General features: G+C 46.6%; 1 protein-coding gene across 3 annotated transcripts; it reads left to right on the plus strand.

The window, feature by feature from the left end:
- The first annotated feature begins 13,939 nt into the window (after positions 1-13,939).
- On the plus strand, positions 13,940-57,839 carry CAV1 (caveolin 1). Of its 3 annotated transcripts, none has more exons than XM_075558585.1 (3): positions 13,940-14,096; positions 15,507-15,671; positions 55,650-57,839. In XM_075558585.1, the coding sequence occupies exons 1-3, from the start codon at positions 14,067-14,069 to the stop codon at positions 55,989-55,991; spliced, it is 537 nt and encodes a 178-aa protein (XP_075414700.1). In that variant the 5' UTR covers positions 13,940-14,066; the 3' UTR covers positions 55,992-57,839. The 3 variants fall into 3 exon arrangements, with proteins under 3 accessions (XP_075414700.1, XP_075414702.1, XP_075414703.1); XM_075558587.1 differs by lacking the exon at positions 13,940-14,096 and adding an exon at positions 14,173-14,283; XM_075558588.1 differs by lacking the exon at positions 13,940-14,096 and adding an exon at positions 14,661-14,763.
- The last annotated feature ends 14,059 nt before the right edge of the window (positions 57,840-71,898 follow it).

Below are 71,898 nucleotides of genomic sequence, written 5' to 3' on the forward strand. Positions count from 1 at the left end.
GGGCCCTTTGGATTTCTTTTCCAAAACATCCCCCCTTAGTAAACGTACTCTTTCTGTTCAAACTTTCTCTGGCTCTAGTCTGAATTGTGTCTCTCGCTGGAAATCTTTTGTGAGCAAGACAAGAACCACAAAGAGAAGAGCCTTGAAATGATGAGCCTCCTCCTGGTAACGTTTGTGCTAGAGGTGATAGAAAAGGCGAAAAGGTGGATGAAGCACGAAAAATAATGTGCAAAGAATAATTTTTGTAAACTGTCTTCAGGGGAGAAAAAGCATACATGGTGAGATCTTACGCGGCTAGTCTTTTATGTTTGTTTTGTTTTGTTTTGTTTACTGGGGTAGGCACGCACAGAATGGTCACCAAGAATTTATTCAAATTTCAATAATTAAAAATAATAATTATAAAAATTACAACTTCTTTTCCCCCAAAGCACGTTGGGAATGGTGAGACAGTCAGACTCTGGCCAGGTTAGGCTGCCTGAACGAACTAGGGATTCCTTTAAAGGGATCCATGATTTTCTGGTGCTGACTGTAGCAGTTGAGAAACTATTCAGAATTGAAAAGGCAACTATCTGACCTGAAGCGTCAACCCAGCCTGAGAATCCGTGGGTGCAGGATGGGTGTGGACTACTTTCTGAGACAGCCCCTCCTGCCAAGCTGCCCGGCCCTCTTCTAAAGTTAATGGGCCGGATGCTGCCTCAACTCTTGCCTCTGGCCAATACCTTTCGGGTGTGGTTAAGGGGAGAGTTTAATATAGCTCAGGCTCTTCCTAACAGGGGAAAGATCATCTTGGCTGCTGCTCAGTTTGTAATTCCTGATTCCACATTCCAAGAAGCCTTCAGTTTATAGAAATGGAAAGAACTGCCAGTTCCCTGCAGATGACTTGGCCAACCAAGCCTGCAGGGTTCCCCTACCATGCTGCTTCCTTCAATTTGCTTACAGATATTTCGTTAATAGTACGTTGCTTCCTCTTAGCCAGCCGGGCTTCCCCGAGTGTCCTCCAGGCAGTCAAGTCAAGTGTGCTGCCAACAATGTAAAGACGCGTTGACTTGTGGATTTGTTTCTTTTTATTCAACCACGACACTTCTACAGGACAGTGGTCTCACCGGTTTTAATTTTGGCCTTTCTAAAGTGGTTTCAGTGCATTTGGCATTTCCAAGTGCCCTGTAAATCACTGCTTCTCAGAGTTTAATGTGCATACAAAGCAACTGTGTGGGCGTAGGGGTGGAGGAAGGGGGCACTTATGAAAATGCGGATTCTGAGCCAGGACTTGATTAGTTGCTGGAGATTCTGATTTTACAGACCACCAGGAATCAGGGTACTCTGGAGGCATACTTGGTTTTTCAGTTCAAACCCACCAGCCCCTCCTTAAGGGAAAGATGAGACTGACTGCTCCCGTAATGATTCACAGCTTCAGCACTCCTATGGAGCCGGTCTACCCAATCCTACAGGGTTGCTATGAGTCTGGCATCTCTGCTCGATGGCAATGAGCTGGTTTTGGTTTCTATTTTTACAAGCTCGATGCAAGGTAAGGCCAAGGGTGCAGAGATAGATCCTGTTCTCCTGTATGCTCCAAGGGCTGATTCTTCCTATCTTGAATCGCCTGTGAAATTAGAAACAAAACAAACAACCAACTAGTCTGGGCATGTGACAATAAGACAATCACATTCGCTACAGGTGGGACTGTAATTTCTGTTTTTATTTTTGATAAAAATCCACCTAGGTGATGCAAAGTTTAGGTCCTGGCCTGCTAACCTTCCAAGACTCACAGTTTAAGTTCTCTCCACAGCTCTGCAGGAGAAAGACCTGGAAATCACCTCGCTGAAGACTGCCAGTGGAGCCCTGGCCGGGGAGTTAGTAAGTACCAAGCTGCTGAAGGGAAGCTAGGCCGCCCCAGCTTCCAGCAGTCCTGGACAGACCCCTGTGATGGCCTGCTTCCATTTAGAAACCCCGTTGGCAGCAATGGCCTGTCACGAGTGTTCCAGGAGTCAGAATCAACTCCATGGTACACACTACCCCCCAAGGCCCCAGAGGTGCCTGCCTCTCAGTTAGCAGCCAAGCGCACAAGCAATGCACCACCAGGGCTCCTTGGCACAAAAATGAGTGGGATTAATGCAGGAAGTTTCTGCAACTGAAAGATTAGTTTTGAAATCTGGCATCAGGCAGCAGCTCCCACAGAGGTGGGTGAGGAGGTTAGACCTTGTTTATGGATTAACCACCCAAAATATGGGTGGTAAATCCTACTGTCTGTAGTTGTGGTTTCAATCCCACTTGGGAATGGGCTGTCTTTGTGAGGTTCATGAGGCCAGAATGGTTTAGGATGTTTTTGAGTCCATTTCTTTTGAGATACAAAAGAGAAGAAACAAGGGAGCTGAGAAGAGACAGTGAGATGGTGGGAGAGAGATGCCAAGCTTGAGACTAGAAACTTGGAGAACCAAGACCTTCCAAAGCGCAAGCCTAGGGCCAGTAACTGTGAGAAACTAAATTCCCGCTTGTTAAAGCCACAGTGTGTGTACGAGGGACCTAAGGCACAGGAGACCTATTAGCTTCATGGGCTACAAGTTGGGCTACGAACCACAAGGTCCACTGTTTGAAATCATCAGCCACCCTGAAGGACAAAAACCAAACTCAGTGCCATCAATTCAATGCCAACTCTTAGTGACCTGATAGGACAGGGTAGAATTGCCCTTTTGAGTTTTTGGAGTCTGTAACTTCATAAGTCTCAGCTTTCTCCTTTAGAGGGGAAGTTGGTTTTGAACTATTGACCTTGTGCTTAGTAGACCCACTTGCAACCAGTATGACACCTAGGCTCCTATCCAAGGCAAAGAGCTGGGCTTTCTACTCCTGTGAAGAGATAGTCTCAAAAACCCATAGAGGCAACTCTACTCAGTCCTATGGGGTCACTGTGAGTCAGAATTGACTCCGTGGTAATTAGGTTTTTAATTTAAAGTAAATTCCAACGCACCATTGCATGTTGTCCAGGGCACGCACCTCTGCTGAGCAAACTCCCTTTTAAAATGCAGGGACGAAAAATATATACTTTTAGAAAGAACAGCATTGTCAGGAAATTATTGCAATATAGAGTTGCCACTTCATATTTTCTTTAAAAATCAGCTACCCAGAACTAATCTTTGCTCTAGGTTTCACCAGTCAATGTTTGGAGGAGAAGTGGTAGCTGAATTTTGGGGAAGTAAAATAGATATTCAGCTGCTTCGAAAAGAACACTTTCTGGTTTAAGGTAAGAGCAGGGACCTTGTGGCCTACAGGGACCCCTCTTTCTGATGTCCTTCTGTTGGCCGTCACATATGAGCATCTTCCTATATGCTTGCATTTAATTAAAATTTAAGGTACTTGTTTAATGACCAATTATTTGATGAATATATGTTTAAAGCACATTTTTTTTAAAAACTCTCTGAGAAGGAAAAAACAAGAGAAAGAGGGGAAAGAATCATATATCCAAAACAGAATTGAGAGTGGGAACATTGGATGCCAAATAAATCCCAGTGACCATACACATTGAACATGGATTAGATTCTTCAGTGTCTCCTTGTGTTAGTTGCCTCGGGGCATTTTCTCTCTGACGTTGATCTCGGGCAAATGACTTGCTCTGGCCAAAAGCATGGGGCAGAAGTGATGGTGTGCCAGTTCAAGTTTAGCCTTTGAGAGGTCGTGCATATTTTTCTTTCCCTCTGTGTCAATGCTACTTCTTGGCCTGGTCAGGAGAATGAGATGTCTATGAGGCAGCACCAGAGCTGCAGTGACCAGCAGAGCTGGCAACGGCCTTAGCCTAGATCAACCAAGCGTCAGCCAACCTGCAGGTCTGGAGGAATACCTAAATGGTCATTCCCTAGACCCATTGGGCGTTTCCGTGGTTTCTTTGTGTAATGTTATTGTAGCATTAGTTGATCATGACAGTTGGATACTGAATAAGGAAAGCAAAAGAAGAATGGATGCATTGGAATTACGGTGCTGTTGAAGAAGATTGAAAGACTTCCAGAACAATCAACAAATCTGTCTTAGAAGAAGCACAGCCACAGAGGTGAGGATGGTAAGACTTTGTCTCACATACTTTGGACATGTAATCAGAAGAAACAAGTCCCTAGAAAAGGGCATCATACTTGGAAAAGTAGAGAGGCAAAGTCCAAGAAGAACGCACTAGATACAATGGATTGGCAGAGTGGCCGCAACAATAGGCTCAAAGATAACAGCAATTATGTTTGAGGATGTCAAAGGACCGGGTGGTGACCAGATGGCACTCAACAGCATCCACAGTAACAGTTGATTGATACACCCTACAAACCCAGCTTGAAAACAGTTAATGTTGGTTATATGATGAGAAAAGCACAGCAACATAAAAAAATGTGTGTGCTTACTTCCTGAGATAGTTAAAGTTTATTGTGCCAACCTGGCCAATAAACACATGTGCGGTTAATTGAAGGGCAGAGAGATAAACGGCTCAGTGAGCCTCGCCTTTCAAGTTCTCGGGTCTCTTGCTCTTTGGTCTTCAGACCAGGGTTCAGCTGCCTTAGCCAGTTCCCTGCTTCAGCTGGCAAGGCTCACTTCCTGCAAGACATCCCTGAGGAGAAGCCACGTGGACCTAGCCCGATGCTGCCCTGGGTGCTGGAGCAGCCGCATGGAGACTGCTGCCAGTGCTGAGATACTTACACGTTCACTGATTTGGCTTTCCTCCTGCAGTCAACATCATTGCATGTGTTTTGTGAGATGGAGGAGGACTTTGTAGATCAGTGTCAGACATATGGGCTAATGTTAGACTTGTGGACTTAGGCAGCACTGAGTTGGGATGTTTTCTTGATGTGCACTTACCCTTTTTATAAACTCTCTCTTATACATATGAGGTTCTGTGGATTTGTTTCTCTAATGCACCCACACTAACACACTTCCTTTGCCACTTTCAATTGGCTCCGGTGGTATGCCATGGACATAGTGATAGGGACAAATCTGTACTGCGCTAATGATTACCATCTAAGCTATATATCCACCATTTTTTGTTAGGACACAGAAAAGATTTATACCTACTAGATAAGATTAGCTAATCAGAGGTTTTTGCCTATATTACGTAATCTTATTTCAATCATGTTCAAATTGATTTAACAGAAGATTTGATCAGGAAATTATAAGGTCAACTAACATGGTCAAAGGCAAAAGCCAAGCCTCTTATTTCCCTCCCAGTGAAACTATGAGTTAATTAGAAAGAGAAACTCCTTAATGAAAGGCGATAAAGAAAGTGTAAACATTGGCAGAAGTTCTAAAATTATATCATTGGAACTTGAGCTTGAGGGTGTGTCTATGGTAGAGAGATACCAGGCTGATCAGAGAGATACTATCCACAAAATCTTGGCAGGATTCGGCCGAAGGAAATAGGAGGAAACTAGTGAAGGAAAAACTCTACAATGTTTTTATATCCTTTTCTGGTTCCCCTGCAGCTTTCCACCACCATCATCCCCACTCCATGTGTAAGGAACAGATTCAGGGCATAAAAAGATAATTGTAGCTGGTCAATTTTTAATCACTGCTGTCATCGACCACTCTTTAGTTAATGTCAAGCATTCTAGCAAGAGAAAATGCTAAATAAATATTATTAAGATGGCAAGAAAAACCCCAAGCCAAATTCTATTGCTATCACGCTGATTCTGAGTCACGGCAGCCCTGTTGGATAGAGCAGAACTGCTCTCTAGTTTGTGGAACTGAAATTCTACAAGAGGAGACAGCCTGATCTTTCTGCCTCAGAGCAATTGGTGGGTTTGAATTGTAGTCAACTCATGGATTCCAACTACCCCATGGGAATTCTATTTTTTTTTTGAAAGCACTTTATTGTGTACTGGGGGAAAGTTTACAGAGCAAATCAATTTTCCATTCAACAATCCATACACATGTTGTTCCAGCTCATTGATTGCCATCCCCACGTAAATCACCCTGAATCCCATGTCCTCCCCATGTGTTCTGTTTTAATTCCTCCTTCTTTTCTAATCCTTCTGTAATTTCTCCTTAGGAAAATGCTTCAGTTTTCACCTCAAATTATTGATTATTTTAATGTGCATCCCTCACAAGTTTAGTGTTCCCCTTATGGCCTTGTCTATTATTTGGCTGACCGTGTCGAGATCCAAAGGGTGGTGAAAGGCCACAGCCTAATACAGGGTTCCATCCATCTCTATTTGGTCAGTAAGTGTGGTCTTTTTATGACTTTGAGTTTTGTACCACATCGTTGGCAGAGAGAGGGAGGGATTATATCCAGAAAACAATATTAAAAAGAGGCTTCAAAAGCTGACAAAATAAGACAAACGTCCTTCCATTGCCTTCTCATATGTCCATTCAAACCTGCTGTGCTTTGCTCCTCAGAAGTGTCAGATGGTTCCATCCAAAGATGACTACACCAAGGAGTTCAGTGACAGTCTGCCCCAAAGAGCCCAGGGAATGGCAGGCCTCTTGGAGCCTTGGTCTCCGGGCCTGTGTGTGAACACCTGGCCACTTGGCAGACCTGAAGCCACTATTTCATGCCACTGGTAATAGAAGTCTGTCCTTGAAAATGATGAGGAATTCAGTTATTACAGATAGGTAGGGGAAAGAACAGTGATTTTGTTTTTAAATAAAACCCCAAACATTAGACAACATACAACCAACATGTCCTCCTCAAAGGAGAAGAGGGGAAAGAAGTAAAGTACATTAAGAAATGTGTGCAGTCCTGAACCACAGGCTCAGAAAAGCTGGGAGGGTCAAAGGGCAGAGAGACTCCTGCCTCCTATTTCTGGAGAAATCCCAGAGGGATTTATTCTGCTCCTGACAGCAGACTCACCGAAGGAAGGCTCCCACGTCTTCAGACGAGCACAGAGCTCATGGAAAGGGAAGCCGCATTAGAAATCTCTGGTCCTGAGCGCATGTTGAATGGGACAGAGGATGGTGCCGCAGTCTCATAAATGGACCAGTGACGGAGCCCACGCAGGGTGATGCTCTACACAACAAATGCCAAGATGTTCCGCTAAAGAAGAGACTCGCTTCTGCAGACCCACCCACATTCCTGGGCAATTCATGAACCCCTTACATTTAAATTTGACCCCAATGAAATGGACGAAAGAAGAAGTGGAATGAACGGGAGATTCTGCCATCCAGGGGAATCGGGCTCTGTAGAAGGAATTAAGCGTCTTGAGAAAAGAAGGCGCCGGATGGCATCGTGGCTATGCGTTGGGTGCTCACTGCGAGGCCACCATTTGGAACCATCAGCCACTCCCCAAGAGAAAGATGAGCTATCTACTCCCCTAAAGAGGTATTGCCCTTGTTGTTAGGTGCCATCGAGTCAGCTCTGAGTCGTAGTGACCCTGTAAACATCAGAACGAATTACTGCTCGCTCCCGTGTCATCCTCACAATTGTTCCTACACCTGAGCCCATTGATGCGGCCACTGTGTCCATCCATCTCATGCAGGGCCTTCCTCATTTCCTACGCCCTTCCATTTTACCAAGCATGGTGTCCTTCTCCAGGGACGAGTCTCTCCTGACAATATTCCAAAGTATACAAGTCCAAGTATTGCCATCCTTGCCTCTAAGCGGACCTCTGGCCTTACTTCTTCCAATACAGGTCAGTTTGTCCTTTTAGTAATCCACAGTATTTTCAATATTTTTCTCCAGCACCACAATTCAAATGCAATGATTCTCCTGCAACCTTCCTTAGTCAATGGCCACATTTCACATGTATACAGTACAATGGAGAAAACGATTGTTTTCATCACGCACACCATAGTCCTCAAAGTAACGCCCTTGCTTTTCAACACTCTAAAGAGAGCTAGTGCAGCAGATTTACCTAATGAAATACATCATTGGATCTCTTGACTACTGCTTCCATGAGCACTGATTGTGGATCTAACCAAGACAACTTCAACCTTTTCTCCATTTATTAGGATGTTACCTTTTGGTCCAGTTGTGAGGATGTGGGTCATCTGTACATTGAGTTGTAATCCATACTAAAGGCTACAATCCTTGATATTCATTAGCAAGTGTTCAATTCCTCTTCAATTTCAACAAGCAAGGTTGTGTCATCTGCATATGGCAGGTTGTTAATAAGCCTTCCTCCGATCCTGATGCCATACTCTTCTTCGTATAATCCAGTTTCTCTGATGATTTGCTCAGCAAATTGATAGAACAAGTATGGTGAGAGGATACAATCCTGACACACACCTTTCCTGAGTTTGAACCATGCATTGTTTCCTTGTTCTGGTCTCACAACTGCCCCTTGGTAAAGGGTCCCAGTCTGGGAAACCCACAGGTTTGTTCTAGAGGGGTGCTATAGGTCAGAACTGACTCAATGGCAGTGAGTTTTCTTTTTGGGGTTTATAGTGTTTTCCAGGGTCTCTAGGACTAGTACAATTGGCTGTACACAGTCAGCTGCCAAATGAAAGGTTGGAAGTTCAAGTCCACTCAGAGGCACCTGGGGAGGTGCCTGGCAATCTACTTGTGAAAAATCAGTCACTGAAAGGCCTTCAGAACACAGTTCTACTTTGATACGTGGGGTTGGACTCAACAGCACTGGACAGCAATGCTTTTCACCTTTAGAATGTGAAGAAATATTGAAGGCAAACAGGTTGCTCAAGCTTTCGATCAAGCTGGATGGCTAGCTTTCATTGTATACCATTCGCTATGCCTTGTCTGGTGGAGCCATTTCATAATAAAAATATCTTAAAATAGAGTACAATTATTCCACTTCAGAGTTTGTAGACTGGAATTGTCTCCCTCCATCCTAGACTCCACTATGATGTAGGGAATGGACGTGATGTTTCAAATGCACCATTTCTTTGAGGGAACACCGCCTCCCTATGTGCTCGCTGTCAGTGATTTTCCCATTTTATAAGTAAGGCTAGTGAAGCGAATTGAACGAAAAACTGTGTGGAAAGGATACTTGCACACCGCCAAGAGCCCTTAGAATAAGGATAGCTGCCGACCCACTGCCGTCTGTCCAGGTGCTACTACCTCCCAGAGGCCCCGTCAGGGTTTCCAGGGCTGTGACTAGTTACTGGAGCAGACCACCTTTTCTTGCTTGCAAGGAGCGAGCAGCTGGTAGGTTTGAACTGCTGTAAGTTTTTGGTTAATAGTTCAATGTTTACCTGACAACACCTGGATAGAAAGGGTTAAAGCGTGTGTGTGTGTGTGTGTGTGTGTGTGTGTGTGTGTGTGTGTGTGTGTGAAGCCTTCCTCCAGCAAACCCATTTTCACACTATAAAATGGGTAGGTAGGGGAAGATGGCATCAGTGGAATCCAGGCAGGGATGGGAGGGTCAGGTAGAAGGATGAAGAAAGGGGGAAGGTGACGAACAGTAAATAGTCAGCTGAACACTCAGGCTGTAAAATATGGACAGATTTATGTGTCACCATGTCAACAAAAACTGCCCCAAAATTCACCTTTTCCCTCTAGACCAGTGTTTCTCAACCTTCCTAATGCCGTTACCCTTTCATACAGTTCCTCATGTTGTGGTGACCCCCCCAACCATTACATTATTTTTGTTGCTACTTCATCACTGTCATTTTGCTACTGTTATAAAACGGGCGACCCCTGTGAAAGGGTCATTCAACCCCCAAAGGGGTCGTGACCCACAGGTTGAGAACCACTGCTCTAGAACTTCTGAGGCCCCCTACCCCATGATACAGCAATGAACTCACTGCCGTAAAGTTGATTCTAACTCAGAGCGACCCTAGTAGATCAGAGTAGAACTGCCCTGTGGGTTTCTGAGACTGTGAATCTTTGTTGGTTTTACAGATGAGGGAGCCTCATCTTTCTCCCTTAGAGTCGCTGGTGGGTTTGAACCACTGAACTTGGCAGTTAACAGCTTTGTTCTACCAAGGAAGGGGTGCTGCCTGGCCAGCAAGGTCCCAGGGCACAGTTGTGGTGCTGTGATCCAAATCCAGACTGACTGGTCCGGGGCTGGGCCATATTGGTTATTAAATGTGTGTTAATAACCCGATGATACTCCTATTATAACTCAGGCCATCATCTCTTACCTGGGTAAAATGACAGCTGTACTGGGGAGTCTGAGGCTTCTGGGTTTTTCAAAGTGTTGGAAAGTTAAAACTCCTACTATCACTGTAAATGGCCACCAGTGTCCTCCTCCTTTCCCAATCGAGAGTGGCTACGAGATGAAAGCAGTCGGGAAACTGAAAGCCTAAAAACCCTTTGGCACAATTCTACTCACCCTCTAGGGTGACTGCGAGTCAGAACTGACTTCCCAGGTGATATTAGGAGCCACTGGTGGTACTAGCCCTCATCTCGGAAAGTCTGGAGGTATGGACACACCCAGACACACCTTCGAAGAAAGACTTGGTGATGTTCTTTTAAAATACCCAGTCATTGCAAACGCTACCGACCGAGTACTGCTCTTCCCCGTCACACGTGCTGTCAGTCTACGTAGGAGCCAACTGTGGCCACTGGTAAGGGCTGGCTGAAGGTAAGAAAAAACCCGGATTGGTAAAGATGGAAAAAGGAAGTCATGCAGAGGTGGGGGCCAGGTGGATTAGGGGCCGGGAGCAGGGAACCCAAAGAAATAGATGAGAAAGCACAAAAAACAACTATCTTCACTTGCCAATTTTTCTCTAAGCTGGTCCTGACTAGATATGCCACTTAATGTAATCAAATGTATACTACTATACTATTTATAAAATACTTCTATATGAAATATCTTTATATAGTTAAGTTATAAATACTTATAAAATAGTTTATATTTGATATATTTATTCACGATAGAAAATATATTTATATATTACATATAAAGTGTGTGTTAATATATACTCGTTTTATATTTAAACATAAAACCCACCGCTTTTGAGTCTCTTCAGACTCAAGCGATGCTGTAGGACAGAGTCGCACTGTCCCATAGGGTTTGCACTGCCGTCACCTTTAAGGAAGTAGGCTGCCCTATGTATCTTTGTTCCTCAGAGGGATTGATGGGTTCAACCTGGGGCTTTTGGGTTAGCAGTTGAGTGCTTCAACCATTGTACTACCTGGCCTCCCTACTCAAACATAGCCAAGTTTAGACTATGAGATTACTTAAAACCAAGCTCACTGCAAGACTCAATTCTCCCCCAGGAAATCGACAGGAACAGAAAACCTCCGTTCTATACCTCAGAGGTGGGTGATAGTTTTGATTTCCTGACCTATGGGCTCGCAGCATAATCTCCGGTGCTACCTCAACTCACTCCCTGCCATTTCAACTCTCAGCAACCCTTTTGGACAGAGTAGAATGGCCCCTGTGGGTTTCCAAGACTGTGAATCTTCACGGGAGTTGAAAATTTCACCCTTTACCCGACGAGCGGCTGGTGGTTTTGAACTGCTGACTTTGTGGTTAGCTGTCCAATCGTAACCCACTACAACACCAGGGCGCCTCTGTCCCTTAATAGGCTAATTGCTGTCATAGTCATTTGTCAACTTTGAAATGATTCATTTCCCAATAAAGCTAAAGTATAAGTCATTTTAAGATATTTAAATGCCATGTCTCTCAGGTCTAAGGTAGCTGGACTATCTGATCTTTGTCCCTTGTGTTTAGTTCATAAACTATGACACATGAGCTGAATTTGTTTCTTTTTATAAGTAATGAGAAGTGAGATGCCAGCTATTCAAGGCCTGGTAAATGATTTGAAGAATGCTATTAACTTGGCTCCAAGCCCACGGTTATCTGTATATCAAAGCGACAGTATTTTAAAAAGATTTTACCTCATTGATTCATTTCAAGTGGTGTTCCTGGGGGAACAGCCTTCTTCTGCATCGTTTCTTTTTCATCAAGGAGAAGCTAATATTCCAAGTTGACTAGTTTAACTTCCAGAAGAAGTTCTGTTTCTCTTTGGTGCCTGCTTCTTGTTGAGGCAGGTTAATAACGTGTGTGTGGTTTTTCCTCTCATTAGGAATTCATTTTGGCATCCACAGCGCTGTTCCACTGATCTTGGTGATTGCGGCTGTTAATCCGCCTGAAGCCTGGCCTTCCCCAGCAGGCTGGCTTTCCCAAGGTGGAGTACTGGTTAAGCATGCACTCAGTACACAGCACCCCCACTCCCTCCCGCCTCTCCAGTCCTACCCTTTCTGGAATGTGGGACAAGCTCTCTTGGTGTTCCTGTTGATTTTTCCCCACTGTTGAGATTACTCATTGCAGCTGAATAACAATAGATGGGAAATGCTTTCTACATTTTTCCATAGAACATAACCCCAACCATTTAAGCAAGTACTTACAAAGGAAGAGTAACGTTTCAGCAATCCTAGGGCTGCACCAGGCACTGCACAGCTTGTTAAAGCGGCCACCCCCTTTTCTCCTGTACCAGATAGAAAAGGTGCGTTCACACACACGATTTGTTCAGAGTTTGGAAATGCAATTTGGCCGAAATAAAAGGAAGAAAACTTAACTTTTAAATGATCTTTAGGCTTCCAGTAATGAATAGCCAGCATTCTGAAAATCAGACTAATTTGTGACACTTTCTGGCCTTCCTGGCCCAAACTGATCTTATCTTATTAAAAAAAAAAACCCAACTATATAGCCTCTTTGCTACCATTGTTGCCTGTTCTTTATGGCTTCCTGCTAATATACTTTTATGGTTTTTTTTCTCTGCAACTAGATAATCTACTGTATTATAGTCCTAGATGCTATTTCCCCCTTTTCCTCCTCCTTTTCTCCTGGCTAGGATTTTAATTTCTAAATGGCTAGGATTTTAACTCACCTTTGCCCTTTCAGGAATATTTTTAGCTTTTTAATTTAAAGTCACAATTGGCAGTATATGTGTGTAATTGCCTTTGATTTACATATGAAACCTTAGGCAAAAGTTCTTTTCACTTTGGATAGTGAATTTTCTGTCTCATAGTGTGTGGGGGGAGGGGGCGCCCCTCCCAGCAGGCTACACATTGGGCTATTGAAACCACAAGTCCTGGTTCAACCCCACTGAGCCACTCTGCGGGAGGGTCCACTCCCATAAAGACTTCCAGTCTTGGACGCCCACACCGCAGTTCTACGATGTGCTGCTCTGATCTGAACCCCCACCCCCCAATCACGGTGGGTTTGGTTTTCTTATAGGCCAAAGTAAAATGACCAAGTACTTTAATTCACCTTATGCTCCTTATACTAAGATAAAGAGAGAATCCTGCATCTGGGGGCAGAAAATATTTTCATTGCTTATGGCTTCAAGGGGAATAGTCAAGCCACGTTTTCCTTCACAAACACAATTCTTTACAAAATAAAATCCTCTCTGCTAATAAACTCCAAGCTTTAATTCAACATCGCTATAATTGAATATTTTACCGAATTTGAAACTACGGTGTATAAGATCAGTAGTAAAATTTGGAGATAGGTTAACGTTTGCATTTAGTTGAAAGCATTTGAGAAACCTTTCTGGGGCGGCCCGGAGCCTTATGAGACTGTGCAAACCGACCGGTTCAGCCAACTTTCTATGCACACCGAGGAGACTTAAACCGAGTCACCCAAAGGACACACACCCTCACACCCACATCGATTCCTTCCACGTGTCTGGATGTGAAATACACCCGATGATTCCGTGCCATTCCTCACTCTTTCCTCGGTAACGTGGGAGACTCATGTTTCTTAGGCGGCGATGAAACGTGGGAGATGGGGAGACATGTCCTAGAGCTGGGAATTCCTTCCGACGACTTAGATGCCCAAACTGGGCATCTCTGCAGGCCCGGCGGCCCCACCCTCGCCGGGATGATGCACCGCGAAAGCATTCGCTTTCCTCTGGACGCCACAGGGAGCTGGGAAAATGTGGCCCCAGGTTGCAGACAACTGTCGCAGCCGCCCGCCCGCGCGAGCACATCGCTCTCCCCCTCGCTCGCTGCTCCCCGCCAGCCGGCCCGCCCTCTGGGCCCGAACCTCCGGGATGTGCCCGGACCCGGCGCGGCGCGGCGCGCGGCCCGGCCAACCGCGAGCAGCACCAATCCCTGGCGCGCGGCCAGGAGGCGCGCTCCCAGCCCCCGCCCCCCGCCAGCGCCTTTTCCCCTATACAATACAAGCTCGTCCTGTCCCAGTTCCCTTAAACCCAGCCCCGGGAGCCTCGTGAGAGCCTTCATCCCGGCACCGGCCAGCATGTCTGGGGGCAAATACGTAGACTCCGAGGTAGGCTGCGCTCCGGGCGCGGGGCGCGGGCGCGCAATGGAGAGCCTGCCCCGGCCGCCTCCCACTCTGCATAGCCGGGCTGCTTGGCCAACCCAGGCATGCTCTTGACTTTGGGGCACTCCGCGAGCTCAGGAATGGACCTGGGCGCGGGAGGTGAAGAGGAGTGAGGAATGTTTCCCATGGGCAGGTGGGGAAGGGGGGGGGGCGGGTGGCAAGAGGGTTAGGGTCTTGATGTTGGATCTACCTGCCTGAGAACCCATTTTCTGCACGTGTCTCACGCGCTTTCTTGGAGTGCGACCCCCTCCGGCGGCCCCCACCTGCTGCGAGGTGGGGGCTGGAGCGAAAGAGCGGGGAAGGGGTGTCGGGGGTGGCTGGGGGTGGAGGCCTTCTTTACCCAGAGGCCTGGGGATTGTCCTCGAGGAGTCCCCGCCAGGCGCCCGGACTGCGCTCCGGGTATGCCCTTTGCCAAGCTCTTGGGTCATCTCAAGAACCCTTCCCGCTTCTTGGCGGGACTCGGGTATTTGGAGAGAGGCGGGCCCCACTGCTAGCCACCAACCACCTCCCCGCGTTCGAGACCCTCCCTCCCAGGTGTGGAGACCTTGCTTTCCCAAACGCTGTCACTGCAGTGCAGTCGCCCACACGCAGACAGACCAGGCGTGACCTGAGGGTGGGTCTGGAGAGGCGTGCCGGTGGGAGCCCGAATGGGAAAGCTAGGGGGCTTCGGCCCAGAAAAGACCAGGGGGTGACGGGTGGGGGCCGGATGCGGGGCTGCCACCCCGCCGGGGAAAGCGGGGATCTTGTGGGCCTAGGGCAACCGAAAGCAAGGGAGCGCGGCACTCCGGGGCAGGTGCCAACGATTTGGAGGCCACGCCAGCGGAGAGCCCTTGGGTAGGGGGCTGGGGAGGGAACCCCGCGGGTGACGCTGGAGAGGCGCTGGGGACTGAGGACAGGCGCCGGGAATGCGAGCAGGTGAAGCCAGCTCTCCGGCGAGCGTGGCGTGGCAAAGAGAGGGGGCTGTAGAGAAGTCGGAGTTCCGGGGGGCTCCTGCCGGCTAGGGGGGTGTCTCCCCGGGGACCCCGGGGCGGCGGGCGCGCGCGGGGCGGGGGCTGGGGGCCCGGGCGTACCGAGCCCGGGGCTTGCCCTGACCCCTGGCGGCGGGCGGGGGAGGCAGGCGCTCCCTGCCTGGTACCGAGGGGTGTGGTGTCCCTGCCTGGATCCTCTTAAAAAGCTTGTGGCGCCGCGGAGTTGCCTGTGCGCACAGCAGCCGGGGCCGCCGCGGTCAGTTCGATTTCAAGCCTCGAGGATAGTTCCCCGCCACCAGGCTGACTTCTGATCGCTTGTTTTTCTTTTCTAAATTCTCTTGCTACCGGCGGCGCCCCCCTCTCGGTCCCGGTCGTTCGCTCTCCTCAGGGACATCTCTACACCCTTCCCATCCGGGAGCAGGGCAACATCTACAAGCCCAACAACAAGGCCATGGCCGAAGAGATGAACGAGAAGCAAGTGTACGACGCGCACACCAAGGAGATCGATCTGGTCAACCGCGACCCCAAGCATCTCAACGACGAGGTGGTCAAGGTAAGCGGAGGCGGCCGCGGCGGAGGGGTGCCGCCCAGGGGGCATGGGCAGCGGGGCTGGGACAGCCCTCCCCTGGGGAGCGGCCTTCCCCATCTTTTTCAGGGCTGGCTGTGGGAGCCCCCACGGTCTTCAGAAATGTCCCATCTCCCTCCGCCCCACTTGCTGGGTTCAGCTAGATTTTAGTTCACTTGCCTTTTCTCCTGGTCAGTGCGCCTCCCGCCTCCAGCGAGAGCCACGCTCGGATTCGTTGCCATTGCCATGGAAGTCTAGCGAAGGGTGATGCCCGTTGAACGTGGCCTGTGTGCAGGCAGTGAGGTTTAATGCATGCATGCCAGGTGGGGACCAGGAAAGAGGACAGGCAGGTGTCCTCTACTACATCAAAAGACCCTGAGCGATTTACAAAATAAGATAAAATAATAAGATAAAGATAAAATATGATAAAAATAAAATATGGGAAATGTTTAGGGCTAAAGACTGACGGTAAAATATGCACGCACACGTAATTCTAAGAACAAGAGTGTGAACACATATTTCTACATATAACATGTAGATAATCATCATGTGTAGTTCTTCATATACTATATTATACAAACCATATTTAAAACCCCCAAACTCCCTGCCATGGAGTCGATGATGTCTCATAGTGACCCCTCCTGTGGGTTTCCGAGACTGTAACTGCTTACGAGAATAGAAAGGCCTGTCTTTTGCCGGCATAGTGGCTGGTGGTTTCGAACTGCCCACCGTGTGGATCTCAGTCCAATCCATAACCACTACACCATCAGGGTTCCTTATAAACTATGTACATACACATATATGTAATTATACGGAGGATGGGTATTTAAACCAGAAAAGCATGGCACCTGCACCCACCTAGACGGTATGACAAAAACAAACATCATGTGGCTCCTCTTGATTTCTCTGAGAGGAGCCTTGAGTTAGGTAAGCCTGCTCAGAATTGAGTGGAAGGCTGGGGCTTCTTCATAGGATTTCAGGATGCACTTAGTATGCCTAAAAATAGTGTAATTGAATGCGCAAACTTGTAGCTGGCTGAGTGGTCAATTTGGGGGTTATTATTATATTATTCAATTTGGACATTTTTTAGTAAATCTGGTCAGAGGAACTTACTGTCGGAATCCATCTGGATTGAGAAACCGTGGGCCTGAGCCATCCTTGGCACAGGGCTTTTACAAAGTACTGTGAGAGCCAAGGAAAGGCCTGGCCTCCCTGCATGAGCGTGGAGATGCAGTTCTGCACAGCCCAGCACATGTGTTCAAGGACTAGAGACGAGCAATTTCCATCCACCCACCCCCACTCCTTGTTGTGGACGGGAGGAGCTAGCGCTCCGAGCCTGCTCACATTTATGAATAATATATTTCTGAAGTGGGGACCGTCTCATCGGCAACTGGAAGGGACAAAAGGCAACAGCCAGGACGGACTCCTTTGGCTTGCTGGGGCCGGCAAAGGAAAATTGGAACATTCACAGGATTTTTTCTACTAACCTGATTATGGAACATTTAAAAGTCGCAGCAGCAGCAATGACAAAAGTACCTTTTAAACTGGAAATCAGAATTGGTCGAAGCTATTTACTGAACACATTATTTAAAGACCAGAAGGGTACCGTTGCTTCCTGACCCCCTCTGCCCCTCAGTTAGCTTGGGGCCAGGAGGAGCTAGCCTGGAAAACAGGCAGGTTTCAGAAGGGCCTCCCTTCTTTGGCTCCTCCCTGTTGTTCCTCTGAGCCATGAGTGGGATTCCCTGGAGTGACCCAACCTCCCAGGATGAGTCAGAGGACCCAGCCTTGTGGCTCTGGGTCTCCCCACATAGCATGACTAAGCTGGGAAATTAAGGCCCCTCTGGGGGAAAAAAAAACTGCAACCCAGATGGGGAGAAAAAGTCATAGAGGGCTTGGAAGGAAATGGCAGTTTACAAAGTAGCATTTCAAAGGGCAAGTGTGGGGAATCCTGAAATTAAAGCAACCAGAAGGAAGATCCAGAACAAGTCCCTGCTGGCCCCGAGAAAGCAAACTTACCCCACGCCCACAGAACTGGGCAAAGTGAGACCTGAAAACAGAAAGCCCACCTTCGGTAGAACTTGGCAACAGGCCCCCCTTCCTCGAGACCTCTCCAGGGAGGACTTCGACTCTGCAAAGCACAGCCTCTCTTCCTCATCGATGGTCATTAGCCTCAGGTGTCCATTTCAATTCTAATAGTGAATCCTATGTACCATGCCATGCTCAGTCCTCACCGGCCGCCGCATGCGTCATGTGGCTAGTGCCCTGGGTGCCATGGATAACAGGACACCTTCATGTGGCAGCACTGGACTAGAACAGACGGTTCCTGAGTTTTCTTCTTTTAAAAAGGCAAGCCAAGTTTAAATTAGTAGCTGAAGGAGAAGAAATGAAATCCTGATGTACGTGTAAACAGTCATGTCCCGGCCCAGGATCCTGTCCGTGCTGTAACCCGGTTACTTATGGAGGGGATGCAAATGAGGTGCTGCGTGCCACGAACTTATAGAGATAGAGCGTCATTGTCTGTCCCAAGCATGATCGTGGTATGAGATAAAACTGATTTCGTACCTCATTACATTATGCCGCTGTATCTTATGAAATATTGACAGACATTTATCCCCAAATATTAAGGAGATGAAGGGCTTCTTGAATCCCCTCTGGTTAGAGGAGTCACTACCCCAGATGAGAGGGTCATCCTCAATCTGAGCCTTCTACGCCTTTGCCTCGTGCTCACAATCACACTCATGTTTATTATGTGCTAGTTTGGCTTTCTCAGTCATGAACATGGCTGCCATTTTCCTGAGATAACACGAAATCACTGCCATTGAGTCTGTTCTAACACCTATCGACCCTATAGGACAAAGTGGAAGGGCCCATGTCGGTTACGGAGACTAAATATTTATAGGAGCAGAAAGCCTTATTTCCTCCCCCCGCCCCCATACTGCCTCATCCCTCCTTAATGTCTAGTCCTACCTCCCCCCATGGCAGGAGTTGCATCTCCATGATATCCCTGTGCCTCCAGCGCCTCAAATCCCACCTCCTACTCTGCACCCCCACAGCAGGGGGCACCCTAATTCTTACCTACGCCTTTCACTTGCAGAAAACCTATTCAAGGATATTTAAGCCCCACAAACCCAAGTGGGATGTTACAGGAAAAGAGATGAAGAAGCCACTGTACTTTGGGCAGAGGGAGCAACAACACAATACTTGGCAGCTATATTAAGAATATTTACTGTTAATTTATAAAACCACACAGAGAGGAAGCTAGCAAAAGAGAAAGTGCACATGCAAAGCTGGGTGAAGGAGAGAAATCGTAACACGGAAGACGTCGACATTGAGCTGCGGTAGCCCGAGCAGGGAGGCCTGGGGAGAGCCGTTCATGGTCACCTGGCGGTCCTGTCCCTGTGTGCATGAGAAGGTCCAAACGTTTGCAGAAACGCCGTGATCTGTTTAGTCTGTTTTGTCCGTGACCTTTTGGAAGCACCTTCAGATGCTGGCAGAAAGGAGTCGTGCTGGTCGGTGGTTCTGGTCAGAGGTTCTCACCTGCCAGCTGCTTTGGGGGAGAAAGGTCGGGCTGTCTGCTCCAGTAAAGATTCACAGTCTTGGAAATCCTGCCCTGTATAAGGTCCTATGAGTTGGAATGAGCTTGCGATGGCAGTGGCTTCTAGTTTGTATGTTAACATGTGACGCCCAGGTGATACCATCTTGCTTGGTGAAACGGAAGGAGGCTCGAAACACATTGAAGATCAAATAATAGTACAGCTTTCAGTGTGAAGAAAGCAAAAATCCTCCTAACTGGACAATAAGCAACACCACGAGAAACAGAAAAATTTGAAGTTGTCAAGGACTTCATTTCTCCAGGACCCACGATGAATGCGCCTGGAAGCACTCCATTGGGCACTTTTGATGAAGAGACCTCTGCAAGTTGTAAAAAAGCAATGGCTGCATTTTGCGACGAAGGTGTGCCTGCTCTTAGGCAAATTGTTCCCAATCATCTCATACGCCACGACCACTGGACAATGACTAAGGAAGACCGTGGAAGAACCGACGCCTTTGAAATAAGGTATGGTTGAAGAATGCAGGATACACGATAGGCTGCCAAAAGACCCAACAAAGCTGCCTTGGAAAAAGTACAGCCAGAATGTTTCCTGGGAGCAAGGATGACAAGCTTTTGTCTCGTGCCTTCCAGTTGCTGGAGAAGGACATCATGCTTGGAAAAGAGAGGGTCAAGGCTTGGAAAGTAGAGGGTCAATGAAAAAGAGGAAGCCCGCAGCAGTATGGATTTCCAGTGACTGCAGCCAGGGGCTCAGTGGGCACAGCACGCACGGAGGAGGGCCCAGGACCGGGCAGTGTGGGTTCTATTGAACCAAGGGCTGCTATGACTCAGAATGGACAAAGGCATCGAACAATAACATGTATCGGTGTGCTTTTGTATTTGCTTGTTTTCCTTTCTTTCTTTTATATTACGGGCATGAGTCTTCACTCACCAACTCTAGTCTTTGTGAGAGCTAAGACTCACTGAAGGAATGATCCTTTGTGCTACATAGCACTGGGCATAGCTTAGCAAATGAAACTCACCCAGACTCCCGGCCATGGAGTCGATTCGGACTCCTAGTGACCCTGTACCACAGAGCGGAACTGCCCCTGTGGGTTTCTGAGACTGTCACTGTTTACAGGAGGGAAAGCCTCATCTTTCTCCCATGGAGCAGCTGGTGGTTTCCAATCGCTGACCTTGCAATTTGCCACCCAACATACCACAATGAGGCCACCAGGAGTCCTGGTTTTGCATACAGTAAACACAACAAACAAACCCACTGCAATAGACTCATAGCGACCCTATAGAACAGGATAGAACGGCCCCAGTGAGTTTCCAAGACTGCAACTGTTGGAGTGCAAAGCCCCGTCTCCCTCCCAAGGAGTGGCTGCTGATTTTGAACTGCTAACCCTTGGGATCGCAGCCAGTGCATAACCACTATGCCATCGATGCTTTTTCTTTTCTGGATTTTTCTTCCTCACTAGCCCCTGGAAGTTGGGCTTCTAACAGAAAGAAAACAAATAAACTGAAAGCAGCTAATAAATACAAACCCTAAAAAGATGCTGGCCATACTGCTTTATGTTCCTGGACTTCAGTTTTTCTAAGGATGACGAACTGAATGAGAATCCTTCTCATAAAATAGCTTCTCCTCCCAATGCCATTTATCTTTGGAGAAATAATCAATCTGCATCTATTATTATTTCCACAAGAGCCCTGGTGGTGTAGGGGGTTACATGTTGGGCTGCTAACCACAAGGTCAGCAGTTCAAGCCCATTGAACACTCCGTGAGAGAAAGATGAAGGCTTCTGCTTCCATAAGATTTAAATCCTCAAAACCCAAAGTTCTACTCTGACCTACAGGGTTGCCATGAGTCAGTGGGTTTGATTAGGTTCACTTTTTATTATTAGGGAATACAATTTGGAACAAACCAAGCTTCTAACGTATCACCTTGTCTTTCGTCATGCAGTTACTTTTGCATATTTTGCTGGAATTCATTTTACCACGTTCTATTATATATTAAAATCTCACATCCTTCAGGGATTCATTCAAAAAAGACTTTACGGACAATGTCTCCAATCATTCCTGAACCACTGGACAAAGCTTGGGGAAAGTAAGGGACATAGATTTTTTTTTAATTTACTTACTTCAGAACTTTGACAAATGGTAATTAAACTATGGAAAATAGTTTATTTCCTCTGTAATCTTCTCTCCTCCCATGTTGGCTCTTAATTTCTAACATTCTTGTTGTAAGTTTGAAACTTGGATCCTCTATTGACCTTCATTCAGATAGTCCAAACTCTCTGATCCTGAGTCAATTCTGGTTCCTAGTGAACCTCAAGGACAGGGTAGAATTGCCCCTGTGGGTTTCTGAGATTTTATCTGTTTCTGGGAGTAGAAATTTCCCTCTTTCTCTTGTCGGGAAGCTGGTGGTTTCTAAGTGGCGGCTTTGCAATTAGCAGTCCAACCTGACACCGTTATGCCACCAGGGATCCTGGTCCCAGAGAGCAAAGGACTCCCCTGTAACAATGGGGACGCAGTGTCTCATTCTGTTGTTGCTCAGGGCCTTGTCAGCAACACCCGACAGCAACATTCAACTCTGTAGACGCTTGAGAAACCCAAGAGGGCTTCCAGCTTTGGTTGGGCATGTCAGAATCACCAGAGGAATTTTTCAAAATACAAGAGGCCTATACATTCATAGAGCTGGTACTGTGGCCTGAGAAGTTGAATTTTTAAGAAGCCTCCTGGGTGATTATAGTGAAAGGGGAGATTGAGATATGATTGTACCAATGGCTGGCTTAGAGACGTACACCTCGGTTGGTTCTACCCTAAGATACTGGACGCTTCATCCTGTATGGCTCTAGGTTGTTTTCCTCCCAGAAGAAAACTCCCAGAAGAGCCAGACCAGATTAAAGCTTGACAGAGAATGTTCTGTGTTGTTTTCTAACTTTTCATTGTGCATTAAGTTGAGGTTTACATCTCAAACCACCGGGGCTTTGTGTATTCCGCAACGTTAGCCGTGTATCAGCCCCCCTTCCCCTCCCCTCTCTCTTTTGTCGGCTGTTACCTTCATCAGTTCTCCCTCTAACTGGGGGTCAGCAAACTTTTGAGAGGGGAAGGGCCAATCCGGCCCCTCATACCAATCTAAAAATTACTCCAGGGGCATCACTACACCTTTACAAACAAATACACCTTTACTCCCCATTCATGAATAATGACCTTTTAAAGTTTTCATAAATGAAACACGGATCCTTTTATTTTCATTTTCAATTTTTCTTGGCCGACCCTACCTCTAGCCGATTTCTTTCCCTTGCCTTCCCCCCCCTCGCTCCTCTGGTAACCCGCAACGTCTGTTTCTTTTGGTAATAATCACCTTTATCGCAATTTTTTATAACAGTGGTCTCACACGACATTTGCCCTTTTGTGTGTGACTACTTCACTCAGCATGAGGGCCGCTAAATCCATCCATGTCATGAGGGGTTTCCCACTGTTCAGCAGGGTTCTTTCGCGATACTTAGTAGGCCCCTGTCTGCACGTAACAACGTTCCCTCGTCCGTGCAGCCACTGATGGCCATCGTGGTTTCCATTTCCTTGCTGTTGTGAAAATACTGGGATGGACAGGTGTGGGCCTGTCTCTGCCCCTGCTTTGTACCTTGTTTCTTTAGGCTTTCCCTAGGGGAGAGCGTGTTGCCTTAGGGCCCGTGAGGCTGGAGCTGGGCATTTCTAGTCCCAGCGGTTGGAGGGAACACTGGCCGTACCACTTTCCACAATGGTCCTGCAGTTGGAGACGCCCCCCAGCGGCCCGTGAGGAGTCCACTCTGACTGCATCCTCCTCAGCATTGACTTTGGTTTTGCTTTTTTAATTTTTAAACTTTGCTACCAATACAAACGCGAAGTGGTATCTTATCATTGTTTGGATGTGCATCTCTCCAAAGGCTCCCTATTCATCGCCATCATTTCTCGCGTGTCTGTTGCCCGCAGAGAGTTTCGAAAAGCCACAGAGGCTTCCCAATTCAGCCTTACTCAGCGGTTCTCATCCCTCAAGGTCACTTTGGCGTAGAGCGAACTGTGAGTTCAGTCTCACCTTGGGATGAGATGACAGATGTTCTTAGGCTCCCCAGTCAGCCCCGTCAACTCGTCAGCCCTGGGGAACCGTCACCAGGAGTAGTGTCCCCGCTCAGACTCAGTAAAGTCTCTGTTGGAACGACAGAGCATCTGGTTGGTCACAGGTGGATTGATCATGTCCTCTGGCTGCTGACCCCATACCTGGAAGTCCTTATTCCCGTTCCTTTGGACATAATGGGCAAATTTCCAAACACCATGCCATTCTTTCTCCTTTCTCCTTCACCATCACCCTCTCCTTCACCCCGACCATCAAGCGCCTTAGAAGAGGTACTCTTGAGCTCCAGGTTATTCTGCCCTTAGACCCTCATTTCTTAATCAGAAACACAGGGTTAATGAAACTGACATTCTTCTGTCACACATTTTGTCAGCGGCTCAGTCAAAAACCAAACAGTTGAAAATAGTTTGGACTGGTATTTTTTTGTTTCTCAGTTACTCCAGGAAACATAAAATGGCATGCTTTCACACAACCCATTGTTTAGGGTTGGGGAAATGTTTTTTAATTTTGTCTTAAAGGAAATCTGCATGATCCATGTACTATGAAATTATCCAGGGAATCACTGGGTAGGACAGATTCACACCTGCACAGAACACCTCCTTCCTGACTTCCCTGGGAACTGTGTTGACGTTTCAGATATGAAAGGCATCTTGTTTTCTTTCTTGTACCTTAGGAAGATGCCTCTTGATCATTTGGAGGCGGGGGGGGGGGGGGAAGGCTGGTAGGGGAAGAAAGGATTCCTAAAGACTACCCAGCTTCCCCTTGGCCATTGTTAGCTGCTTAGCTAATTAGGAGCCAGGCGTGTTTCATTTCGAGGTTGAAGTTAACTTGTATGGAATATACATGTGTCTCTTTTTTTTATCCCAGCCACATTCTCTTTGTGCACATGGGAAACACCCATTGCTGCTTGCAGCCTGACTTGCAGTCAGAGAGGCGAGTCAGAATGCAAGCATTGGTGCGTGTTTCCAGCGTACAGAAAGAAATGGCAGCTGTGACCAGCAGATGGTGCTGGGACAGGCTTACAGTTAGTTCGAAGATCGGGTTCTAGATCCTGGGAGGTAGGGAAGGACTGTCACAATACCAGTTCCCTAGCCCTCGAGAGACGTGAAGATTGGTTAGCTTCCCCTTAAGGCCTGGTGGTTCAAGTTCCAACGCCTAAAAGCGGCATCCCAAGATGGGGTGTAGTCTCAGGAACAAGGGAGAAGCTGCCACTTGCTGGCAGATCTTGAACCACAGGAGTTTGTAAAGTGCCCTGATGACCAGGGTTGGCCACAGAATCTGGGTGCGGCTGATCCTGACAGCGGCGTGTGGCAAGAGGTAACGTGACGCAGGTCCTCACAGGCACTTAGCAATTTACAACTTATTTAAAGGATCCCAAGTTACTGGTTTGATTTCTATAGGCCACACCCATATATTTCTAAAAACAGAATAGAATCACAAAAGAAAATTAAACACACACACGCACACACTTGGTTTTGTACTAGTGGGAGTCCTGCCTAACTACTCCTGAAAGTAATTCCTCCGTGACTTCCTCCCTAGTAATTATGCACTTGTTCTCAAAAAGCAAATGCCAGAAGTAAAGCCTAGCAGTGCATTTTACAAGGCCCCACTCAGCTCGAAAGAAGCAATTAAAGTGTTTCATCAGTCACAGCGCCTTCTGCTTTCTCTATACCGGTCACGGTCACAGCAGATGGCTGGAGACATGCACGCCAAACTAGGCCAAGGAGAAGCCATGGCACGCAGTGGGTCTCTTCAACCATTGCTTTTGATGAGGCCACCACACCTGCCCCTCCTTGCTCATCCCTGAGAGGCAGGAGTTTACAAAGAGGGGGAAATGGTCTATAAAAAGGTCGTTACCATCCATTCAACAATTGCTTTGGATAGGGGCTCTAACAGCAAAGACAGAATGAGGACCATTCGCTTATAAGGTGTCCTTTCTGGAGTATTACGTTGAGTCAATACTTTGTAAGCATCCTCCCATATGGCCAAGCCGGTCAGGTTTGGGTCAGGGTTGAGACCACGTACAGGGGCATCGGCAGAAAGGCCTCGGGAGCTCGTTCTGTGAACTCAGCCCTTCAGAGTCACAGGGAGCACAGGTCTGCTCTGATGTACATGAAGAGTCGAAGTGGGTGGTTGGATCCTGGGCTTCAGGTGGGAGCCTGCCAGGAAGGGGAGGTCCCCTTCCAGCTGTGCCTGCCTGCCAGAACCTTGCTCCATCCTCCAGGCGCACCTCAGGCAGCTGGCTAATGTCAGCCTTCCCCGGCTGTCACCGCGCTGCTCCACCACACCTTGTCCTTATCGCCTGTGTAGCACTTAGCATAGGGCGCAGGCATCCTGCTCCAAACTCCCGCAGACCTACCCCCCCCACCCCAGCAGTCACCCCGCTTCTCGCCTCACTCCCTCTAAGCCATGGTTCTCAACCCTCCTAATGCCACAGCCCTTTCACACAGTTCCTCATGTTGTGGTAACAACCACCCCCAACCATACAATTATTTTCGTTGCTACTTCATCACTGTCATTTTGCTAATGTGATGAATCGGGCGACCCCTGTGGAAGGGTTGTTCGACGCCCAAAGGGGTCGCCACCCACAGGTTGAGAATCGCTGCTCTGAGCTCAGCAGTGTCCTCTTGGCTTTGGAGATTGCCCAGTGCCCACCCCTGGGTCCCACACAGAGCCAGCCACCAAGACATGGATGCCCAACAGGAGGGACTTGCTGAGATTCTCTTAGCATAATTGCCTGCTGTTTCTGGAAGCTGTTGTGTTCGTGTTGAAAGCATAGCCCTCCCTTGGACAGAGTAGAAACTCCATGATCTTTCCCAGGCTGTCAGCTCTACGGGAGCAGATTGACAGGTTTTTTTCTCCTGTAAAGCTGCTGCCTGGTTGGGGGTTCAAGACACCAACCATTCACTTAGCAACCAGCCTGTTGTCTCACCAGGGCTCCTACTTAATACCTGCTGAGGGTGCCAAAGGAGCCCTGGTGGTATGGGGGTTATGCCTCGGGCTGCTAACCGCAAGGTTGGCAGTTCAAAACCACCAGCTGCAGCCACTGCTTGGGAGAAAGAGAAGACTTTCTACTCCAGTAAAGAGTTACAGTCTTCAAAATCCAGTGGATTTTAGACCCTGGCCTGTAGGGTCACACTGTGAGTGAGAATCAACTCAATGACAGTGGGTTTCATTTTCTGTTTGGGTGTTTTTGGTGTTGCTGTTGGGTAATGCTGGGACCACTAACCACAAGGTTGGAGATTCAAACCCACTAGCTGTTTGATGAAATATGAGGCTGTCTGCTCATGTAAAGTTTTACAGCCCCAGAAACACTGTATAGGGTTGCAGTAAGTTGGAACTGACTGGCTAGCAGAGGGCATTTGGGGTTTGGTGAATGAAAAGACGATAGAATGATGGGATTATATTATTATCTCTGCAGGTCTATCTAGATAAGATGGGTGGGATGAACAATCTGGGGGAGAAAACAAAGGACTGACGGTTGGAGGGGGGAGCATGTGAGTGGGGGAGGCGGAGGAAAGGAAATGGTGTTAACAAACCCAGGAACAAGGGAACAACATGTGATCCAAAGTCGATGGTGAGGAGGGTATAGGAGGCCTGGTAGGGCTTGATCAAGGACAATGTATCTGAGAGGAATTACTGAAACCCAAATGAAGGGTGAACATGATAGTGGGACAAGAGGAAAGTAAAAGGAAATAGAGGAAAGAACTAGGAGGCAAAAGGCATTTATAGAGGTCTAAATAAAGGCATGCACAATGCACATATGTAAATGTATTTATATATGATGATGGGGATATAGATCTATGTGCATATATTTATAGTTTAGTATTAAGGTAGCAGATGGACATTGGGCCTCCACACAAGTACTCCCTCAATGCAAAAATACTTTGTTCTATTAAACTGGTGTTTCATGATGCTCATCTTCCTCACAAGATCGATGAAGACAAAGTGGGCACATAAGCAAATGTGGTGAAGAAAGCTGATGGTGCCCGGCTATCAAAAGATATAGTGTCTGGGGTCTTAAAGGCTTGAAGATAAACAAGCGACCATCTAGCTGAGAAGCAACAAAGCCCACATGGAAGAAGCACACCAGCCTGGGTGATCAAGAGGTGTCGATGGGACTAGGTATCAGGCATCAAAGAACAAAAAAATCATATCATTGTGAAGGAGGGGGTGTGAGGAGTGGGGACCCAAAGCCCATCTCTGGACATCCCCTTCTAGAAGGATCTCAGGGAGGAGACAAGCCAGTCAGGATGCAGTGCAGCACTGATGAAACATTCAACTTTCCTCTAGTTCTTTAATGCTTTCTCCCCCCCCCCCCACTATCATGATCCCAATTCTACCTTACAAATCCTGCTAGACCAGAAGATGTACACTGGTACAGATAAGAACTGGAAACATGAAATCCCTGACAGATAAACCCTTCAGGACCAGTGGTGAAAGTGGTGATATTGGGAGGGTAGAGGGTGGGTGGGACTGAAGGGGGGAACCTATTATAAGGATCTACATATAACCTCCTTCCTGGGGGACGTACAAAAGTAAAGTGGGTGAAGGGAGATATCAGACAGTGTAAGACATGACAAAATAATAATAATTTATAAATTACCAAAGGTTTGAGAGTGAAGGAGGTGGGGGAGGGAGGGGAAAATGAGGAGCTGATACCAATGGCTCAAGTAGAAAGCAAATGTTTTTAGAATGATGATGGCAACAAATGTACAAATGTGCTTGACACTATGGATTGTGATAAGAGTTGTATGAGCCTCCAACAAAATGATTTTTTAAAGAAAAAAATAAAAATGATAAGATTATATTGGATTGGATTGTCATCTCCCCATCCCCCAATATTGGCCGCACTTCAAATTTTGTAAGGAAGGGTGTGGAAATCCAAATATTAGCTAGTGAGTCCCAAACATTCACCATAGTTACTAAAGGGAAGATAAAACATGTTAGAGCATGTGGGTTTTAAAAATATTCATTATTAAGATTCTTTACAAATCTCTAAGTTTGAGATTGTACAACCACATCTCTCCTGAGCCTTCTGGGTGATGTCCAGGGGCCCAAGGGGATAAAACATATCTTTTAAAGGGTTGGCACGCAGAGCAGGCAAATTCCCAGAATGCCAAGAGATGCCAGGGGCTGCTGCTGGACACTGTCCCCTAGTGCTAGAAACGTGGGTGCTGGGGACTCCCCAGCCAGAGGGGGAAGGGTTAGGGTGTGTGTGCCCCAGGTCCCCCTGCTCAAAGGGAAGAACGGTGGGAGGAGGAAGAAATTCAGGCAAGAGGCCTGAAGTACAAGCCTGAATGAGCCGCAGCTCTGCAGAGCCCAGACCTCTGCCTCCTCCCATGGGCCAGAGCTGTAGAGGATCTCTGGCTGGCTGGCAGGCAGTGACTAGGGTGCACTGTCCCAACAGTAGGCGGTCTCTCATGGGTCTCCAGTCTCCTTGGAGGAGAGAAAAATAGGCGACCCATGTCAAGTGGCCTTAGAAGGGGGTCAGATGTTGCTCACATCCTCAAGGATGTGGTGCCAAGTGAAGCCAGGGTTCCCTCTTCTCCCAGATTTGCTCCTTGGCCCACTCTCCTGAGATGGAAAGTGGATGGACAGTTAATCTTCACTTGTCAGTTCAGCTCTAAATCAACAGGCTCTGTGTAAAGTACAGTCCCGTGATTCCGTTAAGAAGAGCTGTCAAGAAAGCAGGGTGGGTAGGGGAGCCGGAGACATGGGAACGGGGACATCAGCGTGGAGGGAGCTGACACCCATCACCGTGGGGATCCCAGCCCTTGTCCCAACTTGTGTCCGAATGAACGAGTGCATGGAAAATGAACTTCTTGTGTGGGCTTTCATGCGAGAAAGAAAGAGAAATTATACTGTTGGCTTGATCTGGTATGTAAGGCTTACATAGCCAGGGGCATCATCCTGGGGAATTCGATAGTTTTATCAGTTGACTGGGATGATGGAGCTAAGAGAGCTCTCAGCTGACAAATGGCACTCAGTGATGATGGCCTCGTGAACATCTCGGTGATAAAAAGTAATGTCAACGTGTCTCTGACAGATTGCAAGCAGCCGGTCAATGTACGATAAAGTCCGATGCAAAATGAGATCCTACTGAAGGACTCGTGAGAGAATGTGTAGCTATGTTTGAAATTGGTAAGCACAGGAAAAGCAAGAAAATCCCAGGTTCTGCTCTGCCATGTAGAAGGTGGCCCTGAGTCACAGTGTGACATCCGGAGATACCGTATATACTCGAGTATAAGCTGACTCGATTATCAGTCAAGGCACCTAATTTTACCACAAAAACGGCATTAAAAATGTGCTGAAAAACTCAGCGTATATACGAGTATATACGGTATGTTTTTAAAACTACATTTGATTTTTTTAAGAACAAAAACATTATGTGGCGTGGAAAATAAAGTGCCAGGCTGTAATATTAATTCTAGAACTGCATCCCTAGGTTTTATAAGAGTTGAATGTTACATGGCCTTCCTTACCTAGCTACCTTGTCCCACCTGCCTACCTGTGCAGTTTTTTATGATTTGATGTATTACCACTTAACGGGCAGCCTTATAATTAAGCACAAGCATGCAGATAAGGGTAACTGTTGGTGTGCGGGGGCTGAGAGGAGTTGTGTGACAGTGGTAGCTCACATGGAGAATGCAGTGGCAAACCGCTGAACGTGGAGCCCAGCAAAATGCAGGCATTGTCTGTCCCTAAAGGTCAGCGTGCAATATTATCTTGGTGGCAAGCCGTCCCACCCACACCCTCCCACACGATGCAGCTGCCCCCAGTGCTGTGGCCTGTATAAGCTCTGTTGAGATCTGAGAGGGTGTGGCTTCTACAAAGGGTAGCTGGCCTGTGAATGTCAATGAGTGGCTTTCTACCCTGGTTGCAAATTATCTGGTTTTATTAAAACAAAACAAAAACAAAACAAAACCACTACTGTGCATATCAGAGATTGTGATTTGAGTGGTCTAGAGTCCGAGTCAGCCCGGTGTATGATGAGTATTCTTTTATGGAAAGATCCCCAAACAAAGCCAAACTCTCTGCCATCCAGGAGATGTCAACTCATGACAACTCTATTGGGCAGGGTAGATCTGCCCCCCCTGGGAGTCTCTGAGCCTGTAACTCGTTACCAGAGCAGAAAGCCCCGTGGTTCTCCCCCAGAGCTGGCTGCCAGTTTTGAACCTTGCATTCAGCCGTCCAATGTGTAACCAACCACTAGGCCAGTAGGCCTCCCAGAAAAGTGATGCTAATGTCTTGTCAGAATTGAATCTGATAGAGACTCAGAAAATCCGAATTTAAAACTATGCACCACAAGAAAAAGAACCACAAGGGTCGGAGTGGCCTACTGGTTACTTATCTCAGTCCTTGTTTTGAGGAGTCCTTAAGGAGCCTAGTGGTGGAGTGGTAACATGTTGGACTGAGATCTGTGTGGTGAGCAGTTCGAAACCACCGCAGCTCCATGGGAGAAAGACTGGGCTTTCTTTTCCCATAAACAGTTAACAGTCTCAGAAACGCATGGAGGGGGTCACTATGAGTCAGCATTGACTCCATGACCGTGGGTTGAGATTTGGGGTTCTTACAGCCTCAGAGCCTTTGGGGGTTACTGACTACAGGTCAGGAGTTTGAAACGACCAGCTGCTCTGCGGGCGTAACGAGGAGGCTTTCTAATGCTGTAAAGACTTACAAGCTTTGAAACCCACAGGACCAGCTGTCTTCTGTCCTCTGGGGTCTCTCTGAGGTGGACCGGACTGGATGGCAGTGGGGTTTTTGGCTTGGGTTTGAGTTTACAGCCTCAAAACCCCTCTGAAGAGCCATGGGCACCGTGATTGGCCGGATGGCAGTGAGGTTGGCTTGGCTTTGGGATTGTTGTTCGATTCGAATAGGACATCTGTCACTCATGTTCCTGTTATTGTGGAATTCTCCTGGAGTAATTGCATAAGATATGCCTTTTACGTAGCATCATTCTTCTATCTCTTCTGCTACCCCACCCAGTTCTGTCCTTTCGCACTTTCTGTTCCCAAGAGGAAGACCAGCAGATAAAAGAGTGTCAGACTGGAGTCCTCACCCCCCTTTCGGTTCCCTGGATTTATGGCTCAAGCGTACCAGGCATGGAGCAAGTGACGCGGTGCAGCAAAATCCCTGCATTGCCAGCGGCTCTGGGAGCTTCGGGAGACCAAGGGACCAACAGGCTTACTTCCTGTGCCCGGTGACTGACTCCGAGAATGGACACCGAGTCACTGAATGGTGCTCTTAACTCCTCAGAGCAGATGGGGAAACTGAGCCTCTGGGAGGAAATCTGAACTCTAGTCTGCTTATCGACATGGACCTTGGCCCTTAGAAGTCTCCAATACATTCTAGTCAGCAGTTCCATGATCTGAGTCGCTTTCATCTCTAAGAATTGGTGATGATCGTTGACCAGTATTCATCACAGAGGGAAATACAGCCATGTCCATACAACAGACCAGTGCAGAGAGAATGGCAGAAGCCGCCTTGGCAGCCATGTTTTCATGAACCTTTCCCTCCGTTTCGCCAGGTGGCAGCCTCATGCTTAATATTCTGGCCGGGAGGTTTTGATAAACCATGGTGTAACGCAGAGCTGTCCACAGATGGCGGGCCGAAGGCACACATACCTCTCGTAAACATTTGGTTTGGAAGGCAAAGGTCAGAGGTCATGCCTTCTTCTGCTCTGGGCTCGACCCTGTGGTCTTCCCTGGGACTGCTCTGGCCTCCAAACCAGCTGTTTGTGCTCCAGGAAGCATAGGGAAATCCCTCCCAAAGTTGATGACAAACTTTCAGTGGTGGTGTGTTGTGATGTTGTCCTATTGTCTGGGGTTGTTTGTCTTTATGCAACCAGTCAATCCGTCTGAGTGTATGTCGCAGAGAAATGCACACTTGCCTGCAGCTGCAGTTGGAGGAATTTCAAAAATTAACCTGGCTTAACTAGGAAAAGCTCAGGCTGGCTGGGTTGCCGCCGGCTGCCCCGTTCACCTCGTCGACGGGGCCACATTTCCGGGGTTCTCTACATGGCCATCTGTGAGCAATCGGATCTGATGAGTAAGAGCTACAGGGAGAAGCCTCCGTACTTGGCGTCAGATGTTCCCATGCATGCCCCAGCTGCAGAGTCCTGTTTCCCTCTGAGCCACCGTTTAGCCGTTAGAACCCTGCACCGTTTGTATCCCATCATACAGATGTAGGATGCTGGAGGCAAATGTAGGGTGGTTTGAATCCCAGCGTACCTTAACATTCTTAGGGAACGAACGCATCAGCTCCCCAAGCAAAGCAGTATCAAAGTCCATAAGTTTGACCCCAAATTTCATCAGCAGAATGAGAATGGATCAATCTCATACCCTTGGTCGATCATCTCTTACCTCTTATTTCATCTCATGTCAAAGTTATGTCCAGGTGAGAATAAATGAAGGCAATCAGTGAGGACAGCTACTAACCCTTCCAAACTGCCCAAACTCACTGCCATCCAGTCGGTTGCCACCCTCGTGACCCTTGGGCAAGATAACAACCTATTCAGGACTCTCTTTCCTAAAGGAAACCTTAGCTCTCTCGGGGCTCCTGTAAACAGGAAAAACAGAGAAATATAACTCAGCAAATGGCAGGATGCGTTAATCCTTTCTTTTTTAGTATTATTTTATTGGGAGCTCATACAGCTCTTATCACAATCCCTACATCCATCCATTGTGTCGAGCACAGCTGTACATTTATTGCGAGCATCATTTTGAAAACATTTTCTTTCTACTTGAGCCCTTGGTATCATTTTTCCCTCCCTCCTCCACCTTCCCTCCCCCATAAGCCCTTGATAATTTATAAATTATTATTTTTTCATGTCTCATACTGACCAATGTCTCCCTTCATCACTTTTCTATTGTCTGTCCCCCTACAAGGGAGTTATATGTAGATCATTGTGATCACTTCCCCCTCTCTCCCCCCACCTTTCCCTTACCCTCCTGGTATGGCTACTCTCGTTATTGGTCCTGAGGGGTTTATCTGTCCTGGATTCCTGTGGTTCCAGCTCTTAGCTGTACCTATGTACATGCTCTAGTCTTGCCAGATTTATAAGGTAGAATTGGGGTCACGATAGTGGGGAGGAGGAAGCATTAAAGAACTAGAGGAAAGTTGTATGTTTCATCGGTGCCATACTGCACCATGACTGACTCATCTCTTCCTTGTTCATTGATTCAACAAATATTAATTTAGTAGTTACTCTGCTCCAGAGAGCGGACAGTTGAGACCTGGCCTCACTGCTATGGAGCACATTCCCACGAACAGTGACCCAGGAGGACAGGGGACAACTGCTCTGTGGGTTTCTGAGACTGAAACTCTTCATGGGAATAGAAAGCCCTGTCAGGTTTCTCCTATGGGGTGACTGGTGGTTTCAAACTGCTGACCTTGTGGTTCAATATACCATCATGGCTGTGAGGAGTGGAAGTAGCCAGGTGAGTAATAGGCTGGATAACAAAAGGAGAGTGGGGCGAAAGGAAGCAGAAAGCACACTTTGAAGAAAGCGCACTTAGGTTATGACAGTAAGAATAACTCCAAGTCAGCCAGGTGAGAAGTGCCCGAGCAACATCCACAGTACCTGGAAAGGCCCTCCGGACAGGACAGGGCTTGGGCATTGCTCTGAGAGAAATGGTTTAAGATTCCAGTCTAAATGCGAGAAGAATTGTGTTTCTCAGGAGGGACCAAACAAAGTTACTCCTACTACCAATACACAACCCATTTAGCAGTGAATAAACGGAAAAGCTGCTTCTTTGCAGGGAACATTAATTTGTTGTTGTTGTTATGGCTCATTAGTGGTAATGAACATGATTGATATCACTGAATTATACATATGAATATGTTAAAATGGCAAATGTTTTGTTCCATCTATATTTTCCACAATGAAAAGAGCACATATTATTTCTTATTAAAAACAAAGGGAGTGCCCGAAAGAACACTGCTTTAGGAGGCCTTCCCAGCAGCCTTACAATGAGAGATCATTTTTTCTGCATTGCCCCCTTTCCAACAAGGATCCCTGGTAGTGTAGTGGTTAGGAGTTGGGCTGGTAACCCCAAGGTTGGTAGTTTGAAACCACCAGCCACTCTGCAGGAGAAAGATGAGGCTTTCTACTGTGGTAAAGAGGCACAGTCTCAGACATCCACAGGGCCAGTTCTGCCCTGTCCTATGGACTCAACTCGATAGGAATGAGTTTGTTGTTGGTTTCAATTTGTTTTAAATCTAGTGGTTCGACTCCAGGGACGATGCTAATATTTCTACAGTGCACAGGACAGCCCTCCAACAAAGAATTAGCTCAACTGTTCCAAGGGGGAGAACTTGCTATAGAGGGAGCTGGCTTGCTTCCTTCCTTTGGCAGCCTCATTTCAAGAGTGTCAAGCAATTTCATGTGCCCTGGGCTAGGCGTGGCTTTGCTTGGGCCTTGCAGCGCCCTCGTGCACGCCCCGTCTCCTTGCTGGTCAAGCAGTGCAGAGCTGTGGTTCATTCCTTTTCCACTTGTTTAATAAACAGACTCAAAGCACTGGAGGGGAGAGAAAAAGTCCAGCCATGGGGTAAGACTAAAGCCATTAGTAACCCCAGTTTGACTTAACTGAATGGGAGGAAACCACCTCTGTCGGCAGGAAGTGGATTGAAGCAACACAGTTTAAAACACTGTGGCTCAAACAAATGAATTCGTGTCACAAAGGGCAGGCTGAGAGTGGTGGAGACCTTTCCCTTTCTGGTATCTCTGCTCAGAGTGAACGCACTCTTATTTTCCTTCCGGTGGGAATCATTTTCATACCTAGCTGCCCCCCCCCCCCCCAGCATGCGCAGTAGTTAAAGAATACAGACTTGCAAAGTGGAAACAGAACTTAGTACTGGGGCTTGGGGGGGGGGGGGGAATCCTCGCTGAATCTTTACAATAGTGTGTTTTGATAAAATAGAATTTCTGTGCCTTAAACAATGCCCCCCCCCAAAAAAAAGTTATTTTGTGGGGAACAGAACTTCCACTGTTTTGAAGATCTGCAATTATTTCTCCTCAAAGATGGCAAGGATAAGAGTCCCCAAAGCTAACCACTAATCCCCTCTGCCCAAAGCTCCTGCCACTGGCCCCTGCTCAGCCTATTTTTACCCTGTTCCCTGCTCCATGTCACTTGTTGGGTGACACACCCCATCACCAAGTGCCATCAAATCAACACCAGAAGCTGGAGGGCTGGTGGGGGATAGAGGATCAAAGAAGTGTACCCTGCTCTGTGCAGAGCCATCGGCAACGAGGTGTTGTCCGTGATAATGAAGAGGTGAGGCCATGTGGACCGCAGAGACTGTCCCAGGATCCCAAAGACTCAAGGCCAATGGCGCTCAAGGGCACCAGAGTGGTGTTAGACTCCTGCCTGGGCTCCCCATCTGATAGGACTGTCGGGCTAAGTGGGTGGGGGGCGGGTATAGAAAGGCTTTGGAAACTGGGATCATAGGACGCTGGAAGACAGAGCCAAACTGCTCTTTAAGGTTTCCATGCTCTGTGGGAGCAGACAGCCTCAGCTTGCTTCCAAGGAGCAGCTGGTGGGTTTGAACCACCAGCCTTTCAGTTAGCAGTACAACACTTAAGTTCCTTAGAGGTCATCTTACCCTTGAGGGAAGTTGTCAGCAGCTTCAAAGGGGCTGAAAACAATGCTCGTCTTTTCTGTGAGCTGGCTCATGATCCCCCAGGTACAAGAGAAGGAAACGCTGCCCAGTCCCTGTCCCGGGTACTGCGACCCAGGGGCTTTCTGCGGCTGAGTGCTAGAAGTCAATTGGCAGGCCATCTGTCCTCGTCCATTTTCATCCGGAAGCAGCTGTGACACTTGTTTGGCCTCCTAGCAGCAATGACCGGTGGGTGGTGGCTGGGAATCGAACCCATATCTCTGGCATGAAAGGCAAGAATTCTAGCAACATTGCCTTCTTGAGGTTCATTGTAAGTTTTTGAAGTGGGAGAACTTCAAGGCAACAATACGCCATGCTAAGAGAAATCGAAAGATGGAGAGAGTGGCAGCTGTCTTTAAAGGACAGGAGCATGCTGCTAAGAAGGGGTGAATCCCAAGCAGAGAGTCTCTTCTCCATGGTGCGGGGCTGACTTCCTCTAAAACGGGCAGACACTCAGCAGCTGGGGAATCTTCTTCCCAAGGGCGTGTTTGGCCCATGTGGGGCCCGTGGTAATGGACGCCCAAAGGCTGGCTCACTTGCAAGAGGTGAGCCAATCATTCTTGCCAGCATCATGGAATGAAGCAAACTGAGCAGCCGCCTGCACAGACAGGTCTCAGGAACATCCAAAGGTTCTCCTGTTCCCCATTCTCACCTCCATTGTCCTGACGCCGCACCCTAAGCCCCACCTGGTCAGGGCTCCTGATGTAACATTTATTGCTGTGGCGAGTGGGCACCGTATCAGGTAACACATTCACTACTGGAGGTAGGTACTATTGCTACCTCCGAGGCAGACTCTTTTTATCCAGATTGTATAGAGGAGAAACTAAGGCGCAGTAGCTTACGAGGGAGCAAACACTGATTCCAATGCCCATCCCCGTGCTATGAACTCAGGTGCCATGGTGCCTCCCAAAGCAGCACGGTAGCCTATTATCAAGCTCACTCTGACCCGAGGGGCTGCTTTCAGAGCCTCTCTCACCTAGCAAGGAGAGGTCCCTAAGCAGCTTTTATTTCTACAGGTGGCCCTCTAAAACCACTGGGGGTCACAGATGCTCCTTAAAAGCATAGCCATGGCAAGTGCATATGCAAATAGATTTATATATGATGATGGGGACATCGATCTATGTGCAAATATTTATAGGGTTAGTATTAAGGTACTAGATGTACAGTGGGCCTCCACACAAGTACTCCCTCAATGCAAGAACACTTCGTTCTATTAAAGTGGCATTCCTTGATGCTCACCTTCCTGACACGATCACTGAAGACAAAGTGGGTGCATAAGCAAATGTGGGGAAGGAAGCTGATGATGCCGGCTATCAAAAGATATAGTGTCTGGGGTCTTAAAGGCTTGAAGGTAAACAAGCAATCATCTAGTTTAGAAGCAACAAAGCCCACATGGAAGCAGCAGACCAGCCTGTGTGATCATGAGGCATCGATGGGATCAGGTATCGGGCATCAAATAACAAAAAATCATATCATTATGAAGGAGGGGGAGTGGGGAGTGGAGACCCAAAACCCTTCTATAGGCAACTGGACACCCCCTTACAGAAGGGTTGCAGGAGGGAGATAAGCCACGCAGGGTACAGTGTGGCACCAATGAAACATACAACTTTCCTCCAGTTCTTAAATGCTTCCTCCTCCCCCACTATCATGGCCCAAATTCTACCTTACAAATCTGGCTAGATCAGAGAATGTACACTGGGGCAGATAGGAACTGGAAACACAGGGAATCCAGGACGGATGAACCCCTCAGGATCAGTGGTAAAAGTGGCGATACCTGGAGGGTGGAAGGACAGTGGGGTAGAAAGGGGGAACCTATTACAAGGATCTACATATAATACCATCCCTGGGGGATGGACAACAGAAAAGTAGGTGAAGGGAGATGCTTGACAGTTTAATACATGACAAAATAATAATAATTTATAAATTATCAAGGATTCATGAGGTGAGGTGGGAAGGGAGGAGGAAAATGAGGAGCTGATACCAAGGGCTCAAGTAGAAAGCAAATGTTTTGACAATGATGAGGGCAACAAATATACAAATATGCTTGACATGCAATGGATGTATGAGTTGTATGAGCCCCAATAAAATTATATATATATAGCTGTGCAGATACTTGGGCCTTCCCTTATACCACTGATTCAGAATCCCAGGTCCCAGGAATATGCATTCAGCCAGTCGCTCCAGAAGATCCCGCAGGGACAATGCTGTGATACAACCGGAGGGAGCAGTAACACCCAGAACTGACGAGAAAGAGATGCCAAGGCAGTGGTGTCCCTGGTGAGCAGCAGGCAGTCCAGTGACCATGGTCTCAGCCAGAGAGGAGCTGGGGGCCGGGGAGGGGCCGTGCTCCCTGCATGCCCTCTCCAGGGTGGACATGGCCATCTGCTGAGCCCAGGCAGGTCTTTCCTATTACTTCAGCAATTTTCACCCCGAAAGAATAAGCAGGTTGAAAATAGAGACTGAAGCGTGTTTTTGCTTTGGTTGGGTTTGGTCCCCACGATCTGAATAAGTACAACTGTGTAGACTGGCCAACGGCAGCATGACTGAGCGCACAGGAGCTGGCAAGGGGGGATCACCAGAGCATGTGGGTTCCGAGGTTCCTGTGGAGGTCTCTGTTGACTGAGCTGTGAGAAAGATGAGGCTTTCTCTTCCTGTAAAGGGTTACAGTCTTGGAAACCCACCAGGGCAGGTCGTCTCTGTCTCATAAGGTCACTATGGGCCGGATGGACTTGACCTTGGTGCATTTTTCACAGGCGTTGACTGAGCAGGGTCCATAAGCAGACGCAGCACCTTGGTGCTGAGAGAATTGAGAGAGGAACGTAGTCCCGAGTTCCATCCAGTCACCAACGAGTTATGTAACCTTAGTTGAGGCTCAGTTTTCAAACGGGGAAAATAAAAATGCCCTTGCTCGTTGCCTGCGGGTGTGAGGTGAGTCCACTGGGACACATAAAGTGTGAGCGCTGTCTCTATTCCAGCCTGGCCGTCCCGTGCATGCAGAGCAGAACTGAGTTTTCAGAAGTGGGTTAGCAGGTCTGTCTTCCGAAGTACCTCTCTTTGTACTGGAACCTTGGCTCTTGAAGAACAAATTAACTGCTTGCACCACCCAAGCACTCCATGAAGACAGCTATCAACTCACTCACTGCCCTTTGTTGAGTTGATTCCAATTCTGAGCCACCCTGAAAGACAGTAAAACTGCTCCTTAGGATTTCTGGACTGCCTCTGTTTACCAGAGTAGACAACCTTGGCTGTCTCCCACGCGGTAGTAGGGAGGTTTGCAGCACCAGCCTCGAGGTCACCAGCTCAACACGTAGCCACTGCAGCACTAGACCTCCTTACGAAGACCAGAGAACCCCACTGCCATCGAGTCAATGCAGGGTAGAATTGGCCCTATGAGTTTCCAAGAGTTTGCCTCTTTCTCCTGACGAGTGGTGAGTGGTTTTGAGCTGCTGATCTTGAGGATCACAGCTCAATAAGGAAACACCAGGCCCCCCAGGGCTTCTTTTTAAGAAGCGTTGTAAGCACTGTATGTAAGCCAGTGGTTCTCAACCTGGGGGTCGAGACCCCTTTGGGGGTCAAACGACCCTTACACAGGGTCGCCCGATTCATAACAGTAGCAAAATGACAGTTATGAAGTAGCAACGAAAATAATTTTTTGGTTGGGGGGGGTCACCACAACATGAGGAGCTGTGTGAAAGGGTCGCTGCATTCGGAATGTTGAGAACCACTGAATTTGTAAGCTGTTATGAGGGACGTCAAAAAGTTCGTAGGAAAGTTACATGACCTTTTAAAATCCCATTTCCTGAGAACTTTTCGAAGCCGTCCTTCTTCTTATTCCAGAGCCTCTGGAAATGTCTCCGTTCCCAGACTATCGGACATGCCATGGTGAAGACATTGAAGCTGGAGCTGGCCCCTCCTCCGTGTGTTTTCTATGTTGCCCCACGCTGCCTACAGGGCAGCCAACCTCCCATCTCATTTGGATCGGCGTGGTCGGTCACGGTTTGATCGAGCTGTGCTGAGTAAGAACGCCACCTTGAATAAGGGTGTGGACAATGAGTGGACAAACACGCACGCACGCACGCATGCATTTGTGTTACCAGCAAAGGATTCCTAAGAGAGAATATTCTGGGGAGGGAAATGTTGTATGTCTTTGTCCTCTCAAGTTGTGTTTTTGGTTCCTTTAAAATAATGTATGTACAAGGGGCCAACCCAACCCCCACCCCCACCAGAAAAGCCCAGGGTATTTTTTTCAAGGCTATGGATTTAATTTTTTTTTAACAAAACAACCTTTTCTTTTCTTTCTTTCTTTCTTTTTTTTTTTTTTAACAAAACAACCTTATTATCTGCAAAGTCCTCTCCATTACACTTCATACATTTGTCAAATCTGCGATTCCACTCTTGGAAACATTTCCAAACTCATCTGTTTGGAGGGCTGACAGCGCCTCCTTCGTTTGTTCTCCACCTCTTCTATGTCATCAAATTGCTGTCATTTGTATTACCAAGAGAGCTCGGAATATAACAAATTTATGAAAAGAATAAGACACTTTATTCAGATGCCTTTTGCAATACTGGGCAGCCAACAAGGGTCATTCCTAATGGAGATACTCTAGGATCCGAGCTAGACGCCCAAATCAGGGGCTGCAGGTCTTGCCCACCCCACCCCAGCGCCCAGCCTTTCTGACTCACAGTGGTAAAGAGCCCGTCTTTCTACTCTCATCCAGCTTGCCACTCTGCCTCGCTGTGTGGCCTTCTTGCCTCCTGCTGTCCCAAGGTTGCCAGTGGTCCAGCCCAAGAACACAGCACAACTATTCCCATCCATTGTTCTTGTGATTAGGGGCCATCCTAAAGAGTCCCACTGATCTATTTACAGCGAAACAAAGTCCTGCATGGTCCTGCGCCCTCCTCAGCCTGGTTGTTGTTGGAACCCATTACGGCAGCCCCTGTGTCAACCCATCCCTGGGGCTGCTGCCCTTCTACTTCACCAAGCTTGCTGACTTTGCCCGGAACGCTTCTTTCCTGCTAACATGTCCAAAGCACTTCTTGTCTGTCCTTTTGCCATACTGTCCACCAGCTGTCTGTCTGTCTGTCGTGCTGTAGCTGCTGGCATGTGTCTGTGATGCCGGAGGCTGTGTCGCTGGTATTTCAAATACCAGCAGGGTCAGTCAAGGTGAACAGGTTTCAGCAGAGCTTCAAGACTAAGAACAGACTACAGAGAAGGAATGGGCTGTCCGTTTCGGAGGGACTAGCCACTGAAAACTTTACAGGTAGCTGTGGAACCTTTCCCCGGCAGCGGTTTACATTTTCCCTAGGCCTGTGGCTAGATCTCGCTGCGAATCCAGTGTCTGCAGCCACTGACAGCACAGCCCGTCCCCTGCTTTCTCGTCGGGCCAAAGTCCTGGGCCTCTTCTCCACCTCTACCCGTGCGGCCCCGGAAAACTTGCTGCTGAGAAAACCCAGGAGGCTCAGCGGGAAATGACTGTGTTCTGGGAACATTTAATTGTGCTAGCTCTCTACCCCCTCTGCACCCACACACCCACAACATGTATTCCATTGGCTTCAAAGGGAGAGCCACATGTTGGAACTCTGCGTGGGAAGAGGGAAACGAGCCCCTTCTGTGTCTGCCTAGGCTGGGTACCAGCTTTGGGAGTGCACATTTAATGAGTTAAGACATGCAGTTGCTTATGTGGGGTTGAGAATAATGAAAATTAATCAAGACTTCCTCTGCCAGTGTGTGTATTCTTCATAAATAAATAATGGTCATGCGTCCCTGCTGTGTTAGTCTGGGTAGACTAGAGAAACAAATTCACAGACACTCATGTGTATTAGAAGGAGCTTTATATGCAAGAGCAGTTGAATATTGAGAAAACCTCCCAGCCCAGTCCAGATCACGTCCATAAGTCCGATATTAGCCCATATTTCCGACACCAATCTATAAAGCCTCTTCAGACTCAGGAACCACATGTAGTAACGTCAAATGCAGGAAGATCACAGGCCAATGGGTGAGAAGTCTTGTGGATCCAGTGGCAGTAGAAGCATCTCAGCGCTAGCAAAGGTTGCCATGTGGCTCCTCCAGGTCCCAGGGCACAGGGTCTGTCAGCACAGAGCCATCTGTCTTGCCAGTAGAGTGTCTCAGGGACTGAGCAGGGAGAGTGTCTCCCACCTCCAAGGAGGAAATAACAGGAGTTTCCAGAATCCTCAGGAGAAGGCTATGCCCATACAGAGACCTCATGACTATATAGTGATTGACAGGCTAGACTCCACCCCTTCACTCTTAATCCTCAAATTCACACCAGATTATGTAGCTACCACACCTGCCTAGTAATACCTATTTGGAGGATTTGAATAGGGATATGCCCATAGGGAGGAGCTCTGGAGAAGAAGCAGGAAGCAACATGGGCTACAATGCACAGAGGGGCCAAAGTGAAGCAGATGAAAAGGACCCCAAAGGGCCACCACTGAACCCCAAAGGGCACATTAATACTCTAGCTTAAATCTTCCCTAAATGAAGTCTTGTGTGTGACCAAGGAGGGGAGGGTGAGGAGCATTCAAATTGCACATTCCTAGGTGCTACCCCCGAGAGTGTGCTGGTCTCCCACGGAGCATTTTTAACCTGGGCCCTCCCCCGTGTTCTTGTGCCACACTGCAGATGGAGAGCACCTTTCCGAGGGGTGTCACATAAGCGTCCAGATTTGGTGAGGCCTCTTCTACATGGAGCTAGCGCTCCCTGCTTGGTGCATATCTGAGGTGTAGACTTAAGCCTTTTTAGGTGTGTGGATTGATAGTACTACCTAAATAGTTACCAGGAGCCCTGGTGGCGCAGTGAGTTATACAGTAGACTGCTAACCACCAAGTCAGCAGTTTGGAACCACAAGCCGCTCCTTGGAGAAAGATGAGGCTTTCTACTCTTGGAAAGAGTCACAGTCAAAACCCCACAGGGGTGGCTCTATTCTGTCCCAAACGGTTGCTATGAATCAGCATCAACTCAAAGCCAGTTAGAGTAATACTTATCAATAGTCCAGATATTTCCTGATATTAATTAGAAATATTGTTATTTCCTTTTCATTTTACCTTTTGCCCGTGGACTAAAATGTAGGATTTATATATCTTCGTGGTATACATTTTTCAGTATTATGAACTTTGAATTGTCTAGTTCCTAGGTTCCCAAGCTTATTTGGCCTCCTGCCATCTTTCAAGAAGAAATGAAATTACTCAGCACCCTCGCACCCCCGGCAATGAATAACTCTGTGCCACAGCCCCCGATCCAGGATAAAACGTCGGTATCTGCTTTTGCAGCCGCACCCCCCCCCCCCATTGCTCCAGCGTGCCCAGCAGGCTGTACCACCCGCCTTTGGAAACACAGGTCTAGTGGAAAATAATCGCTATCCCTTTGTCAGACCGCAATGGCTGTCTTGTCACTTTGAAAATGGTCGTCCAGGGTGGACAGGTCTCCATGGTAAGTAGGAGGAAAGGCTTGCTGATGTGCTTTTGACAACCCTGTGGATGGCTACAGAATCGCGTCCAGTAGAGTGCTAGAGGGGGGACCCTCTGGTTTGGAGCACATGCAAAACAGACAGTTCAAATAGATTCGAACATAACAAAGATTGTAAAGATGGTGCAGGACCAGGAAGGGCTTCATTCTGCTCCACGTAAGACTGCCACGAATCGGAGCTGGCTTGAAGGTCACTAACAACAACACCAAGGGTAGAAGAGAGCAATAAAATAGAGGACAAGAAATAACTCAAATAAAACAACTTGATAGTTTTATGGTTGTTTGGAATTGTATGAGTTAGGTCGTGCTGTGTAACAAATAACTCCCAACCTAGTGACTTCACACAGCAAGCATTTATGATCTCACAGTGTGTGTGTCAGGAATCAGAGTAGGACTCAGATGGGTGGTCTGGCTCAGCCCTGGCTGGTTTCAATTGGGATCTTGAGGGGAGAGTCATCTCAAGGCACCACAGGGGATGTTCCACTTGCTCACATGGTCAATGACAGAATTCAGTTCCATCGAGGCTGTTGGACTGAGAGTCTCAATTTTTCACTGGTTGTTGCCCAGAGACTTCCCACGGGTCCCTGCCACATGGGCCTCTTCACAGAGCCAGTCAGATAACCTGGCAGCTGTCTTCCATCAGAGCAAGAGAGGGAGAGAGTCAAGTAAGATGAATGTCACGGTCTTTTGTAACTGAATATTGGAAGTGACATCGTACAGTTTTATCATATTTTATTATTCAGAGTTCAGTCGCCAAGTCCAGAGCACACTCCCGGGGAGGGCGCTACCCAAGGATATGAGTATCAGGGAAAAGGGCCGCGGCAGTCACCTTAGAGACTGCCTCGTACAGGAATGATCGTATTCTTTGACATCTTATCTATGTTTTGCTAATGCTAATGTGAAGCACACGCTTTCTGATCCATTCATTCTGTGTCAGTCCAGATAGATCAGAGAAGCAAATCCAGTGACTAGCGTGCATGTGTAAGAAAGAGCTTTTCATATATAAAGAATTCTATATCAAGAAAACATCCCAGTCCAGTCCAACGCAAGCTCTGATTCTAGTCCATTAAGTTCCTCTTCAGATGCGCGGCAGCCACATGCAAGGATGCAGGAGGATCACAGCCGGTGGGTGCAGAGTCATGTGGATCCAATATCGGTGGTGAAGGGAAAGAGAGAGAGCGAGAGAGAGAGCGAGCAAGCGAGAGAGACAGAGAGAAACCGCCAAGGGAGGTTATCAGGCTGCAAGTTGAGTGACAGGCTAAACTCCACTCATATCTTCTTGCAGGAGCCGTGTTGGCACAAAAAACCTAACTATCACACCTGCTAAGCAAAGCATTCTGGAAGCAAAGCCTACTACTATTGGCAATATATGCTAAGGTTAGCAGTTGAACTCGTCTCTGAATGATGAGTTGTACACCTGCTCCTGTGCTAGCCAATGCAAAGAGTGTTGGTGCATTCCTTAAGAATGATTTCTGCTACAGGTAAAAGAAAACCCACATAATAAAGATTTTTAAAATGGAGGCATACCTGTGTCATCTCAGGACACATCTAATGGTGGCTTCTGGCATTATTTCAATAAGCTGACATCGCAAAAGCAGCATCTTTTTCTCTTCTCTTGCCCTTTTCATTGTGTGTCACCCCCCAGATGACGTCTCTACATCCAGGGAGCAAATGATAGTATTTGTGGTTATTTGAGATGAACTTCTTTGTCCCTAATGACTCAAAGTCCATTTCAATTAGACTTTTTCAACCTCTTTTATTGATTTATATTTTAAGCCACGCAAGTCATTCTTTAGGTTTGAGAAATAAAGAATCTGGAAGGTTTTGATGTCTTCTTTGGTTGGTTGGTTGTTTTGGGGTTTTTTTAAAAATATGCCAGATATAAACTACACACCCCAAGAAATGAAAGCGACAACAATTCCCTGGTAAAGACATGATGGTCTAAGGAGGAAAACAACAGCGGGATCAGTCTGAACCCATGTGTTCCGGCCTGCCTTACTGATGCCTGTCCTACATATTTCAGAGTTGCCTTAATGGGTCCCCAAATTTTATAAGACTTAAGAAAAATCTCTTAATATAAACAACAACAAAAAAAGAAAACGACAACGGGCTGGCTCAAACTCTTTCTTTAAGGAAGATGATGCTCTATAGAAAGTCCCACCCAGCAAACTTATGCTTAAATCCCATTGGCCAGAATGGGCCACGTGTCTACATCAAACCAATCACTCACCAAGGTGACTAGTACTATGGCTACTTTAAATCCATCAGGTGGGAGGCTCAAAGGATTTTCGACCATCCCTGAGTAACCCAGGAGTCCCTTAGCAGAGAAGAAAGGGGCTTCTGAATGCTGGGCGGGCAACAGACTAGTTTTGGGGGGTGCTTTTTAAGCATATTTGTGGGGTGTTGTTGTTTATGTGTTCTATACTTCCAGTACAATCACAATTTCCATCATGGGCTAAAACGCTTTCTTTTCCAGTGGAATAAAATATGCAACCTTCATTGCTTATCAAATCCCAACTGTACTTAGTTTCCCTCTCAATTCTTATTCATGGAAAGAAAAAAAGAGTGTCCAGATTTTGAGATTAAAATAATCCCATGCTTTCTTTTTTAGTCCTGTGCTCATTTAAACTATTTTTAAACGATTGCCTTCAGTTACAGTTAACAGATGCAGCTCCTGAGCTTTACTGGGCTCGCCAACTCTTATCAAAACACAGTGAGACCCATTGCTCGCCTGGACGTCTGCTGCTAGCTGTTTGTTAACTGAGGCTTCTCCTAAGCCAGTGCTGCACGAAGGTATTTAATGTCATTTATAAAAATCTGCTAACATCAACGGTTGGCTCCTTATTAAGACACAGAACTATCACCAGCGCACATTCTTAAACCTTTGATCTTGACGTCTGCACCGAGGTTCTTGCCAGAGGGCAACTTGTTCCACAGAGGACAGAACAAAATATCAAACAAAACAAAAAAACCCAAGTCCTTGGAGGAGTCACCTCCTCTGAGGCATCCCCGCACCTCTTTCGTGCCTGTCTTTGTTCTTTCTTTGTTTGTAAAAGATCCAAATCGAGATCCTGCTGTGCTCCAAAGACACGCCAAGAGTGCCCTGTTCCGGTCAAGGCCAGACCTCTTGGAGAAGGGCTACTCCCTGAGGAAATGAGACTCAGGAGTGATCATTTTGAAGTGGGATAAGTCAAACGGGTGATGCATGTGAGTGCTGAGCACGCTGGGGAAAGGTGTATAGAGAGGCCCCTTCACTCAAGCATCAGTGAATAAGATGTTGCCCACGTTCATCCAAGCGCAGTCACCTTTTACCCTGACCATGCAATAGAGCAGCCAGACAGGTGGAGGGTGCAGGAAAAGCAGGTATCCTGGGAGAGGTAAGGTGAGTCCCTAAACCAATCCGTTGTCCGCTATTACATGGGAAATCCTGGGCCCCCTGTCAGACTGCTTTGGCCACTAATTTCTTTGTCTCAAATGGGACTCCATTTAAACAAATTTTTATTAGTGGCCCATACAATTCTTATCACAATGCATACATATATCAATTGTGTCAAGCACATTTGTACATATGTTGCCATCATCATTCTCAAAACACCTGCTTTCTACTTGAGCTCTTGGTATCAGCTCCTCATGTTTTCCCCTTTCTCCCCCCGCTGAACCCTTGAAATTTTATAAATTATTATTATTTTGTCATATCTTACACCATCCGATGTCTCCCTCACCCACTTCTCTGCTGTCCGTCCCCCAGGGAGGAGGCTATATGCAGAAGACCTTGTCATCTGTTCCCTCTTTCTCCCTCACCTTCCTTCCATCCTCCCGATATTGCCACTCTCCCCACTGGTCCTGAGGGGTTTGTTTGTCCTGGATTCCCTGTATTTCCAGTTCCTATCTGTACCAGTGTATATCCTCCGGTCCAGCCAGATATGTAAGGTAGAATTGGGATCATGATAGTGGGGCGGGGGGAGGAAGCATTCAAGAACTAGAGGAAAATTGTATATTTCATCATTGCTGCACTGCACCCTGACTGGCTCGTCTCCTCCCCGCAGCCCTTCTGCTGGGGCATGTCCAGTTTCCCACAGATGGGCCCTGGGTCCCCACTCCACACTCCCCCTCTTTCACAATGCTATGAGTTTGGGGTTTTTTTTTGTTTTTTGTTTTGGTCTTTGATGCCTGATACCTGATCCTTTCGATGCTTTGTGATCTCACGGGCTGGTGTGCTTCTTCCATGTGGGCTTTGTTGTGTCTCAGTTAGATGATCCCTTGTATATCTTCCAGCCTATAGGACCCCAGATTCTATATATTTTGACAGCCAGGCACCGTTAGCTTTCTTCACCACATTTGCCTATGCACCCGCTTTGTCTTCAGCATTCGTGTCAGGGTAGGCTGGTGTGCTTTTTCCATGTGGGCTCTATTGTTTCTTAGCTAGATGGCTGCCTGTTTATCTTCAAGCCTTTAAGACCCCAGACGCTATATCATTTGATAACCAGGCACCATCAGCTTTCTTCACCACATTTGCTTGTGCACCCATTGTCTTCAGTGATTGTGCCAGGAAGGTGAACATCTCAGACTGCCGAATTGTTAGAACAAAGTGTTCTTGTGTTGATGGAGTACTTGTGCAGAGGCCCACCGTCCATCTGTTTCTTAATACTCAACCGATAAATATATGTACATAGATCTATTTCACCCTTGTATATATATTTATATCTTTATATGCCTGTATTTAAATCTCTATGACTACCCTTTACATCCTAGTTCTTTCCTCTATTTCTTTGTACTTTCCTCTTGTCCCACTATCATGTTCTGCCTTCATTTGGGTTTTAGGAATTCCTCTAGGTTACATTGCCCTTGATCCAGCCCTACCAGACCTCCCAGACCCTCCTTGCCACTGATTTTGGATCACTTGTTGCTCCCTTGTCCCTGAGCTTGTTAACACCCACTTCCTTTCTCCTGCCTTCCTTACTCCCATGTCCCTCTGGAGTGTCATCCCATTGTTCTCTCTGGTGGTTTGTTTATTCCACCTGTGGGACTTCATTTTTTTTAAAGGACTCCACCTTTCAATAGCTGTGAATCTCCTGAAGCAACTGTGCTTTGGGCTGGTGTGAAATTGAAGAGATGCCTTCACACTGAATGAATGAGCGTGTGGCAGAATTCTGTTGGGTTTGGTACTGTGTGCGAATACATACCAAAATGGACAATGAATGTTTTTGGGTTTTTTTTGTAATGTTTCCTCCAGATTTCCTCCCTCCAAACCGAGGTAGAAAAGTTGTCCAAGGACACCTTTTAAAGAGGGTCTCTCTTTAATTCATCCAGAGTGGTCTTTGAGGTCAATATGTACCTTTAACGTCAGAGACGCCTAGGGGAGGCCTGGCGAGATGAATGGGGTCAGCCGGGCAGAGCGAGGACAGTGAAGCTTCTAGGAAGTGGTGTGGCCAGCAGGCTCGGCCAAAGGCCTGGGAGTCAGGAAGTTCTAAGTGCAGCTTTTCCACTGATTCACTTGGGACCTTGAGAATGTCTGTCCCCATTTAATCTCTCTGTGCCTCAGTTTCCTTATCTGCCAGTGAGAGTGTGCAGCCTTGGCGGGATGCCCAGGATTGTGAGACTGTCCTGTGCAGGGTAGTAAAAATACCATCTGAACCCCAAATTCAAGACCAGCTAGTTACTAGATGCGCTGACAAAGTGAAAAGGTTAGTAAGAGCAGTTCCTTCAGTAATCAAACTGCCAAGGTCTTCAGGGGTGTATTCTACGTGACATTTAAGGGCATAAGGCTGGCTAGTTCTGGCTGCGTGGGCAAGAACTCAGTGTTGGAGTCGAAGTAGTCCTAGCTTTGCCACTTGGCAGCTGCACCAACTTGGCCAATGTATTAACCTCCTTGCGTCGGTTCCGATTCAAAGCGAGCCTGTGCACAACAGAATGACCCGCTGCCAGACGCTGCGCCGTCTCTGAGATCACTGCTACAGCCACCGTGTCCAGCCATCTCACTGAGGGCCCTCCTGGTTTTCTCTGCCCCCTCGACTTTACCAAGCATGATGTCTTTCTTCAGGGACTGGTCTCTCGTGACAACGTGTTCGAAGTATGTAAGACCACAGTCTTGCCATCTTTGTCTCCAAGGAGCACTCTGGCCATGCTGTTCTGTTTGGTGAATGCAGGGTCCCCGTGAGGCAGAACTGCATAACTGGCACCGAACAGCCTCTTGGAGGGCAGTAGTGAAGCTGACCGCAAAGAGCAGTTAGTCCTTTGGGGCCACTATGGTGGGGTTTGATCTCACAGCCCCACGATGCTATGCAGTGGACAGTTTCTGTTATTACAATTGTCTACTAAAACTCACTCAGAGAAAGGGGATTATTGAATGCCACACTTAATGAAGCTCCTGCTATATGACGTTCCCTAAGCCCCACGTGGACAGCCCTGATGCCACCGTAAGTGAAGTACTAGAGTGCGAACCTAAAGGTTGGGGAATGGAACCAACCAGCCACTCCAAGAGAGGAGGCCCAGGCAGGCTGCTTCCATAGATTGATGGCCACAGAAACCCTCTGGAACAATTCTCCTCTGCCCTACAGATAACCCTGAGCCAGAAAGGACTCCATCAGTGGCAGTGCGAAGCCCCTATTAATGGCACTGGTGACTCGGTAGAAAATTCTCACCTTGCAGGCAGGAAGCCAAACTTGCATTCCTCATTTGCAGCCACCACTTACCTGGAATTGCAGCTGCCACACAGTTTGAGTAGAATGAGCTGCCAGATGAAGACAAACTAAGAGGAAAGGCCTACGGATCAACTTCCAAAAAGTCAGCCAACGAAACCCCACGTAAAAACCCCTACAGCCAACGTAACCCTAGGGCTCATGATGAGCCCACCACAGTGTGGACAGGGTTGTCATGAATCAGAGGGGACGTGGTGGAAGCTACCATAAGGCTCAGGTTAAGAACTAAGGACTTTATATGAATTATAACATAGTTTCTCTCTCTCTCTCTCTCTCTCTCTCTCTCTCTCTCTCTCTCTCTCTCTCTCTCTCTCTCTCTGTCTCTCTCTCTCTCTCTCTCTCTCACACACACACACACACACACCTGTTTCTGTCACAGTTGAGAAAAACTTTATTCCTGACACCATTTTTTGTTTTTGCCTTTAACCTACCTTGCTTTCTTGTTCAGCGTGGCATCTGATTGGCTGTACTTTCGTATTCTTAATTTTTCAAGACTAAAATAGTACCTACCGGAATGGGTTTCTCTTGTCGTTGTCGGTAGGCGCCATCGACTTGGTGCCAACTTCTACCAGCCTGTGTACAACAGAATGAAATCTCGCTTGCGCCTGCGCTGTCCTCAATTGTTTCTGTGTTTGAGACCAGTGTTGCCGCCACGGTGTCTGTCCGTCTCACGGGGGTCGTCCTCTTTCCCGCCGATGCTCCACGTTACTATGCACGATGTCCTTTCCCAGGGGCTGGTCTTTCCTGGCCACATATCCAAAAGATGAAATCATTTATAAACAAATAAATACACAGGTATGACTCCGCACATGTTGTTTATTCCGATGCATAAATTCCATCATGCCGACTCTGGCAGCGTTTCTGTCTCCAAAGTCACATTTCCAGCTCTCGCTCCTTCTTTGTTTATGTTTGCCTTCCAACCATTAGTGCCAGTTATTCGTGCATCTTGATTCCATGCTTGATCAATTCTAGATTTCCTAAGTTAATACAAATATTAAACTTTGTCATTCTCGGTATTACTTGGTGTGTGCTTCCAGCTGTTTCTTCCCATTTTTGAGTCGTCCCATTTCAGCAACTGCAGGTCCCAGAGTGATGGAGATGGACTCCAGCCACCTCAGTAAGATGACCTATCCGTGGAGGAGACAGGTCTTCTCCACTCACAATTGGAGTGCCGCCCAACCTGAGGGACTCATCTTCCACTGCTCCACCATGATGCATAAGGTTTTCCTTGGCCATTTGTTTTCAAAGTAGATTGCCAGGTCCCTCCTCCTAGGTTCTCAGGGTCTGTAAGCTCTGCCGGTGCCTATCCACCTTGAGTGAACCTCCTGGCTCCTGAAATACTGATGCTAGAGCTTCCAGCATCACCACAACACACAAGCCGCCTTATTATGGCAACCGACAGGTGAGGGGTGGCATATATTGAGAAGACATGCTACATTTGAAGATTAAACAAATGCAACATTAAATACTAAACATGCCAGAGACTGCCAGAGGAACAAACAACTCTGTTTTGGAAGAAGTCAAATCAGAATGCTCCTTAGAGGCAAAGATGGCAACATTTTGTCTCGTTACTTTAGACATGGCAGCAGAAGAGCCCTGTCCCTGGAGAAGGACATCATGCTTGCTAACGTAGAGGGTTGATGAAAAAGGAAGACACTCAAAGATATTGTTGAAGCCAAGTATTTGGGAGAATGACACAGGGGTGGTCTGTTGTGTACAGGCTGCCTGTGAGTGGGAATGTACTTGACGGTGCCTAACAACACCAACTTGCATTCTGGTGACCAGGGACAGATCCAAGGGCATCTCACAACATTGTTGTCTACTCCTGGACAGTGTGTCAAAATTCACTTGAATTCACATTCACTGGCAAAAGCAGCCACCCAGAACAATTTCCTTGAAGGTCACTGGCAAAAGTATTTATGTTTATGCTTACAAAAATATTGTTAAGAAACTTTATGCAACTGATAAGTTCATAGATCTTTACAAAGGACTCATTTCATCGTAGCACTGTCATTATTCCATGTCCTATGGAAATGATTATAGTCAGAAGAAGGATGAAATTAATATTCTAAGGTGTGATTTTATATTACAGAATACTACAATTGCCTTCTTGAAGATTTGATAACTATTTTCTCAATGTGGTGTGGTATTCAGCAAATAACTGATATTACTTAGATCAGATTCAAAGTTCAACACCACTTCTTACTTATATTTACCTAGGTGATATATTAATATTTCAAAAGCCCTTTTTTGGTCTGTAAGATGGGAATACTAAATAATAAGTTGCTGTGAGTTAAATGAGAATAGTGGCTGATCCTAATAACTCGTCAACAAATATTAGTCATTTTTCCTGACATTGGAAAAGAGATTTCAAGCAGCCATGCTCTTAAGAATCCGTTGTATAGAGAAACAAACTTTCTCCAGCCACCTGTACTCTGGTGCTTCCTCACTGCCATTAAAGGTTAGCCCTATCTCCTAATAAAAGTGGTAGACTCTCTCCCATTGGACATTCAAAACATACGTACCCTTTCAAGGCTGCGTCGTGCACCATGGACTATCATTTGATTCCAGATTAAAGATGCCTACTTGAGGTTTAGACTTCTCCGATCTTCTTAGTAAGAAGGCTATCTTTAAATTTTTAAACTTCTAGAACCTCGAATCTAAGTGGAAGCCAAATCTGAGGCCCCTGTCTTCTACAGCCTTGGGGATGGGCACAATGCCAATGTGTATTAGTTACACAGACAAGTCATCAACAATCAAATTAGTTACACAGACAAGTCATCCAGTAATTGTGCAGCATTTTAACACACACGTGTTTGCTTATGAGTCTAAATCTAAATGGGGGAGGGAACAACAATAAGTCTATTTAATTTTGTTTATGTAACTATAGCCCTACCAATTTATTTTATTTTATTTTTTTACGGATCACATTATTAAGGCTTTGGACAAAGATGGGACAGGGAGGAACAGAATGTTCTAGAACATGAACTTGAAAACTTGGTAAAGCAACATGTTCTTTTTCCAAAAGAAGTTTATGGCCTTGGAATGACGATGGTTCCTTGGCACTAAGCAGCTCCGAGGAAGAATCCGCGTCCTCCTTCCCTGAGCATGGCATATCTTCAGCTTGTTTAATCTGGAACTTTATTGGACCCCCTTCATATAGCCCATACCACCAAGCAGTTAAGCAAGTTCTGTTCAACCTGTTTTAGCTCCACACTCAGGTTAGACTATATAAATTCTGAGAGAGGAATAAAAACTGTCAAGCATGAATTTTATGAAAACATTATGCTGGGAGACAGGAAGCTAGGGGGAAATGACTGGATGTACATTCTCACCCATCATTGTGTGTGTTGGAATTAAGCATGCTACCTTTACCTCTTTGGTTCTCGTTTTCCTCCTTGAACAAATGGCAGGGACTTTGCTTCCCTGCTTGGTTTGAACCCCCGATCACAGATGGCGTATGAAGAGGCACTGATGTGACTACAAATTGATTTCTGTGGCCTCCACCAGACACCCCAGGCTTCACTCGATACTTCCCATCATCTGTCCTTCAAAACTTTACTGACTTTAGTTCAAAGGTGAAACTATCTCTTCTTAAGGTTCATGCCAAGTGTCATTGCTTTCGCCTTTCCTTCTTGCAGTCAATGTCTTCTGTTTCCCCAGCAGGAAGATCGCTTCTCAAAGCTTATCTGATACTCTGTTTGATCTGGACGTCCCCACGTCCAGTGGATACTTCCTGTTAACATCTCTGGGATTCTTCGTCCAATGTTGGCCCTTCCAACTTGAATTACAACAGGTTCTGCCTGCCTTGAGTCTCTTTTCTCTGGCCTGTTGTCCAGTTCATCCAGTTATCAGTTGATAAAGTATTGTCAAATTCATCTTGCCCTGCGCTAACATCATCAGGAGCCTCCCGTGATATACAGAACAGGAGGCCTGGTGGGCCTTTGTGTGGCACTCTGCTGCTATCCCAATGGGCAGCAGCTCTCAACCACCAGCCTCTTTGAGGGAGAAAAGACTTATCAATCACTCATTTGCCATCAACTCACCATCACACGACAACAACACAAGGAGCATAAAAGCCCATATGACCTCAGTGTGTTCTTCCAACCTTGATCACACAGATTTACTTTGCCTATAGAAATACTCACGAGCTGCGTTACAAATTGGGCTGCCTACCATAAGATCAGCAATAGAACCACCAGATGCTCTGCAGGAGAAAGCGGAGGCTATCTGCTCCCATAAAGATTTCTGTCTCAGGAACTCTAGAGGGTCACTATGAGTTGGTAAGAGCTTTGGTGGGATGGTCACATACATCTTGGACTGCTACCAATAAAGCTAGTGGGTCAAACCCACCAGGGGCTTCAAGGGAGAAAGCTGAGCCTGTCTGCTCCCATAAAGATGTGCAGCCCTGGAAACCCTTTACAGGGTCTTCGCTGAGTCAGAATTGACCTGCTGGCGGTGGGCTGGTGGTGACACTCATTGTTGCCACCCTTCCTTGCTCTTAGGACTTTGCTCACACCATTTCAGGGGTCCTTTCTTCCTTCCTCTTCAAATCACACCCAGTTTGCCAGCCCTGCTCAAGTCCCACCACTGGCATGACTCCTTGATGCTTCATACCTCATCATAATCTAATTTCCTAAGATAATTCTAGTGATTGACCCTTTGAGGAATCAATGATCAATTATGCACTAATGTTCTTTTGATATTGTGCCTAACTCTCTCCCATGAGCCCAGTGCTGCTGTACGGTAGACATCGGGCTGATGACCACAAGGTTGGCAGTTCAAACCCACCAAATCATCTTCAGATAATTATAAGGCTGGTTGATCCCACAAAGAGTGACAGTCCCGGAAATCCTTCATAGGGGTGCTATGAGCTCAGGTCAACTCAGTGACACTGGGTTTGTTCTCCCTGGGCAGTTAGGTCTGCCATGTTATTTCCATGTTACTGCGTTCTTGATCTCCTCTTTGGGTGGCCAGACTCTCCGTTTTACTTTAAGGCAGGGGATTCCATCTTCTTCATTGGTTTCCTCTAGCCCCGTGGGCCTCAACCTCGACATGTGGTACAGAAGCGTAGAGAACACGTTGAAGATTCTGTCTGGTTCGACACCCCCAAATGTGTTCATTGATCTGTTTCAACTTCCAGTGACCCCATGGGACAGAAGAAAATTTCACTGTGGGGGGTTCTAGGTTGTCATCTTCATGGAAGCAGCTCCTCAGGCAATGTGTACCCCCCTTCCAGTTAGTCAGCAGCTGCTGAGCACTTCATGTACGCGGCTTTTGGGTGGGGTGGGGTGGTGCGTGGACCTCAAGTTCCAAGTGATGCTGCTGCTGGGTGAGGTGCTCAGCCTCCCAAACATCTCATCCGGCCCCTTCGTGAATGCTACTATGGGAACGATGGCTGATGCCTAGTGTCTGGTTTTATTTTCTTGTCCATTATGCTGGGCTCACGTTCTCTTTGGTCTCTGCTTCTTTTTAGATTGACTTCGAAGATGTAATTGCAGAGCCAGAAGGGACGCACAGTTTTGACGGCATCTGGAAGGCCAGCTTCACCACCTTCACTGTGACGAAATACTGGTTTTACCGTCTGCTCTCGGGCATCTTTGGCATCCCGATGGCACTCATCTGGGGCGTCTACTTCGCCATCCTCTCTTTCCTGCACATCTGGGCGGTCGTCCCATGCATCAAGAGCTTCCTGATTGAGATCCAGTGCATCAGCCGCGTCTACTCCATCTACGTCCACACCTTCTGCGACCCGCTCTTTGAGGCTATTGGCAAAATATTCAGCAATATCCGCATCAGCATGCAGAAAGAAATATGAGTGACATTTCGAGGACAGACGTCTACCTACCTGGTTCTTTTCATTTTCTTGGTGCCGGGTTCAAGTTGCTTTAGCACAGCAGCCGTTTAAGAATGAACATCTGGTTCAGAACAAAGAAATCACTCCCTCGGTTTTCATAAGTATCATTTGTTTCTTCTGAGCTAACTTCTTTTTTGACCCACCTGAATTTTTTAAAACCATTCTCCTTGTTTGCATTACCTTTTCATTTGCATATGGAGTATGCTTTTGTTAGCTGATGGACATGCCGGTGAAATGACAGGTTGAGAGAAATAAGAAGAACTGAAAACAACAACAATAAAAACCAACCTCAACTGCCCACATTACAATGTTGGTCATTTTATCATAAGAGAAGAATCTTAGGTTACTGCTAAGGAGCACACAGCTGTGTGGGCACATTTTTAACAGACTGCCACATAGCATCTGAAGCGTTAGTGGGTTGCTGCCATTCACTTTCATGACCCAATGGGATCTAGAGATCCTTATCACGTCAGCAGACATAATCTTCCGCAGTCCTAGCAATCCTACTCATGCCTTACCTGTCCTGAAAGTTTACCCTGTGAGGGGGTCTGTGCCTGAATATCAGTGTCACGTATAAAAGAACCCAAGTGCCTTCCTGTTTCTCACATTCTCCTTTTCAAATGGGGCCAGCTCCTTCATCCATATCAGTTCAGCAGCTTTCCTGAAGACCAAAGTTACACCTCCCATGGCCTGGTTCTCCAAGCTGGTTTCTGACTCTTGAAGTAGAGTCTGCTAAAGCCTTCCTGGGCCTCAACACCTTGATCCGTGTCAAACAGGGGCCACAGGAATGCCATGGCACGAAGTCAGGTGAAATTCAGGTGGACCAGTAGGGCTGAGCCCTCTCTGGCCTGCCTGGGGTAGAAGCCAACTTCCCCTGCCTCTCATCCGCTGAATGAGATCAACATTCTGCTAAGCTTTGTTTATTTCTAGACTAACCACGCTTTCCTGAATCCAAACTAATCCATCACCAGGGTGGTTTAGTGGCTCAATATTGTGTTCGCTTTTTCAGCTGATCAGCGGGCCTCTGGGGAAGGGCTATCAGAATGGAGGCCATTGTATGAGACCGGCCATGGTTGCAAACATGACCCCTTCAAAGCAAAGTGCTGGCAACCTGTCTGTTACGCTGTGACATGTGGGCCTAATGCAAACACCCCTTTGCTCAGAGAGAAGGCGGGGGAGGAGGCAGTCATAAAAGATTGAGGTAATTTTGCTGGAAGAAGTTCAAATTCTTCTGAACTCAAACTGAGGAATTTTACCTGTAAACCTGAGTCATACAGAAAACTGCCTTTTACACCCAAAAGCGGTTTTTAATTCCTCCTGTTTTTATTGTGATTCTGCCTTTGGGGATATTTTTAAACCTGCAGTTATGCTTTCATTTTTATTTTCATTTACATATTGGAACTTTGCCTGATTTGGGGAAGGGGGTGGGGTGGGAGGGCGCTACTTTCCATTTTCCTGGCACTTTAATTAGCAACTTTTAGGCATTTAAGACAGACACTGACATGGATATAGTTTGACTTTTAAACTGTGTACATAACTGAAAATGTACTATATTACAGACTTTTAAAGTGTTAAGATAGTTGTATCTTTTGAGAAGGAAAATTACTTTGGGAATTGATTGATTCAATCTGTAAATGGGATCCTGAGACATGTCTGTACCACCTAGATGCTTAAGCCCCACCACACCCAACCACTGGTCCCAAAGACTGCTGATATTTTATATGCTTATCGATGTATTTTACACTTTCTTAATCCTGCATGTCCTATAAAGGCTACCAGTCTGCACAATAAAAAAGTTTAACAATTCAACAGATCCAATGGTCCACTTTTTAAAGGTGTGCGTGTGTGGTACGTTGGGAGGGGCAGGCTTTTTCCCATCTTCCTTTTTACAAGGTAAGTCATTTAGGCAGGGTCTTACTGCTAAAGGAAGGTATGCACGCCTTCTGATAAAATCCAACTCGCTACTATCAAATTGATTCTGACTCACAGTGAACCCGTGGGATAGGACAGAACTGCCCCTGTGGATTTCCAAGACCGAAACCCTTCATGAGATTAGAAAGTCTCATGTTCCTTCCATGGAGCTGCTGGTAGTTTCCAACTGCTGTCCTGGCTGTTGGCCGCCCACTACCATGTAGCCCACTAAGCCACCGAGCTCCACCGCCCAGGCTTTGCTCTCTGCTCCCTCGTTTGAGACCCAACAACCTTGGGTGATGAGTCATAGTCTCCCCGTTGGTAGGTGGCAACTTACATTCAAGGGGAGATGCACTGAATGGTGCCATGCCAGGATGGGGGCGGTTTAAAAAAGGGATATCTTTATTATTGGCTTTGGCCAAGTTTGCACCCACCACTACCAAAGCCAATTCAGCCAAAGAAATCATCTTCCAGACTGTCTCACCCTGAAGCCCATTCATGTAGTTTTACAGAATGCCTCTCCTTGGGGCTGCCACGTAGTCTCTGAGGCTGCCCAGTTAGTAACTTGGTCTGGGATTTATGTCTGCCCAACAAGCCCACTTGTAGGATGTGCCAGGGATGCGTGCTTCTGAAGGAGACCACCCAGAAGGTCAATGTCAGAAACCGTGAGGCAACAAGGATGATGTTTCCTTTGCTTCGATTGTTTGGGCTTCAAATCACTATGTATTAACAAGATCAGGGCTTGACTCGTTTATACTCGGGCTCCGGCACACACGAAGCAGCTCTATCTCCGGCTGCACTGGTCCGACAACTTTGTACATGGCCTTGGGAGCCGCACACAGCCCCTGCTTCACACAGTTGTTAACTAAAAGGTGGTTACATAATTCTATGCACTTGCCAGTGGATTGAGTCTCTGCTGAACTGCTGATTGAAGTGTTCTAATTTTCAATTGCAATCAGATTTTGTAGAGGTGGGGGTGGGGTGGGGCGTAGTCCAGAAAGCCTCCTTAAGGAGTCGAGCCATCAACTAGGAGTTCATGGCTGTGAACCCAGGAAAATGCCTAACTTGTCTGTATCCACATGGCAGAGACAAATACCAACTAAGATGGTCAAAGAAAGACTCTAACAGATACAGTACCTGCAGCTGTCCTGTATATTTAAAATGCAGAGCTTTTATAAATCCACAAGGAAATAAAGATGGTTATGCCCAGGAAAAGGGACAAATCATGGAAAGTTTGTAAAAAGAAGTTCACAACAAGCCTACGAAAAAGTTCATTACTAATGAAGTCATAAAAGTGAAGGAATAAAATTCCCTTTCACTTAAGGAAAATCACAGCGATCAAGAGTGTGGTCCTGGAAGCTGAGAGCGGGGCCGCAGGACCACCACCACAGAGGTGGACGTGTCAAAAACCGGAAACAAGGTTCAATACTATGGTGAAACACATTAAATGCTTTTTACATCTAAAACATGAGCATAAAACTTCTCACAGACTTATTCTGATTTAGGGGCTTAGATAGAAGCTTTTATAACATTTTAAAACATTTCACCATAGTGTTTTTCAATTGCATTGTCTGTTCATGACCGTGTCACAAATGGATCGACAGTCTCAAGGAGATATGTGCATATAACGGGATGAAAAATGTAACACTCAATAGCTTTTGCAAGTAGTCATATTATTTAGATGTATTCAGACCAAGGAAAGCAATCATCTCAGGGAAGTTACACTGGATAGAGAAACTTACAAAATCACTGTATCTTTTTAAAACAGTGTCATTGGCACATAGTCCATGTCGTACAGTTTAAAAACAGTCCAATCACATCAGGAAGAGTTGTACCATCATCACCACAATCAATTGTAGAACATTTCCTTCTTTCTTATTCTTATTTCCCCACAGCCTGCCCCATCACGCGCGCCCGCCATGCGCGCCCACCCCCCTTCCCTGCCAAGAAACCATTAATCCAGTTATTGTCTCCATAGATTGACCTATCCTGAATTTCACATACAGAAAATACACAAATATACACAACAATAAAGTAAAACTGAAAAATCTCAATTGAAAAGAAAGAAATCTTTTCTTTTAAACATTTTATTAGGGGATCATACAACTCTTATCACAATCCATACATATACATACATCAATTGTATAAAGCACATCCACACATTCCCTGCCCCAAAAAAGAAAGAAATCTTAAAAACAAAACAAATTTAAAATGGATCCACAAGGGAGATCAAGAGATGATGTTAAATTTTAACTTACCTACATGTGCCATCTTGCCCTGCCCAGTGCACTCTGTGTGACTGAAGGCCATTCACAACCGTGGCTGTGATCAGAGAAAATCACCAGGGCCTTCACTTTTCCATGTTTCCCCTTCACTTTTTTTAAAATTGAAATAGCTTTCAAATGGGTCCAAATGGAGATAGAGAATCACATTAGAATTAAGATTCAACGCACTTCTAGGTTTCCATTTAGGAATCTCCATTCATTTACTTGACTCTCATTCACTCTCAACTGACAGTTCTTTAGACAAAAAATAATTTCTATCCATTCTATTCATCATTCAACTAACTGGGTCGCCAACACAAGACCTCCTACAACGCAGAGCACATCGACTTATATTGCCCCCCTCTTTTCCTTCTGGTGAGATGCAGGAAGATGGCCCACTTCTACCCAAAGTCATTCCATGTTGTTCATGGTTTCCATGAAAGTCTTTAGCAGATTAATGATAGTGATTTACAACCTCAGTCTGCTGATTCTAAAATAAAATCTCCACCACATATGCATCTGATTCTGATGCCTTCTTTGTTTGTTCTTGCCTCTCAGTATGCCTGGACATTTAAAAGAAATTTAAAGCCAGATATGATGTTTTCAGGTAATGTAAATTGAGGTAAATATACGTCAGTGTGAAGTTTTGTGTTTATGGCTAGGAGTTAGGTTGTGTTGACTATTTGCTAGTGATAGGTATCAGTGTTTTTTGTTCAGTGTCTTTGTTTTGGGTTTCCTCTGTTGCCTTTGAGTTTTCTTAGAAATTCCTTCTTGTTTTTTAATACTTTGTTGGCATATAATTCGCATATCATGCAAATCAATAGTTCAGTTATATTAAGAAGAGTTATGCTCTCATCCTTCTTAATTGGTGGCTGTGACTTGCAGCTCTTTGGTTGAAATCCATTGCTATTATTCTGGAACTCTTTTGTTGAAATACTAAAGTAGTGAGAAAGAAAAGCTTTATTTAATTTCAGGATGAAACCTTCGTGTGTATATACTTTTGCTTCCTACTACTAACTGGAAATCTAGTGGTATGAACCCACCGAGTGGTCCCATGAAAGAAAGTCCTGGTGATCTACTCTCATAAAGATCACAGTCAAGAAAATCCTTCAGAAGTCTCTTTTACTATGTGACGCACAGGCTACCATAGTTGGAATTAACTCAAGGGATCGTGAAATGGGTTGTGAGTACCGTTTCTGAGCTGTGACCTCAACAGGAGTTCCTGATACAAGCAAGGGTAAATATATATATATATATATATATATATATATATATATATATATATATATATATATATATTTCTACAAAATTATAGAAACCTTCGTTAAACCAACATATCAGAATGTAAAGCTACTGTTTCTCCAAATAGCCTCCACCTAGGTCTATCCCCTTCTGAAGGCAATCTGCCATCTTTATAACCCGTCCCCCAAAGAAGTCTGTGCTTTTCTAGTTACACGCCCATCAGAAGGGCAGTTTCAGCACCCCCGAGAGATGCAAATGGAGTTCCTTTTCATTACTAATATTACTATTATTATTTTCTGGAATAAACAGAAGTCTGAAGGTGTAAGATTGTTTCTATGGGATAGATAGCATTAGGTTTCCCAATGAACTTCTATGGCACTCCTTGCTACCTTCGCAGAGTGAGCAGGTGCATGGTTGTGATGGATAAAAACTATTTGGCGTACAGAAAGGTGGGTGAAGGGAGACAGCGGACAGTGTAAGACACTAAATAACAATAATAATATATCCTTTATCAAGGATTCACACTGGTGGGAGAGTGGAGGAGGGAAGGGGTCAAAAAAGAGGAGCTGATACCAAGGGTTCAAGTAGAAAGAATTTGTTTGGGAAATATTGATGGCAACATATATACACAAGTTAATACCATTGAATGATGGATTGTAACAAGGTTTTTATGAGCCCCCCAATAAAAAGATTTATATATATATTTGGTGCAGTTTTACTGCCCCTTTTGCTGTCAAGGCAGCTTTTCATTTTCTTAAAACCTCTTTCTAGTGAACACCTGTGATTGTTCGGAGTCCTCTGAGATCTCTACCCCTTTAGAATGCCAAAAGACAGTCGCCATAGCCCTGGGACTGGACCTCTCTGCCTTGAACTGAAATGCCCTCATCTGATCCCCTTAAAAGCCACCATTTCAATTGTAACCCACCCCCCTTCTTGAGAAGACACTTTAATAAGACTAAGACAAGCAAATTACTAGGAGCACATGGCTGTAACAGTTTAGTGACTGCAGAACCACATTTAAACACATTTTCTTTGAGGTAAGCCTGTGCATGTGTGACCTGGAACACCACTAGCAATACTTTTTGACTTAGCCTCCTAGAAACAGAAAGCCTAGAAGGGGCTGGAGTTGGCTAGCTTCCCTTCTTCCAGGTCAGATAAGGTCTTTGGTAAAATAATTTCTCTTGAGAGAGAGAGAGAGAGAGAGAGAGAGAGGAGTGTGTGTGTGTGTGTGTGTGTGTGTGTGTGTGTGTAAGAGAGAAAGAGAGAGAGAGAGAGAGAGAGAGAGAGAGAGAGAGAGAGAGAGAGAGAGAGAACGGATTAAGAACAGAGTGCTCTGAGTGTATTTCACACATGCTACTCTTCCCTCCTTGCCAGAATATGAAGACGGTGCCCAGCGGGCCCTACAGTTACTGGCAATACAGTTGTCTTTAAAAAAATAAAAGCGTAAGTTTCTTCACTATATTTCTTTACTTGGTTTGTAAATTCCATAGCAACAGATTATTGTGGATATAAAAAATAGTCCTCATAATGATAAAGTCCTACCTAATTTATGAAAGAGCTCTAATGAACAGTAATAAAAATAATTTCAAAAAAAATAAATAAAAATAAAAGCGTACCGTTGGTGGCCATGTTATCAAGAGGGAACAGTCCCTGCAGGAAGGACGTCAAGCTTGGCAAAGCAGCTGGGCAGCACGCAAAGAGGAAGGGCTCTGACAAGCCTGGCAGCGCGGTGGCATCGATGAGTTCAAACATAGGACCATTGTGAGCATGGCGCAGGGCCGGGCAGTGGCTTGTTCTGATTTATATGGGGTCGCTATGAGTCAGAACTGACTCAAGGGAACCTGACATCAAGGATAAGACGGCTACGCCATCAAACGCCTTCACAGTTTCATCTCATAGAGTTTAAGTGTCCCCATTGGCTCTGCCTCCAGTGGTGGGTTTCGGCCTGGGTGTCTGGTCTTCTGCTTCCTGTCAAGGGTGACTCTCTGATTTTGCTGGTCTCTCCAGTTTTAGGAGCACAATTTTATCCTTAAACTTCAATTCTCCTCTGAAAGTTGTTGATTTTCACTTTGTTGGGATTTTTTCTTGTTGGGAGGATGGAAGTGTTGACTTCTATGTCAGTCCATCTCTCCTCATTGAATCGAGTTCTTCCTTTTAATCTCCTGTCTTGTTCCTTCCCTCCACATGTCCTGTTGATTGGGTCATTATTTTATTGTCTACGTATCAGACTTTACTGTTTAATTTTTTTAACTTTCTCCTCTCCTTTCAGACAGTGTTCAGGCAGGCGACTCGCCACAACAGATAGACCATTACTATTTGTGGAATGGGTGGAGGAGTTGGCCTGGCGTTAGATACCAACCCTCTGCTTTTCCAGGGAATGTTTCATGAAGGAAGGCATCTAGCCCGTTCTGAAATACATGATAACGCGGTCAGCATTCTGTGTGGAGCTTCTAGGACACTTTCTTTCTCCATGATTTTGTTCTCCACTCGGGATTCTGCTATCACATTCATGGTAGGCTCGTGTCAACACACCAGTTTCCCTAATGAAAATTTTCGCAAGGATGACCATGCATGTCTGAAATACATGTTTTTTTTACTTTGGATAATAGCAAACATGTGTTGATACAGCTATTAAGGAAAAAAAAATTTAAGTTTTTTTTTTCCCAGCAGCTGTTGACTTCATCAATTCCACTATGTAATGAGTCACCCAAACTTCCTCAAAGTCGGAAAGTTACAAATGAGTAAGCGGATTTTTGGTGGGGGACGGGGGGGGCATTAGAAAGGAGTGGAAAGCTTCCTCCCCCCCACATTATCATGATCCCAATTATGTCTTACAAATCGGGTTAGACCAGAGGATGTACACTGGTACAGATAGGAACTGGAAACACAGGGAATCCAGGGTGGATGATGCCTTCAGAACCAGTGGTGTAAGTGGCGATACTGGGAGGACAGAGGGAAGGTGGGGTAGAAAGGGGAAACTAATTACAAGGATCTACATATAACCTCCTCCCAGAAAAGTCGGTGAAGGGAGATGTCAGACAGTGTAAAACACTACAAAATAATAATAATTTATAAATTATCAAGAGTTCATGAGGGAGGGGTGATGGGGAAGGAGGGGTAAAAAATGAGGAGCTGATACCAAGGGCTCAAGTAGAAAGCAAATGTTTTGAGAATGATATGGCAACAAATGTTCAAATGTGCCTGACACAATGGATGCATGGATTGTTATAAGAATTATAAGAGCCCCCAATAAAATTATTAACTAAAAAAAAGATAATAAAGGCTCTACTTGCAATGTTGAATAATCACACACACACACACACAAAGGGAGTGGAAATAATTTTATATGGGGTAGATGGAGAAAATCAACCAGAATAAAGAAATGTTGCTATAGAACGTTAAGTAATGTATATGCCAAAGGGCATATTACACACAGCTACCTAGAGCAATAACAGAACATCTGCAAAACATGTGACAACTGGTACGAAGGGTGGGGCACTGGCAACAGGAAGAAGACACTCATTGGAAAAAAAGAAAGAAAACCGGTAACAGCCGCCAGTTTGTGCCACACTGGGCCTGCCCAACAAAGACGCCTCCTCTGCTTTGGTTTCATTAGTGTAGGCCAACGCATTCTGGAGAGAATAGCTATCCAGAGCAGGAGTCAAAGTCCTTTGTGCGAAGGTACTGGCTGGGCTTCCTACCAGGTAGCACAAGCTCTTGGCAAAGGCGAATTTTAATTACCTGCCCACACTGACAAAGTCAGCCCTCTGTGCAGTGGAGGGGGTGATTTGACTTCATACTGGCTTTGCATGATCCCAATAGTCTGGTTTTTTTTGCTTCGTACCTTTTCCATCACTCGCAAAATAACCAGTCTTCCATTTCTAGAGCACAGAGCCTGTGCCTGGCCACGTGCCTAGTGTTTCACAGATACGGCTTCTAACAGCAGCCGGGCGGGGAATGTGTTGCTTATTATCTAGCCCAAACAGACACCATTCACTCTGTTGTAGAGCTAGGAAACCGAAACCCCGCCCACCCCTCCATCCCATCCCCACTGCCACCCAGTGGATTCCAATTCAGAGACCCAGGAGGGAGGGCAGAGCAGCACTGTGCCCTTGGGTCTCCGGGACCTTTCGTCTTTACAGGAGACCACAACATCACCTTTTTCCTACAAAGAATTGGAGGGTGCCCACCCATCTGCTGCCCGTGTGGTTGGCCGTGCAATACACGTCCACCCCTATGCCAGCAGAACTCCGTCACAGGGGCTCAGAGGTTAAAAATGCACTCAGGGCTCCCCCATCAATTTAACATCGTGACTATGTGCCCAAAGGCCTTCTCCAAAGTGGAGAAACTCACTAGGTGCGCAGGGGACCTGGCACGCATGGGCGCCAGTTGAGAACATGGCAATACCATCAGGTGTGGAATCAAGCAGGGAAGGAAAACAGAAGGAACAGCTAAGGGCGTTCAACAGTGGAGGCCCTGGTTCAAGTTGCTGCTGCATTCCTTCACCCGGTTGTCCCCTGACTCCTTTAACAGCATGTGTGGGGCCCCGTGGTCCTGGGAAAAGTACAAAGATGAGTAAGACAGAGATGAAGCACGGAAAGGGCCTCCCCTGAATAAGAAACAAACACATGTCGATCCAGTTATCGGCGACTCAAGGCCATAAAGGGAGCGAACACATCTCCTTGAGCTGGCCTCCTGTCTCGACAGTGGCCTGCCGAGGAGCCAGGGACCTTGGGGAAGCACCAGGGAGGCAAGCTCCAGGCGGAATTCATAGTTAGTTACTTCTCTCCTGAGAAAATCCATTCCCACAATGGGAAAATCACTGGTCATAACTGTATGATTTCATACTGGCCCTCCACCTTCTAGAGCAGTGGTTCTCAATCTTTCTCATGCCACGGCCCTTTCATACAGTTCCTCGTGTTGTGGCGACCCCTCCCAACCATAAACTATTTTCATTGATACTTCATAACTTTAATTTTGCTACTGCTATGAATCACAATGTTAACCACAATGTATTCTCCGATGGTCTTAGGCGACCCTGTGAAAGGCTGTTGGAACCCCAGCTTGAGAACCACTGTTACAGAGCATGAGAGGAGAGGGCTCGGCGTGGGGCTGTTCTAGAGCATGAGAGGAGAGGGCTGCGCGTGGGGCTGTTCCAGAGCATGAGAGGAGAGAGCTGCCTGCGCGTGGGGCTGTTCCAGAGCATGAGAGGAGAGAGCTGGGCGTGGGGCTGTTACAGAGCATGAGAGGAGAGGGCTGGGCGTGGGGCTGTTCCAGAGCATGAGAGGAGAGGGCTGGGCGTGGGGCTGTTCCAGAGCATGAGAGGAGAGGGCTGGGCATGGGGTTCAAAGAACAGGCCTGACCACCTCGCCTCAAGCAGTCCAGCTTCGCTTCCATTTCGTCTCACACTCATTTCCAAAGATGTGTTCGATGAAATGGTTCCCATGCTAAACAAATTGGAAGGCCTTGATTGGACATAATACGCAGATGTAAATCTTAGCTTATACTTCCATTTTTTTCTTTCATGTTTCTCACTCACATATGTTCTAATATGGTTTCCTGAAGGTGCAGGCTTCCACGGAGCTTATGACCCAATACAGAAAGAATCTGTCCAAGCCACGAGAAATACCAATTAAAGAAACGTACACGATAGCCTGGTAACCTCTCGCCTCTCGGGTCTACCAGAAGTCAGTAATGAGCGGGGTGGGACAGTGCAGGAAACCCGGGTGTGTCCTCTCTCTTCCTGAGCAGGAAGCAGGCTTAAGGGGGAGGTGATCGCTCTTACAGCTGATACCTTCATGAGGTCAAATATTGCGCAGAGCGTTAAATCGGCAATAAATACCAAAATATTGGATTAAGAGAGTTTCTTTAAATCTTCTCATTTCACTTTCCACCTTCAGAAACACCAAATCACAAGCCATAAATGGCAGCAATGGACTTTGCACATAGAAGCAGAGACCTGCAATCAAACCTTGCGCTGACCTCAGAACCAGCTGGTCGACCTTGGATAAACCCCGCAACCGTCAGTGTTCAGGGAACCAACAGGCTTAACACCTCCTGCCTCATTAGGTTGTGGGGAAAATAAAAATGCACACATGTAGAACTTGGAGGTGGAGCTCATGGAAACTGGAACTTGCCATGCAGAACCTCACTCCATCTCCCTCTCTCTGACAATCCAGGGTCACCTACCTGCTTCTCTAAGCACGTCCCACCTATTCTCTTCTTTCTCTCCATAACCCAGGTGTCCTTTTGCATTTATCAAGATGAACTGAGTCCAAAATGCCTATGTTGACTTCCCTTTCCATTAGGACTGGTCATGTTTGGATGTCCCTTCCTTTGTTCCTGTATTCAAGGACCCCTCTAGGACATCTGATGGGCACAGATTCAATTATAAATTGGTTTCTGCTAGAGGTGTTCTCTTGTCCAGTTCTAAAAGGGACGGCTGTTGGGGCAGTCACCTTGATGAAATGACCCCCATTCAAGGGATGGTTGATGGAGGAAGAAACTAAAGAAACAGGGATGTGACAGGCAAACCAATAAACCTAGCCAACCTAATCAAGAAAGCTTGGCTCTTCCAAACTCTTCCCCCTAGGTGCCGGCACCTCTAGTAGCCCCATGAGATGAGAATCCGGAGTGAACCCACAAGCCCTGTTTCGGTTTCCTAAGCCTGGCATGCAGATACTATAAATTAGGTGGCGGATTAAAACAGAAATGTACTACCCCACAGCTCCGCAGGCTCAGAGTCAGAGTTCAGTGAGGCTGGGTTCTACTACCCTAGGGAAGATCCTGCAGGGACATTCCCTGGCATTCTTTGTCTTCCAGATACATCTTCCCAGGACCATCTTGCCTCTTGTGCCTGTCTCTTCTCCCCTTTGATAAGCACGCCAATCTTACAGGACTGAAACCACCAACTCCAGTCAGAAAGACTGCCTGGAGTAGCACACTGGTCAAAACACTCAGCTGAGAAGAAGCACAATGGGGATTTAAACTCAACAGCTGCTCCAAGAGAGAAAGATGTGGCAATCTGCTTCCAAAGATTTACAGGCTGGAAAGCCCACGGGGCAGTTCAACTCTGTCCTGCAGAATTGTTATGAGTTCAAATTGATTCAAGGGTCACAAAGTCAGGTTTACTCCAGGAAGATCGTGCCTTCAAACATATTTTCCAAACAATCCCATATTCACAGGTACAAAGGATCGGGACGTCCATTTATCCTTTTGGCAGATGCAAGTGAGTCACTCCATAACACTCCATTACAGATGAGCCGAATGGCTTAAGGAACCACGCAAACAAAAACTCACTGCCACCCGGTCCATCCCAACTCAGAGCAGTCCTATAGGACAGGGTGGACTGCCCCTGTAGGTGTCCCAGACTGCAGCTCTTTATAGGAGCAGAAAGCCTCATCTTTCTCTTGCACAATGAACCACTCGTAGAGAAATAACTAAATCCAAGTTGTTCAGTGTGGTTCCTCTCTCTAGCAATTAAGAGGGTAGAGATTTCAAAGCATAGAGCAAATTCAAAAAGCAAAAAGAGGGCTGCATCTGTGTCTATTGTGGAGGCAGAACACAGGCGCAAAGAGAAGAAGGACCCAGGGCCATTTAGGGAGTGAATCGGGCTGCTTGAAATAGTCTGTCCCAACAGAGCTGGGCTTTCACTCCTAGGCTACTTCCTCTGTCAAATAGCATCAATGCCAGTCAGGAAGGGACCTGAGGGCTAAATGTTTGGCACTAGAGCCAGATGGCATGGAGCGTTCCCCTCCCCACCCCAATAACACAGCCAATGAATAGATGTCTCTTTCACATATGTCTCACTCAAGCCATTACCTGCCAGCGAAGTGAGGGGTTATCTTACTGTAACGTGCACAAACACTTCCTTACTCCTGCCATTGCCATGAGACCTGCCAAAGAGGGAAGAGGCCCAGTTGCTTCCAGAAGTTTCAGCAAAAGATAGCTGCTGGCCACCCATAGTACCGTGCGGGCCATGATGAAACATGAATAACCACTGAACCTGACCCGGAATGGGGGAGCAGGAGAAAGGTTCTGGACAGAGTGGGGCAAACAACGCTGTTGGCACAAAGTCTCACTCCCGGCCTCAGGGTGGTGTTTCCAAGTGTGTCTTGGAGTCGTGATAGCTCCCACCCTGCGTGCAGGCTCTTGGGCAAAGACAGAACAAAGGAAACCCAGTGCTTCGAGAATGTCAGTGCAAAATTATAGTCATTGCTTCTTACAGAACACAGCTATTGGAGTATGTTCTGTGTTGTCCCAGAAACAAGGCACGTACGTTGATAGAGAAGACGGAACAAGCGGACCTAATTGTGTTTTACTCTTGTGACTTTCCCAGGCCAGAAGGGTTGCTCCAGCCCCCGTGGGTCTGACGCAGTTTATCCAGATCCCCACTGCACTGTCATTCCAGGTCTCCAGGCAGCCACAGTGCTGTGGCTGAAACAATAAGTATCTGCCAGAGCAAGCAGATGTTCTCTCAGAATTCTGGATGGCGCATAAGTTCTGCCACGTATATAGGACATGTGTACCTTCTTAGAAAGGAGGGGCCAACTCTGGCCTGTCTTCATGAGTCCAGTAGAACTTTCTGTGGCAATGAACATCCCCTAGATCTACGCATGCAACCCCTGCGCACTTGAAATGTGGTCGGTGTGACTGAGAAACCATCTTCCAAATTTTATTCAATTTCACTTCATTCCACCCCCAACCACCGTGCATAGCCAGTGACTGTTCTTGACGCGTTTTGCTCTTGCAACTTCGGGCAGAACAGCCCTACCCTGTAGGACCATGATATAGAAATAGCTGCTCTCCTGCGGACTCTGGCCTACGGTAACCCGACATAGGTCTGAGTAGAGCTGAGTCCTCTAGGGTTGCTCTGCCATTGTTGTTGTTGTTTTGCTGTTTTCCTCAGTTTTATTTTGCTGTGGAGAATATCCACTCCAGAATGGTAGCAATGGCTACACGTTGGGGAAGCATATCACCAGGTCTTTTGGACAAGGTCTTTCGGGGCGGGTTCACATGTCATCCCTTTGGTCAGCAGCCTAGTGCATTAGCCATTGGCGGCATGCAGGGAGCTGATGCTTGCCATGCAGCAGGTGCTAGTTGAGTGTTTCTGAAGGACTGGTTGGCTGCAAGTGTCGGGAGCCAAGAGGCCCGGCCATAACCTTGCCTGTCCGGAGCCATGAGGCCCAGCCATTATCTTGATCTTTATTGCCTGAGCTCTGTAACTTTCCACAGGAATGCACAGTTGCTGTTTTTTCTGCGGTCATTGTTCTCAGGGAAACACCTGCGGCTTGCTTCCCCCATTTGTTCTCAGGGAAACACCTGCGGCTTGTTTCCCTTTCCCTGGCCTATATAAGCTGTAGCCTTTTACTCAATAAAAGAGACTTGATCAGGCTACTTGTCTCCATTTCTCGTGTCTCTTGTCCCCCCAATTCCCACTCCCTCCTCCAGGGTCCGCGTTGAAGTTCCCGCGGGTCGGGACATTCAGGCATCTAACCCTGCCACCTTCCGCCATCTCTCCCAACAGCCCTTAGCTGCAGTGTTGTGAGCGCTCAATGGGTACACACTCACTCAGCTCAGTCGAGGCTCAAGGAGTGGTCTGAAGGAAAAGAGAATTCCATCATTTACAGGATGTATCGAGAAAGGCCTTTTGTTATTTGAAAGATGTGCTTGAAAGTAACAGACTCACTTAAGAATAGGGCATATCTATAAAGCGTTCTTTCATCTCCAGCCTTTCAGCTCAAGGCAGAGTGGTCAAGTAGAAGAATAATATACGTGGGTTCAAGTCCCATGCTGCTTGCTGTCTACTGGCTGACTAACCTTAGACATTCAATGTGCATGCAAACCATTTGACTTGCCTGGGGGAAATCCTATCTGCCATGTCTCCACCTCAGGAAGTTGTCAAAAAGCAATGAAATCACATGTGTGAAAATATACAAGGTTGAGCAAATCTAGATTATTATTAAAGTGTGTCACTCGGTTTTGATTGAGATAGTTTCAAATAGCTATTATCATAGTAGCAATGCTGGAGCTATTAGCAAAGAATTGAATATTCTTTTTTATTGCACAGTAAAGACATACATGTACCAAGAACAAGAGGAAAATGGTCTTCTCGTACTTTAAGAAGATTCCTTTTTCTTCTTGGCCACCACAAATGCCATAAAGTACATCCTGCATGCTGGGTAGCACAGTAACAATTGTGTAGCTGTCCCTTCCAGCCACCTTTTGGCATTGTTGGACCTGGCCGATGGGTCACATGTTAAGAACTGAGTTTGTAGTGAAAGATTAGTGTTGGCAGTCTATTTCCCCAGGCCCCTCTTCAAGGAGGGGATTTCTACGGGTTTATTTTCCTTAAAGAGTGATTCCATGGGATACTTGCGGAATCGTTAAGGGACAGTACAGCTTCGAATGAGCAAATCAACTCATTTGAATGATCAAATCATGTCTTCTTT

The sequence above is a fragment of the Tenrec ecaudatus genome, chromosome 9 (genome assembly GCF_050624435.1).
Source record: "Tenrec ecaudatus isolate mTenEca1 chromosome 9, mTenEca1.hap1, whole genome shotgun sequence".
Lineage (NCBI taxonomy): Eukaryota > Metazoa > Chordata > Mammalia > Afrosoricida > Tenrecidae > Tenrec > Tenrec ecaudatus.

Bases quoted from the DNA above. Each gene is read 5' to 3' on its own strand.
- CAV1 (XM_075558585.1), top strand. From the start codon at position 14,067: ATGTCTGGGGGCAAATACGTAGACTCCGAG. The intron at 14,097-15,506 runs GTAGGCTGCGCT...CGCTCTCCTCAG, and splicing joins GCAAATACGTAGACTCCGAG to GGACATCTCTACACCCTTCC. The intron at 15,672-55,649 runs GTAAGCGGAGGC...GCTTCTTTTTAG, and splicing joins TCAACGACGAGGTGGTCAAG to ATTGACTTCGAAGATGTAAT.